General features: G+C 38.7%; 2 protein-coding genes across 3 annotated transcripts; one reads left to right on the top strand and one right to left on the bottom strand.

Annotated features, from left to right (window-relative positions):
* Nucleotides 1-1,478: 1,478 nt before the first annotated feature.
* On the bottom strand, nt 1,479-19,933 carry LOC118788992 (acylphosphatase-2-like). Of its 2 annotated transcripts, none has more exons than XM_036545254.1 (4): nt 19,778-19,933; nt 18,880-18,896; nt 17,973-18,082; nt 1,479-2,395 (listed from the first exon to the last, which is right to left on the bottom strand). In XM_036545254.1, the coding sequence occupies exons 1-4, from the start codon at nt 19,908-19,910 to the stop codon at nt 2,281-2,283; spliced, it is 375 nt and encodes a 124-aa protein (XP_036401147.1). In that variant the 5' UTR covers nt 19,911-19,933; the 3' UTR covers nt 1,479-2,280. The 2 variants fall into 2 exon arrangements, with proteins under 2 accessions (XP_036401147.1, XP_036401155.1); XM_036545262.1 differs by having other exon boundaries at nt 19,826-19,933.
* A 19,559-nt stretch (nt 19,934-39,492) lies between these two features.
* On the top strand, nt 39,493-40,551 carry LOC118769999 (forkhead box protein G1-like). The gene has a single exon (XM_036517455.1). It carries the CDS (start codon nt 39,493-39,495, stop codon nt 40,549-40,551), a length of 1,059 nt encoding a protein of 352 aa, XP_036373348.1.
* The last annotated feature ends 13,333 nt before the right edge of the window (nt 40,552-53,884 follow it).

Here is a 53,884-nt window from a genome sequence, read left to right as displayed (position 1 = left end):
TCACTGTTAATATTCCTTATCTGCTATGAAGGCATATGAAGATGCTTTTGATGTAACCATTTTGTTTAGAACAGTACAGCATATTGCACATGTTTGTGGGACAGTGCTGTGGTTCTTATGCCTGGTATATCTTTGCTGTACAAATAGGTCACAGCCTGATAAAAAAAAAAAAAAAACTACAAGCACTGTAAGTTATGCTGGACAAATACTTCTATCAACCAAATTAAGTTTTGATAAAACAAGAAATATTTTCAAAATATTTTCCTGTAGGGGTGTGATTGTTTTGCAGTACTGTGGAAGTACTGTGGACAGGGTTCATATTGGTGGAAATAAGATATCGTCTATCACACTGTCAAAAACAGCATCTGACAAGACTAAAAAAATTCACTGAGCTTCTGTGTGCCCATGTTCATGCATTGGGTTTACAAGTGGTTGCAAGTGCAAGATACATGCTGTAAGAAATTACAGTATTCAGAATATGTTCAGAATGTGTATTCCACCAGAGATGATGTAATTTTAGTAGCCGCGTCATTCCAAATGGCTTGCTTATCATAGAGACACTGACAGGATGGTTGACACCTCTGCCGACACCCTAATAATGGGGTCAAGTGAGACGGTACACAATTATAGAATTGGACCGGGAGTGGTCAATCAAGAACCTTCTCAAACAAATAGTATCCTTACCTACTCAAATGAACAGTATCCTGACTTACTCAAACGGCATTCTGATTTCATTATCATACAGGTGACAGGTCTGGTTCATTTATGTCATGAGCAACCTAAACTGTATATAGTGGAATGGGTTTGAATGTTCAGGGTTCACTCCGACACTGTTGAACCTGAAGTCAGTCCTTTTTGCGTGCTTCAGTACTGTTTTTACCAAATTAAAGATGGAATTTTACATTAATGCACATTCTTCCTCTCCATCCTCCTTTTCTTCTTAAAATGCCCACTATGGAAGCATGTATGAGGTAATCTAATATCTGATCTGAATAGTTGGAATAATAACATCCCTATCTTCCATATCCAAGCGAGTTGCCTCCTCACTTCCTCACTACCACTGTAATACTTTATGTTTATCCACGCCAGTGAAATTAAATATCTTTTCCGTTTCATCACAAATAATTCTTGTTTGGCCTAACCAAAAACCAAGATAGAGACTGGCCTTGGAATTTGCCTTTTTTAAGCTGATTTGCTGCTTTATTAACGATCAACAAGGAAAATATTTATTTTCATTGTATGTGGACTTTAAACTCTGTATAGGTATGTAGATCCTCTACCAAAGAAATACATTTCAAATTATCTAAATTGTGCATGCTCATGTTCTGTGGAACACATAAAAAGTGCGCCTCCATCACTCCCACAAGTTTTAAAGAAATACAACCAAGAAATTTTTATTTTAAGTTTTAATTTTAACTTTTAGTAATTAAAAGATATAATCGTAGTTCATCCATTACATCATTCACAACTCAGGGCATACATTTACAATATACGTTTATATTTAGTTATACTTAGAAGCAAAACTATACACTTGCAGTTAATGTAGTGATATTATTTTCAAATTTCAAAAAGAAAACACATTGCTGTTACTGATATAACTCTTCAGTTAGTTACATTCCAAAATAAGAGTCCTCCAAAATGGCAAATGTGCCAGCAGCAATAGTGTGAGCACTAGTATTCACGAATGTACTGAGTGCACAGAAGAACAAAAGCAAGAGCCAGAAGATTTCTTCCATGGAAGAGTGTCTATCTCATTAGGATAAAGTAAAGCCCACTGACCACAATGACCACATGGTAATACAATCAAACATGGACTGAATTCTGATTTATTTTTTTTCTTATTTGAAAGCATTACCATGGATTTTCTAGCCTACAGTGCTGCCACTACAATAATAAACCAACAAGGTTTATCTGGAATTCCATAATAAAGCATGAAAGAAGTAATATATGCAAAAAGAACATTTGAATTATCTGTTTAGTGACATGTATTTCAATGTATAGTTCATAAATAAATAAATCACAAGAAGTGTGGCGCAAAATATTTAGATATTCATTGTTTTGCTTGTTGAATGTTCGACTGTTTCATTCAGGAATCTATGTACCTGCGCAAGTCCAACCGGAGCCTAATTCAGAAGTTTGGTTAGAATTCTTTGTAAAATAAATTCATGCCCAAGGCCTACCTCTGACATTTCAAACATCAGCCACTAGAGCTAAAATATAGCAAACAGCTCCTTCGCTTCTTCAGTGATTCAGAATGGAGAAGTCATGCTGCAGTGGCTCTCAGTAACGTGTGCCAAAACCCCTGATTTCCAGCTTGGGGATGTCTCTCTCGTTGGAGAAAACAGCGCGGTCGATACGTGAACTGGGGCTCCCCACTTTACTTAGCCACGCTTTCCTGTTGAGAGATAGAGGTTGATGTTACTATCACTATCATACCGAACACAAACCCTGACAGTTAATGTCAAACACTGACCACCTAATTGTTACTCCAAACATAGTCCATCACACAGTGACCCCCAAACATGGACGACTGGCTACTTTACATTTAACAGACACTGTATTGCTGTTCACTAAAACAATGACAATGTTACCCCAAATGTAGACCCATGTCGCTGCTATCCAAAGGATATCTTGTTATCACATTCATGAAGACACTGTCTCTTGCACTTTATTTCCCTGTATGACAATGGAACTTCAACATTGAGGTGGCCATGAACAGCATGCATGGCAAACCTGGAGTCTCCGATATCACGTTCTCCCTCCAACTGCTAAAAACAGTGATAGAGAGATGGAGACACAACAGGTTTATAGCTCGACACCCAGAAGTAGAAACACCTGCTGCAAACATTCCGGTGATACGTAGGTCCTTTTCGTCACCCCAGGGACCACTCCATTAAGATGCTGCAGGAGCATGCTGATAGGAAGGCATACATTTGCTCCAGTCATGGCACAGCTCAACAGGTGGGGGCTCCAGGTAAATGAAAAGAATCATTTCTTTGAAAACACCCCTCAACTTAAAAAATAGCCTAAATCACAGAAGTCTTCCAGACTGTTCAATGGCTCGTGTTGTTGCACTGCTCCCCTCTACAATCGATGATGCTGTGGAATATCATTTGTCAAATGCATCTATTGGGCAATAGATGCATTTGTCAAATGCATCTATTGGGCAATACCTTCTGTGACCAGGACAGATGCATGCTGAGAAACAGGAGAGGGAAGCTCTGTGCTCCCTGACCTGCAGTCTGTCTAGACACCAGGGTGAGAGGAGGGCATGAGGATTGTTGTGTGAACCTTTTACTGACTTCTTTTTTCTACTAACAAAGAGAAAGGATAAGAGCTGAAGCTGAAATGTTTTTTATTTGGCTAGATTACAGGTGTGAATGGAAAACTGGCACAACAATGTTATTCTACGAATCTTGAACAGAAATGAAGGATGGAAATATTCTCCTGCTGGGCAGGGAGATGAAGCAAGCTGTGCTAAGGTTCCTCAGCCTGTGAGGAGCAGGACCTTGTGTCAGCGCATCATGCTGGATATGTGGCCACACGTGTCACACCTACTTTCTGCTAAACCCTAATAGGAGGCACAGCACTGCTCCCAATCCCTAGGTATGGTCCATAGCCAATCGTGACAAAAACAAAGTTGGTTAAATAGAATGTCTTGCACAGAACATTTCCGTTACAGCTTCCTATGTACCTTTGCAATAATAGTGGGCAATGTAGCAGCATTGCTCTTGCAGCAGTATTTGCCATCACAATTTCAATAAATACATAAGCAGACATTTTGTTTATTATTTATTAGGCCATAAATAAGGTGTTTGTTTTTGCCTCGGTTAGTTTCCAGGGTGCATTTCACTGATAAGCAGTGAAATGGGTTGGCAATGCAGCATAGTAGCAAGGACCAGGGCTTGGAACTGAAAGGTTTCTGGTTCAGTTCCCCACTGTGGCACTGCTGCTGTACACCTGGACAAGGTACTTAACCTCGAAGTGCCTCAGTAAATATCTAGTTGTAAAAAGGGATAACAAAAAATTGTACCCTATGCAAGTGTCTCCTGATAAGAACGTCTGATAAATGACAATAACGTAAAGTAGTCAGCAGTTTTGTTATTTACTGTTATTTTGGCTGCTCATCTGCTCATTACCTCAGCAAAGTATTTGGATGTATCGGCACTGAAATGGTAGCAGAAGTGGTAGCCTTGTTTGTCAGCCTCGTTGTACACAGACTAGGTTGTACAAAGAAAAGGGAGTTTATCTGTGGGAGTCCATCTAGGGAGGCCACTGGGCCTCCCTGGGTATGTGTTGGAATTGTGTTGGGTATATTGTGTTGCACTTGCATCTTGGGCCAGGTGGTCTTGGCCTTGTGTTTGACACTGGCTCTCGTTCGTGTCTGGATGATGGTTCACTTGCTTCTTCATCATTTTGTGTAATTTTGCTGGATTCCTTTTGTGCTTGACTTCCACGATCTGGATAAGAATGTCTACTGTATATCAACAAGGTAAATGTACTTATCTGTTTGTTGCTCGGGCTAATAGCATCTGCTAAGTGACAAAGTGTAAATGCAAATGTAAATATCAATACATAAGTGGCATAATAGGTAATGATCGATTCAGCGGTGGCTTTGTACAACTGAATTCAGATAGTTGTAAGAGAGGAATTTCCATGTGTTTGCTAAACTGTGGTGAAAATGTTGTATTCTCATAATTAGTCTGCACCATTATTTATTTATTAGAGTTCACTTTTCCAAAGAAAAACTTGAAAGAGGGACTGTAGAATACCCACATTTCATGAAAATTCAGGAGGTCCAAATAAGCACTGGCATAAATGGCACTGGAAATATGATGATGGGGAGGTAGCACTTAATGAGAGAATGTATCTCTGTCTAGTTCATGCGAAATTGAACCTGCCAAAAAACATAGAAGTACCTCAAAAGACAACAGAAATGATACAATAGTATGCATCGTTTTTCACATTCAGTCTTATATTGCTCTCCCAGGCTTGTTCATTCAGAGCATGTCCTTCTCTCACAGGGATGAGTCCAGTTTCCTGACACATAATCCAGAATTCCCTGGGAAACCTGTTAATCTGGGCCACCCGGATTAGCGTCCATCACTGCCCAATCTCTAGTGATGTGAGGATGGGTGGGTTGGGGGATGTTACACGAACATGAACACAGCACAGCTGGCATTATCCCCTTCCCCCTGCCATGGATGGAGCTGCCATAATAACATCACTGAGCAGGAACAGGGAAATCTTCGTCCCAAAGTGATGCAGCATCATGGAATATCTGTCCTTGTGTTAGGGCACCACAGTATCACAATGACCCAAACAATGATTGTGACACTAACACTATGTATATCATATCTAACACTATATATCAACCTGTATTTTACAACATTACAAATTTCCATGACCATTTTCAAATATTAAGTCAATGGCCAGATTGCTTTGATAGGCCACTGTTCATCTTTCCTTATGCTTTCAGGTGAAGTCTCCTAGTCTGACAGATTTCTCAGTTCACCATATTCCCTTGTGTGCCTTACATATGCCTTATTCTTGGATGATTTTTTTTTTTTTTTTTTTGCAAACCAAAATTGACGTTTACATCTATGACAGCATGCTGATAAATCAAGTACAACCAGTGGTAGTCATAGTATTAGCTTGGCAATGAAGTCATGCAACATGACCCCAAACTCCCTCCCCAAACTTTCTCCCCAGCGTCCTACATTCCTAGGTGGAGTCACTGAATAAACCCTGAGATTCTGAACTCACTGGATGAGTGTATGCTAGGACGTGCTGTTTGCAGCTGATAGAGCTTTGTATTCTGTGTGCCTTCTGCATAGTGACTGGGCATTTCCATATGTCATTATGTGATTTTTTGTAGACTATATTCATATATTTTTTACAATATTCTGCAATATACTCATATAATATTATATATACTCACATACAATATACTCATATCATATTATATACTGAGAATATATTTTAGACAATATATTTTTAGATTAATAAATATATTTAATAAATAAATATATTTAATATGTAAATAATTGCTGTTTTTGTATTTTGAAATATATTTGAAGTTAATAGATATTAATTGTAATTGTAATATATACTTGGCCTCAACAACATATTTCTCAGTATATAACAGTATATTTTATTTCTATATGGGATATGCATAAAATCACCTATATGAGGTGTTTCATTTTTTGTAATATATGTGCTACACGTCTCATATTTCTTACAGTTCGTATCTTGTATTTCAACACTTAATATGTTATTACAAGGGTGACGCAACAGAATACATATTTTAATAACAAAGGCAAGAACTGAAGCTAACAATGTCCTGCAATGCAGAGAGGCAGCCAACATCCCTGCATATTCAAAAGGATATCGAGGGAGAAACCAATCAATTCAACAGCCAACCCAGCCTCCACAAACTAGAAGTCTCTCTGAGGTTTATACATAAAGGACAGAAAGGAAAAGGAGAACCGCTGATAAATTCAGACATGAGCCACATAGCCCTGAGATGTAGTGCAAGCAAGCTAGCCAGTTACATAATACAAGTTACACTCTCATCAGTATCCCCACATTTATTTAAATATACCAAACTCCTTTTCTGCAATGCAAGAGAAGAGATTATCCTTGGAATACCAATGCCATTTTGGTGTACATAGAAGATGTGCACTTTCTCTCCCAGTTACTTTTCCTGCCCTTTGCGTGAATAGCCAGGTCACTGCGGGCCAAAATGCGTCTGTTTATTGTAGGCCAGGCAGTAGTCATTGTCTCTCAAAGGAAAGGAGGCTCCCTCTTCCTAACTTTGAGGAAATAAGATAACATTTTAACTCCCAGAGAGAACGGAATTCACTCTGTGTTCGAACAACAGGAGAAAGCAGAGTGCTAAAATGCCATCATACTTATTAATATGCTGTATACAGTGAAAAGGAAATGCCTTGTAGCTGTACAAACAAAGGACTCACAAGAGAGAAGAAAACTGAATTGACAATATTGACCTTCATTTATCATTGTCAATATCTTCAGTCCTGGACTCTGGTTATAAATCTGCATGACTTCTAACTGCTATCATAGGCTTACCTTACTCTTTACCAGTATAAGAGAAAAAGGCGTGACAATGAATATCATATCGTATCTGGACAACTAGCCACATCCAAAACATGTAAGAGCTCGCAGCCAGAAGGCCTCTGATCCCAAGCTGGGCACTGCTTGCTAAAGTGTAGAGGTACCTCAATTTGTTGGCAAAGGCTGCTCAGTTTATGTCAATGCATTTTCTATGACATCAGGAAATGACTGACTCTGCGTATCATAGTTAGCTAAAAGTTGGCTACGACTGTCAGTCACCTGACTAGCCTCCTATTTAAAACATTTTCCCCTTTACACAAACCTGTTTTGTGGGTTTTGTTGGCAATCATGTAGCAGGCTTATCTCACTCCTTGTGCAGGAGTGCTTAGGCAAGACAAATGCAATCCTCCAATGTACTTCCGTGCATTTTTCACGCTACAGGTCACACAGCTCACTGAAGCAGAGTGGGCGGTCATTAGAGCATAGGCTCTAGTCCACTGGCATCATCTGAGCAGCTTACAGGTGCCTTATGAATCACAGGGTGCCTGAAAGTGGTGAGATGAGCAAACCCCATTGCCATACCCACTCTCATCCTTGGGAGAGCAAAGCTAGTTTTATCTGTTCCTGTGGGTTCCCGTTCATCCTTGGATAAAGACACAACTGGAACTGAAACTGAAAGAGGTTAGTTTGTGCTCAGAGGGAGCACCTTGACCACTGAGCCTTGAACTCAGAAGCCTCTGGCCTCCTTTTTTAACAAGATAAATAATGTAATTTTCTCTATAGTTTTGGGAATCATTGCCACCCACTGGCCTAACCTTACACTACATTTATAATTACATTTATACCACATAACAGCACTTACATAAAAGATAAATCAAATTAGCTAGATGTTCCAAGGAAAAAATTCATTTTTAACATAAATGAATACCTCAGATGGATCGCTTAAAACTTGAACTGGGCTAAAAATTGGACAGTTGTTACAAATTCATGATCCCTTCCACAATGTTGCCTTCAAAGCAAATAAGTAATATAATGTTTGTGAACCTTCCACATCCCATCTCCTCTGCACACGAAACAGCAGACAGTTAGAGTGTGAGAGAAGCTGATACAGACCAGAGTTTCGCACTCTTTCAATGGTAATTTTGTGTCTGGCTGACATTGTCCATGATTGTAGCATAGGTTTGTCCAACACTAATTCCATAGTGTCCAACATTAAGGGGATACGTACGTTACAGAGATGTTGCGCATGCAGAAATACAATTCCTGCAGTTTTTCATATCAGAAACTCTGATAACACAATGTATATTAGAGCAAATACAGGCACGGCTTTTACTAACATACAGGACTTCTCTGACATAAACGTCTTCCTGTGTCCAGCACCCTGTATGGGTTCTACATCTTCTTTTCAGCACATGACTTTCATAGGCTGACCACAGGGGGGTGGAGCATGGCCAACCAGTGGACCTGCCTGGGCTGTGTCCTGCGGCTCCACACATTACTGTACATTACATTACTTACTTTACATTACTTTGGGGTGAAGAGGGTGCTGTACAGTTAACCAGGCCAATTACACCCACGTTACTGGAGACAGCCCCCACAGGGTGCAGATACATGTGGGCAGTGTGAGCCTGTGGTGCAGGGACTGTCGTTTGTACTCAAGTCATCCTCTCGAACCTGCAGCCCAAAGTTTGGCTAGCTAGGCCTGGCAGCTTATTGATCCCAAAGTATTCCTTGTTGGACTCTGAGAGAAGAAAACAGACAAGGTCTGTCTGCGGAGGAGGGTAAGCTAGGACAGAGAGACAGAGAGAGAGAGAGAGAGAGAGAGAGAGAGAGAGAGAGAGAGAGAGAGAGAGAGACAGAGAGAGAGAGAGAGAGAGAGAGAGAGAGAGAGAGAGAGAGAGAGACAGAGACAGAGAGAGAGAGACAGAGAGAGAGAGAGAATAAGCCAGAGAGAAAGCAAAGCCTCTGTCTGTTTAAATATTTAATGACCAAATGCATTTTCTATTTGTGCTTTTCGAGTCAGCCGGCCAGAACAAAAAAGCTACTCCATGCTGCAATAACCGAGAGACCATAGCAGTGTACCAGCAACTGCACACATGCCACCCCCTCACACACACAGGGACACACCTGTAAAGACACATACATACACGCAAACACACACCCATGTGCACAAACACACACACCCATGTGCACAAACACACACACCCCTGCACACACACATGCAAAAGCAAGCACATACCCATATGTGCACATATCCACATGCGCATACACACACACACACACACACACGCACACACATGATCTTGCCTCCAAAATTTACCATACTGTGTGTTCGAAACACATAGTTCAAAACCTGAATAGCTTACTTGTAATGAGCTTCTGATTTAGAATGGTGTGTAAATCAACAATGACTAAACAGAGAAGAACACTAGAACCACATTTAAATAAAAGGAGACACTGTCAGTTTGGAGTGACTGGTTTCCCCCTTGCCACCTTAGTAGCCCTGTTGCACACAGTATAGAGATTCCAGCTAGTCACTGTCAGATTGACAGTTGACTGCATGATGGAAACAACTCCTGTGTTGAGAGCAGTTACTAACTGTAGTCACAGCATTCTCAGAACATTGTTCTGATGTTTTTGCAAGCTGATATAGTTGCTCTGTGTTAGAGAAATGTTCAGATAACATTATGTGTGACTTGGCAACACAACATGCAACATACTTCACGTTGCTACAACACTGCAGAGGTGAGGTGAAAATGTTACATGTAGGCTGAGAGCTCAGTGAGTGTGCCACTGCACTCTTTGCACCACTACATTGCTCCTGCATTAGAAATGTTTGCCACTATGCAGACGGCACTAATTACTTGACTGAGCCAAAATACATTTTTTATGATTACAAACTCGCATAATGTGACATTTATGCTGTGGGCTAGCAGCTTGATCTTACATTACAGAAGGCAAAGATATGTTGTGAATTATGAACATTGTGGGTGAAAATTAGATTGAAATATCTGATGCTGAACGGAATCACTGTAGCTCTGATTATATAACGTTCTTTGCACTAAGTATAAAATTGCCCGTGTTACCCCTCAAGGCTAATACTTGTAAACATCATATCACATGTATTTTGGTATCCAGCGTATGCACATTAACAATCCTCCAGTTAACCATAGGTGAGGTCACTTTAATTTCCTGTCACTTTGACTGAATGGAGGAAGAGTTAAGTGGAACTCTGAGTGGTGTATTTCTCTGTGTCAGCTCCAGGCTGGCAAAAAAAAGAAAAACAATGGGCTCCAGCCTCTCTACTTGGCTGAAGTTTATCCAATTAATGGCCGGAAAGCAAACACTCAAAACCATTTATGGGAGAGCAGCTGTATTCTCATTCATTATAAAATGGGGATGCATGAACAGCAAGCATAGAATACAAAATTCTACAGAGATCGACACATACCAAGGGTTCATGCAACATTTGAGGGTTGCTGGATGTCACATCAGGTGACATGCTGATGTGACACCCAGGTCTTTTTTTCTCTCTCTTGTCTGCCGAGTCTGATAGTAGATGTGTTCTTTTTCTGTGAGCGAACTAGAATCAAGTGGGTCACAGGGCTCTTGGGAGAGCTGGGATACTAAAATAGTTAGGATGGGCAGTGATTGGCCCCTCAGTGAAGCACTGTGCAGCACAGCCTGCCAGCTCCATCCCTCAGCACCATGCTAATGCAGCTGCTGAATACACAAGCCTGCCCCTGATAACATGCTTTAAATGCACCTCGATCGAAGGCGATACATCTGGATGTGTTGAAATATGTTAAAACACAAACTTCAAACTATAAGCAATGTGTTTCAATGATATGCAAAGCATAAGTATGTAACATTTGCTTAGGTTTTGGATTTCATACACTTGTTTTCTTAAGGGTAGTTCAGCAGACATGCATATACATCAGCTAGAAGACACTCGGCATACGTACACACAAAGACTTTCGGCTTCATCTGTGTTCCTTTTACTATTAGATTGTGGTCATTCCAGATAATGGTCGGATAATGACAGCAGTTGTTCCCTATGGTGAATCTATTATGTCACTGGCTGAGGCTTATCTGACCTGGTAAAATTATTAAAATGCAATTGTTCGTAGGCGACACACATAGAGTGCAATGATAGCAGAACACACAGCATAAACACCCTCTCCAGCATTTTTTGAGCTGCATATGATGTACAGGATAAGTAGGCAGTGTTCCTGCAATGCACGCAGGAATCTGCAGAATTCTGTATCAGCAAATGATAAAAAGCCGTCTGACAGCTGCAGGCAGTGAGCAGGGGTGAGAAGCCTCACTCACCAGTTAAACGCAGACAAATTGTGGGTCACTTCCAGGCTGTGCTGAAGCAACATGAATGCCACAATGGGATATGAGACTTCAGATCCTCAAATGAATCTTTCTTCCAGACCACTGTGTTAACCAGGAGATGTTTGCATTACAGGGCTTTAAATAGCAGCATCAGTATGTGAAGGCACAGGCACAGACTCAAAACGCAGACCAGGAGCATTCAGGTTCCAAGAGGTTTATTCAGAATCACAGGGCAAGTTCGTGGTGGCAGAACAGGCAGGGTCAAAAACCAGGAAGGCAATCCAAGGCATAGCAAAACAGGAGCAGGGATCAAAACTGGAACAGACTGGGGTCAAACCAGGGAGGCAGGCAGATCAGGCAACCAAGGCAGGACAGCAGGCAGGGACAAGGTAGGAAGTCAGCACGGGATCAACAACACCAGTAAACAGGCAGGTCCACAACAGAGGAAAAACACTGAGACAAACTGGCAACAAGACAGAGACAAGCAGGGTATATAAAGGGCTGGGCTGATGATGAGATGGGATGCAGGTGGGCAGGCAAGCGGGTGGAGGCGATCAGGACATCAGGTGGGCGGGGACAGGGTGGAGAGTGGGGCAGGGCCGGAACACATGGGAACTGTAAACAAAAGCACATGGACGACACTGACAGACAGGGAGAACACAAAAACAACGGCTAGGGGGCCGAAGTACTGACACATTACCCGGGAGAGTGGCAGTTGTAAAGGACTCTCTGGGCAACTTGGTCATGTGATGCAATTTTGGGCTGGATGTTCTCTGACCTGAGTACTGCACTGAAAAAGCTGCAATGTTAGCACTGCTGTTGAACTACACATCAATGATAATTACGAGAACGAATGTGTTTATGGTTTGCGCGACTGAGCCAAATCATCCCAGAAGCCCGCAGAGGCAAACAAAACAAAAAGCTTGCTGTGTAGAGCGTTACTTGTGTTGTTAACATCTGGTTATGTCATAATTCCACAGCTGATTGAAGCGGGTTGGACTGTTTACGCCTTCTCTTCACTTGAGCCCTGGGTGGGATCAAATCAAGACTCTTGACTCACCCAGTAATCACAAATCATGAAATCAAATGCGTGGCTGAGCTAGCTGCAGCCAAATCTGGGTGTGTAATTGATGATGGGCGGGTGTGTAGAACTTTTCATTTAAGCTTCTCCCTGTGTGTATGTTGGTAATGTGAAGTCATTGATGTGGGATGTGTACAGTGGTGTAACACACACCTGCTCACATGCAAAGTTGGTTCTTATAGCTGCGCTGGACAGAGGGGAATGGGGATCTTGTTCAGGCTGTGTGTGGTGAATCAGTTCCAAGTCCTTCTTTTGCAGAACTTTATGGAGTCACTAACGCCTCACTTGTTCTTCTCTCTGTCCATTTATGTCTTTCTCCCTCCTCTTCTGCTTCTCGCCACAGAAGCACCCAATGAAGGTGTGACTAAAACACAGCTAACTGTTGTCAATTTAAGGTATTTGACATCGTCAGTTCGCTAAAACAAAATACCACTATGTTACTTGCAAAAGTACACCACCAAGTATCTAGCATATAATCACAGAGAAATTTTCTTCTCTCCACTCTGAGTTACAAACATGAGTAACAAAGAATGACAGATTTCATCTCTCAAAAAGGACAGGAACCTGAGTATCAAACTGACGGCCTACACCCAGAGAGATTGCTGCCATAAAAGATAATGCTGACAACAATACAGAAGGTCTATCATCCCTCCTGAGAAGAGCCATAAAATACACACAAAATCGAAATTAATGTATTTTCAACAAATGTCCAAATATTCAGAATATATCTGAAAATACATTCTGAGCACATTTGTTTTATGTCATTCTAAAAGCATGCCACACAGTACACTTCCAGACTAGTGTTTCCCAACCCTAGTGTAGAACAGTGTATCACCCTACTGTTTCCTGGTGGCATGGCATATATGCTGCTTTTCCTTCCAGATGGGTTCTAAAAGTTCAGTTTGATTAATCTGATGATTGAACACTATTATAGATTTGATATCACTCAAGAAGTATTGGCCATCAATGCTTTGTTACAGATGGGTTGCTAGAAGTGCATTTGCTGAAACAGAGGGAAACAAGTAAAGGTGTTTATTTAAGTTATTTGCATTCATTTAAATTCATTGAAAATGAATCCCAGACAGGTCTGTCATAAGTTAAAATTTGATGAATGAAGCCAATAACAGTTAGTCCAACCAAAAGATAAGATAACCTGAGACAGCTGCCAGCAACATGTCAAGGAATAAATTTTACTGAAAAAAAAAGTCTAATAAACAATAACGAATCATCAAATTCACTCTGAGAGAAACAAAATAAGCATACAATTAAAATAATTGTATTTATATACAAATATGTGAAAGTGAATGAGAGATAGAGCCCTAGAGAATGAGAGAGAGCAAAATAAAGAGACAGAAAAATAAATCTGTGCTTCCAATCCGTTTTGAAACCATCTCTTTCCTGTCTGTGGACATCATATCTTAGAGAAAAGCTCCACTTTGAGATGTCAAAGAAAAAGCTATGTCACACAACAGCAACCGGAGTACCTCAGACATGCTGCTGCCCTTATGTGAAATTACAATTTAATACTCTTGTGATGTGCAGTTAGTTAAATGTCAGAGTAAGGGGGGGGGGTCTGTATGGCGGAGGGGGGGGTGGGTCTATTGCTATAGTAGCAATGAACAAATCATCCTCTGAGACAGAAAAAACAGCTGCAAAGTAAGTAACTTTTGCATTAATTTCACTAATTATAAAAGGCCAGCAGCCCACAGTTTGTATTCAATTCCAGCAAAGGGTGGATTGTTGTCATCTTGCTAGTTCTGGAATGGTTGCAAAATGATTCTGAAACTGCCTGAGTGGCTGTTACAATATACATCATGGGCAGCTGACTCGGACTTGACAGGCACACACCTGGAGCCCTCCTTCTCCCATGACACGGTCCCTGAAGAAGGAACCCGAATGCTCTGATGAGGTCACTGCCTGTGAAAGGGGATCCTCCCTAGCGGGCTCATGGCGGCCTCCCCAGCACGTCTGGTTCCCATTCAAACCTACTGAGAGTGTGATGTTATCCATAGGATTCACCCCCACCCCAGATGACATCACCTCCCTCCACACCCTGGCCCTGAGACTCTGAGAATCCCTTGTTGCCAAACGGGGCTCTGTCTGGGTGGAGTTAGAAGGAATTGCTCCCATACTGCACTTCCAGACAATGCAAGCACGGTGCCGAGAGCAGAGAGGCAAGGTGTTTTTTGAAAGACTCGATGTGACATGATTGTTTTTGTCAGCCACCGAGGCCAGAACAGGCACTCTGCCCAAAGTGGGCACAAATGTGTCACAGTGGAGCTTCACAAGCTCCCGACAGGCCAGTACCTGTCACAACACAGCCACCGAGATGGGAGACGGCTATACATTCAATCCCCTGGACCATGCGGCTGAAGCAGAAGGTGCGAATCTGACAAACCGGGGCTCATGTGTTGTCTTGTCACAGACCACCATGAGGCTTCAGCCCCGGAGAGAGGCCAGATCTCCCATCTCAGACCAATGTCAATTCATTCAGCAAGCAGATCTCCCATCCCAGACCAATGTCAATTCATTCAGCAAGCAGCAGTAAAACAGAGCGAATAGGACTGCAAGCTGTTTTAAGCAAACCACTGTGATTTTTCTCTGGGAGGGATGTTGCAGGGAATTGGAGGAATTGTGCCAAAAAACACAGCCTTGTAATTTCAGAATGCACAGAATGAGCTGAGGTTTCTCATTGTGTTTCACTGAATCTGAGTACAGTGACGAGAGAGACAACAGTCAGCAAAGGTAGGTAAAGCAAACCTAAAAAGAAGAAGCAATTTGATGGTGGCAACCAGAGACAGCCAGCAATTAGTTTTGCTGCTGAGTGAAGAACAGCCAAATCCATATGTTAAGATGCAGTAAAAAGAAACAAAAGGCAAGAGAAATAAGAAAATTAGAGGAAGACATAGTGTATTGTTTTAATCAGTATCTATGCATGTAAAGTATTGCTGAATTATATGTAGGAAAAGGGCTTCTAGAGCCTTCCACAGAGAGTAAAAAATGGTCACAAAGTGACACCTGCTGGTCAAAATGGAGTATGACCCAGAGAGCACCCAATGAGAACACCCTAAGATGTCTGTCTTCTCCTCCAACTGTATGCAATATTCATCAGTAATAACATTTGTGATAATTCTTCAGGCATATAAAGCAAATGTTACAAACTAGTAACTGTGAGTAGGCACATTCTCGCTGGCCTGTCAAAGAGAAAGGCTTCAGTCTGCATGGCAGGTTTCACCAAAAAACACCACATTGTAAAACAATACATGACACAAAGCAAGACCCACAGAAAGCCAGCCAATTTATTAGCAAATCTCCTTTAATTGTGCTCAAGTTCACAGATCAAAATGATGTTTATATTAAGAAATAACATATTAGGAGATCATCATAAGGTTATAGATTTGTTAATTTTTCTATAAATTGTGGACTTACTTAAAAAGGCCATATTAATTTGCAGCCAGGTCTTATGTAATTGTGTCCGTCTGCATCTATGTTTATATTGGTGTGGTAAATACATGTGTATGCATTGTATTACATTATCCAGTTTGTTGCACTTCAGTCATTTATGGCAATTTTAGTGATGCTGAATTAGTGTAATTTGTAAATCGTTCGTGAAATCTGTGCCAAACTACTGTGCGGGGCAGTAACACAGCTGTGTCAGCTGATAACCCAGCACATAATTAAACCTAAACAAAAGCCATTACTTGTGGTTTCATGCAAAAACACCCCCACATTGTTCTGCAGACCGTGTTCAGAGATGGAGGTGTGGACATGATACAGCAATCCTGCTAAGTTTGATGTAGGATATATTTGACAAGTAGGAAGTCTTCTAGATTGTCAGATGAAAAGTGTTCTACAGAAAGTTCATTAAGATTATAATAAAGGTAACAGATTACATTTACAGAGCAATTCTTAAGCATCTCATAGAGCTTGGGAGGTGGGAGGTGGGAGGATACGGGTGGAAGGCCAGGAGGTGGAATGACAGTCATTTCTGTCCTGGAATGCTCACTACATGCTGAGATGAGGTGGAGAGGGAATTACTCACCCAGTTAAACTGGGTGGACAGAATGAAAGAGACTGATCTGGAATTTGGCCAGGATACCAAGACCCCTCTCTTTGTGTTCTGTGTGATCTATAATGGTTGCAGTGAGCCTGGGTTATTGTTTCATTCAGCCAGCCCAGTGTCTGCATAAAATTTGGTCCTGAGCAAACAGCACCCTCCTCTGGCTCTTTAAGCTCAGCCTTCTCAAACTGATTTATACAATAGGAAATCTGAAGACAAAGCTGCTCACTAACACCTCTGACAAATTTGTACAATTGATCAGAGTTATTTCATAGACCAATACTTGATTAATTACAATTTCTATTTTTTTCCACTGTAATTGAATAGTATTTTAAAACAGTACTGCTTCCTTAGCACACTACATAAGCACTGACCTTCAGTCCTTTCAGGCAATTCAAACTCCACCTGACAGTAGGGGTCTGTTCTTTATGAAGTATGAAATCAAACTCAAATGCTGTAATATTGCAAAGTCTGCCACTATAGTTGTAGCATCTCGACTCTGTGACTCTTTTATTTGTGTCCCCTAACATATCTATCTCTGACCTGCCACCACTTTCTTTGGCAGGTACCAGAATAGTCGATAAGATTCTTGCAATCTCCTGCCAGGCCTCTTCTATCATCTCTCTGTCTGCATGCAATTATATTTTGCATTTCGGTGTCATGAATGTGACAGTACATGTGACACCTTCAATGACATATTCCCTGAACTTGGGCATGTTGTTTGTGTCTTTTCTTTTCCTCACAAACAATAAGAAACTGGTATTGTTTTATTGTTCAAAGGCTGAATCAATAAAAATAATGAATCATCATATTGTTTAGTGCCTGCCACCCTGTGCAGCGGAGCACATGATACTACACGTAGTTACCTAGTTTGTTTGCAACTGCAAAATCTGGACAATGCACTTTTCTATACTTATTGAACTTATTGCCTTTCACTGCGTGAAAAAACCACCGCATGTTTACATTTCTGCAAAACTGAAATTTCCTGGATTTTACATTCCTTTTCCTCTCATTTGCTGTTCTATTAATTTAAAATTTCTTTCCAGCTTTGGCCATCATTATCCTGTGTATCCATAGGCTAAAATCTCATTTCCTTCCAAGTTAAATTTCTGGGCTCTTACTCCATTATTCTGGTGAGTCTGCAACACTACAATATTTTAATGTCACACCAATGGTTAAGTAAATTGTTCATATATTTGCAAAGACAAGATGTTATAACAAGTGTTATTTAGCACCCTAATGTATTTATAAGGATGACATCCTTATTCGAGGTGACTTACAGTGCATTTGCAGGTAAATTTGTAATAAGTAGCAAGGTCAGTGCGTATACATGACAGTATATTGTCAAAATTGCATATATAAAAATACTGTTATAAATAAATAACTATATTATGGACATGTAGAATGACTCACATTTCTCTGACTTTGTCCGCAGGCCCCTGCACCTGCCCCACCACAGTGCCCTGTCGGGTATTCTTCACCCAGCCATTCACACCCAGCTTCTTGCCCTGGTCCTCTGTGTACTGGTGGCCAAACAGTGCAATGAATGGCAAACGGATACATAACCCCCTACTTCCTTATCAGAACTAGACCTCACAGCAGCTAGGGCTACTGGCTAACCAGGAACACAAGGTGAAAAAGTCATTGGGCCAATAGCCAACCCTAGATCCTGTGAGTTCTAATTCCAATAGTGGAAAAGGGGCTACAATGTACAAGAGATAATTTCAAGTCTTTCTTTCACAGAACTGTTTTAGATTAGATTAGATTCATCTTTATTGTCATTGTGCAGGTACAAAGCCAATGAAATGCAGTTAGCATGTAACCAGAAGTGCAAAAGAACAGTATTATTTACAGCAAGTGTGGTTAAGAGTAATTACTCCAGTATAAGTGATGCTATATTTTACAGTATGTACAGTGTTTACAGATTATTAAATATGTATAATATATTAATGTGTTATACATAGGGGGGTGAAGTGGACAGAGTTGGAAAGGGCAGTGTATATATACGGGTTGTATGTACAGTATAGACAAGATATGTACAGATGATTGTATGTAAAGCAGTGCAAATATAAAAGTAAAAGTATTGAGACTGCAGTTATAAGTTTTGATTGTATATCCACTGGATTTCTGTTTTAACCTAATTTATTTCTGAAATTTCATACAAATGTTTTGTTTTTGTAACTGTCACTCAGATTCTGTTTAATGGCTCAAAAGCATTAGTATTTACAATTTGAGCTGTTTTATAAAAAATGGTCATGAAAGTCATTTTTATTGGCTGAATATAATTCATTTTCATTTTGAGAAGAGGTCTTTTTCTTACCATTCTGAAGCAGACACCTGCAAAAGAAACAAACATATTATGCCTTAATGTGAGAAAGACAGGCATCATAAATTGCATTAAACAGCATCTTTACTGAAGAACAAAATGCCAAGTTTCAACTTAAATTTTAAAGAGAAAACTAGCCACCCTTGCGGCACACATGGGAATTGAGATGAATTTTCAAATGTCATAAGTGGGTCAGTGGGATTTCAGGCTTTGCATTTTCTGAAAATGCAGTCGTATACTTATTTGTAAGTCAAATACTTAATCGGTCCTGTTTCAAAAATGTGCAAACTAAATACCTACTCGATCATTGACTGGCTGAAAATCAAAAAATCTCTTATCTCCTCACTACAACCCAGGACTACTCAGGCTGTAACCAGGTTTTGCTGTACAGTAAGCTTCAGTATTGTACTAATTAACACTGAAAACAAACAAAAGAAAACAAAGTCTGTTTCAGTGGAAGCTTTCGCAGTTAACGTCGACTATATACGAAAAACAGCACAAAAAGAAAGTTTAAAAAATTACCACGTCAATATGCAGTAAGCAAATGAAGTAGTTAAAGTACTGCACCAAATGTTTGGTTTGGAATTCTAAAAGTGGTCTTTACATTAATAAAGCGACATTATTCGTAATTTGGCTTTGTTGGCATGTTCCCTAAAGCAAACTCGTTCGGGAGAGAAACCCAAAGGATATTAAAGGACGCCAGTTGATCACCTTAAGCTCAAACTAGAACACAAAACAAACACCGCACACACGCAACATTTCACCCAAACAGCAAAAGTACCCTGCATTCTATATTTGGAGATACAGCTAAACTTGGCACAGGCTCGCTACACAAGACGCAACATTAGACATTGCATAGCCTAAACCAGCAGACACAGCCAAATGTACATACCCTGGACATTCCCAAAAATCTCAAAATCAACGGAGGACAGTTTCGTACCTCCATCAACTGCGTTATTTGACATTGCGAGAAAAATAAAGGCGTTTAAAACAAGAAACCCAGACCACCTCTCGCAACTCGGCATGCAGGCAGTACGCCCCCTCGGGCTAGGACTTCTCACTTATATAAATACACTTACCAAACTGGCAGGGCATACGTGCTCAGAGGGGGTCAGGAGAAAGGTTTCCAAATTCCAAAAAGAGACGCATGTCACGCATCCCATTGCTATATCATGCATTAACGTAAGTTAAACGGACTTTGAAACATGGCAGAAACTATTGAAACCTGGTAATGCAGCACTTCTAATATTGTTGTGTCTTTATATGGCTTTTAGCTTGTGTTGTATTCTGCCTCACTTGTAAGTTGTTTTGGAAAAAAAGCATCTGCCAAATGGATAAATGTAAATGTGAATGTTGATTTCAGATTAAGACATGAAAAACAAGAAAAGTTGAAATACTTTTTCGATCCACTGTGTGTGTGCGAATGTATATATATATATATATATATATATACATATAAAATTGGGCTTGCATATACTGATGAGTACTGTGTCCATTTCCTGTTTTACAATGCTGTGTCTTCAGTGTTTGCTATTCATTTAAACCAAACATTGGAATGTGCCACATGATTGGTTGCTGATTTTGTCTTTCTAGTCATCAAAAATAGATACACAACAATGTATAAAGGCTTGGCATTTAGGCACCAAAGCCACACTGCTATGGCAAATGTAAGAAAAGCTAAAGGGTAAAAACAACAGAACAGTACTGCCAATTAATTTACTGTATGTAGACAGTAGCAGACATGAAAGTAAACATTTTCTGTGCTCATCATCTGCATGAACAACAGCACAATAACACCATCCTCTATATAAACAATAAAAATTGTAATTCATGAAAAAAATAGTAGCAAGCCTCTTAAGACACGCTGATGAGTATTAAAGAAAAAGGTATTTGTGTTGAAATGTTAGGTGGATGTGTGTTTTGTCCTTGTATTTTCCCTAATCCCTTTAGGGAAGCAAATAGCACACAGACAAGGACCTTATTTAACATACAATAAAGGTCATCTGTGCAGAGGATAATACTGTAAGGACTCAGGCAGGGACTCAGTCGCAGACCAAGAGAGCTTCAGGTTGCAGGCGGGTTTATTAATGACGGCAGGAAAGTAGCGAAACCAAAAGCAGGCAGGGTCGAAAACCGGAAGGCAGTCCGTGGACAAAAACAGGGTCAATAACAGAAGCAGGCAGGATCAGGAACCGGGCAGGCAAACGATCAGGCAAAGGGACAAAACGGCAGGCAGAGTCAGGCACGGAGAATACAGAAATCCAAAAAACTGCGGGAACGAAACAGGTACGAAAACACTGAGATGAACTGGCAAACAAGACAGGAACAAGCAGGGTAGAAATAGGGCTGGGCTGATGAGGAGATGGGATGCAGGTGGGCAGGCAGGCAGGTGAAGGTAATGGGGCAATCAGGAGGGCGGGGACCAGGCGGGGAGCGGGCGGGGCTGGAACACAAGGAAAAACAAAAAGCACATGGACAGGGAAAAACAAAAACACCACAGCTAGGGGGGCGGAGCCCTGACAAATACCAACAGAACAATGCACCTTAACAGTTGAGTTAACTCCTCCAATGGCATCAGTGTTCTATGGCTTTCAGCATATCATCACTTCATCATGGGCAACAGTATTGTAAATATTCTGGATTAGCAGATAGCCAGCACCAAGCACAGGATGAGCACCCCAGAGAGACTGAAAATCATTGTACATGCATACAGTCAATGCAACTTATTGCATGTATTCCACTATGAAGTTAATGTAGCAGCCACACCTTTAATATCTGCTACAAACTTTTTCAAAGGCCTTGATGATGCAATAAGAGAATGGATACAAGAAAATTTAATCACAACTGAACTGACATTCAGCTCGTCAAAGTGTTTTGCTTATAGTTGTACATGCATTTAGTGCTGTGTTGAGCCTGGTTTTGAGCACTCTAGAGCCTCTACGTCTGCTATGGATCCTGTCCTGGATTATTTCTATAGAACCCTATGAATCATTTTACCATTAACAGTGAAAAAAAAACAGTGGAAAAAAAAAAACATTGCGAATTGAAATGAAAAGTCTGAAAACTAGGCTTGTTCTATCTATCAATGTTTGATTTGAAGAAGTTGCATTTAAAATAGCTGAAAGTAGTTTATACCTGTCACAACCCATTTTGTAACATTTTGGATCAATGTGTTACAAATAAATCAAATGCTTTTAACCCACTCAGGTAAAGAGATGAATACACAGTGAATATACAATCATTGCTGATATGTATGCCTTAATTGATTTACTGTAGATGATAAGTTGCACCCTACTATCGGGGGTCTATTCCAACCTCCTAAACTTGGACCAAAATCAAAACAACTTTCACTGCAGTGTTAGTGTTAGTCTCTTTTAAGCACGAGTTTGCTGGTTGCAGGCAAGAAAGTTTTCGTATTTGGCAAAAACTAGTTTCATCGCTACCTTACCAAACAATATGTTTTTAACAAGCATTTCTGTAGTCCTTTTTGTCTGAAGGTACAGTAACTGTACAAAAGTTCAAGTTAATGTCAGCAGTGTAATGGGCGGCAGTGTAGCATAGTGGTTAAGGAGCAGGACTCGTAACCGAAAGGTTGCAGGTTCAATCCCCGCTGGGACACTGCTGCTGTACCCTTGGGCAAGGTACTTAACCCCCAATTGCCTCAGTAAATATCCAACTGTATAAATGGATAGCATTGTAAAGAACTGTAACCTATGTAAGTTGCTTTGGATAAAAGCGTCTGCTAAATGAATAAATGTAAATGTCCCAACAAAAAATGCAGTACTATGGCTTGGTTCAGAGGTGCCTGCTTTGAAAGCATTAACCCTGTGCAATATTTTTGAGGGTAATTTAAGCCCAGTCAGGCATCATCCCTATCTTGGATTGCCTGTTTACTATTGTGTGATTTTGTATATTTGATCAGAATTCAGAACAACGTTCCGAAACATGATCCAGGAAGATGTAATTGTTGGCTGGTTTCAGAGCAGTGCAAGTCAATATAAGGAAATGAAAAAGATTGTAAATGAATAACAAGTTCACTGGCCCCTTGACCATCATTGCAGGTTAAAAAGGAAAATGGTTATGTCTTGACCCAAAGATCTGTGAATGTACAGACAATCTTGGAAAATACCATGTGATCAGTAGTTGATGTGCTTTAAGCTCCTCATACCAAACCAGAACACACACTAATCTGCTCAGTAAAAAAAAAAAAAAAAAAAACTCCATACAGAGCTTATTCAGCCAGCAGAGTCTCATGCCGACAGCACAGCCAGGGAACTTAACCCCAAGCAGATGTGTCTTTACATATACATTAAGCTGGTAATTAACATGGCTGATACTTATCAGCCAGGACAACGGTGACGTCACTCTCAGGGTTTACAATGTTCTGAAGAGCATCTTTTCACCACCTCTGAAACTGTGTCCACACATCCTGTTTTTATTTAAAGCCTTGATGTGATTTGGATGTAAGGCTTTATCAAATCCTCTGTTAAACTGCCCCAGATTTTTTTTTTTTGGGGGGGGGATAGCAAATGCTGGCCACAGTTCTGCAGCTGCTTATCGGTGGGAAGAAAGGGCCTGACATTGTTTTTAAGTTGGAAATCAACCAAAACATGGAGGTAAAGTGACTTTCATGTAATTCTCATTCCCAGCAAGTTAACAGACTCCTAGTGCTGTTCTCTGAAAGAATTTTAGTTTGCATACAGATATTGTGCAACGTCTCTAGTTCAATCTTGAAATTTTTTATCAATGAATATTTGAAAACATACCTAAGGGAAGGTGTTTGAATTGGACATGCCTATTGCCATTAGAAATTTGATTTCTAAATTCATGGTAAGTCCAACCAAACACTTTCTGCAGGTTTAATAGTGATGCGCAGGTGAATATAATCTAGCAATAATAACTTTCAGTTCCTACTTTGCAGTGCTTCATCTGGAGTTTCCCTCTGGAAGAATATCACAAAGAGGATTGCAATTATTCTACATTTACACATCAGAGCAATCTTAAAATTATTATTGGTTTTTATTGATCTTAAATGCCCCCTTAAACAATTCAATATGATTAGAGTACAAAACGTAGGGAGAGGATTATCAGATGCAGTAGATGGCTCTCCAGGTTGATTTATAGATAAATGGTGTATCAAACTACATGCCTTCCCTTGGTTTCATTTTCAGAAAAAAGAGACATTTAAAACTTGTCACAGGGGGTACTGTGATTCAAGAAGGCAAATATTTTCAGATTCTTTACCTTCATGAGCAGTTTTGGTGTAGAAGCCAGACCTCTGGCATGGTGCCTGTTGCTTCCCCAATCTTCCTCCAGAGGGCCCTTCTTCCCGTCTGTGTTAAATGTTTTCACCTGCGTGTAGTTAGTCTAGTCATGTGTTTTGTGTTCTATAAAAACCCTGCCTGTTCCTTTGCTCAGTGCTCAGTCTTGAACTACTCTGCCTTGTGTGCTTCTCTGTGCCCTCAGTTTGGTAAACATTATTTGTAATATAAAGATTATTTGTAATATAGAGATTATATTGTAATTATAACCTTTGACCTTCCTGATCTCTCCAACTGAATTCCTCCCCATATATATATATATATATATATATATATATATATATATTATTCGGACGCCTGACCATTGCATTGTAATGACATTGTATTCAAATAAATATACTTTTAGAGTTGGTCCCCCTTTTGCAGCTATAACAGATTCCACTCTTCTTGGAAGGCTTTCCACAAGATTTTGGGGTGTTTCTGTGGGAATTTGTGCCCATTCATTCTGTAGAGCATTTATGAGGTCAGGCACTGATTTTGGACGAGAAGGCCTGGCTCGCAACCTCCGTTCCAGTTCATCCCAAAGGTGCTTGATAGGGTTGAGGTCAGGGCTCTGTGCGGGCCAGTCAAGTTCTTCCACACCGAACTCATCAAACCATGTCTTTATAGTCCTTGCTTTGTGTACTGGGGCACAGTCATGTTGGAATAGAAAAGGGCCTTCCCCAAACTGTTGCCACAAATTTGGAAGCATAGCATTGTCCAAAATGTCTGAAGCATTAAGATTGCCCTTCACTGGAGATAAGGGGCCTAGCTCAAACCCTGAAAAAACAGGTGTGGCCAAATACTTTTGTCCATATAGTGTGTATATATATACATATATATATGTGTATATATGTATATATATATACACACACATACATGCATGTACAGTGCCTTGAAAAAGCATTCAGCCCCAACTCTTTTTTCATACAAATGATTTCCACAACCTGAGATTTTGTCTAATTAGACTGAATTTTGTGTGTGTGTGAATCACTCAACTCTGCAACAACGCAGCCCAAAAAAGAAATAACATCATAAACCATTAAAGAATAAAAAAATCATGAATCAAAATGTCAACAATAAATAAATATTCATCCCCCTTCTTTAGTACATGGTTGAATCACCTTTCACAGCTATTACAGCCATCAGTCTTTTTGGATAAGATGATGGAGCAATATTAGCCCATTCCTCCTTGCAAAATTGCTCAAGCCGTACCAGGTTAGTTGGGGAGCGGCAATTTTGAGGTCTTTTCACAGATGTTTGATGGGGTTAAGGACTCTGACTGGGCCACTCAAGGACTTTAAGCCAATCCAGTGTTGCTCTGGCAGCGTGCTTGGGTTGTTGTCCTGCTGAAACATAAACTTACTAACTAGTTTACACTTTCCGTCAGAGGGGAGTAGGCTTTTATCCAGAATCTCCATGTATTGTACAGCATTCATTTTCCCATCAATCTTGACCAGATTTCCAGTCCCTGCTGCTGAAAAGCTCCCCAAAAACATGATGGTACCACCAGTGTATTTCATTGTGGGTATGGTGTTTCCTGGCAGATGTGCAGTGTTAGCTTTACACCACAAATACTACTTAATGTTTGAGCCAAAAAGTTCCCCTTTAGTCTCATCACACCACAAGATCCTCTGTCATATCTTTGTAGTATCTTCCAAGTGACGTTTTACGAAGTCTTCTATGGGCAAGCATGCGCTTTTTTCAGCAAAGGCTTCTTCCTTCCTTCTCCTTCCTTCCTTCTTCCCAGGCAGTGTGGCTGTAGTTATATATTTCTTCCACTTCTATATGATGGACTCAGACCCAACTCTCAGACCATTACTGTCATGCAGTGAAAAGAAAGGCAGACTCCATCACTAAGGATTCTTCACACCCCCTTCACCATTCCTTTCAGTTACTCCCATCGGACAGACGCTTCAGAGCACCTCTGGCCAAAAAGAGAACTTACAAAAACTCTTTCATTCCCAATGCAATATCCATTTTAAACAAGGCCAAATAAACTGTCACTATCTCTTGATCTAGCTTTGCACACATGCTCTTATTTACTTATTTATGGAAGTGTTTGTGTTTTAATCTGATTTTATGTGAGTTTTTCATTGGTGTACGTTTTTATGTTGTTTGTGAGCCTCCAGCCCAAGACAATTTTCCATCCTTATGTGATAGACGATAAAGTTTTTTGAATCTTGAATCCTGAATCTTGGATCATGGACTGCACTGAACTCTGAGGTATATTGAGGGCCTTTGAAACGTTCTTATATCCATTCCCCAGATATATATATACACACACACACACACACACACACACACACATATATATACACACACACATGTACATATGTGTGTGTGTGCGTGTGTATGTGTGTGTGTTAGTAAAGCGAATAAGACCATTGCTGAGAGGAATTCTGAGGTACTCCTACTTTTATTTGAAAATCCCAACATTTACTACGACACAAAATATGAAGTGAGAGGACGGTTTTCTTTGAGGTGTGAAAGTAAAGATTGAGGATACACTGTACTAAACTCTTCCTTTGGGTTTGAATTTATGGATTGTCAACTACGTGGTTTGTTTATGGGTGTGGGTGTTTCGCGTGTTTGTCCTTCTCTCCTCTGAGTCAGTGTGACTTTACGTCTGAAGGCAAAATGAAGTCAAGTAGCTTCAGGTTAGCACCGGTGAGCTCAGAATCGCATTGTGACAGAAATGTAAGCACCCCTCTGTGAACAGCTGTTCAGACGCAAAGTCTGGTTTCAGGGATGCCGGGACGTCGGGAGGGACACAACAGAGATAAACGCTGCAGACACTCGGCTCTTCACAGTCTCTGATGAACATCAGAGCTGACAGCTGTGGACACAGACATGATTCGGTACAATGGAAATATTTACTCTAATGTTCCATAACAACTAGCTTTGCCCCCAGAATTTCAGATCGTTTACTGAACTCAGTCTATTTTTACGCCTATGGCAGCGAACCAACTGGAAGGCAAAAAGTATTTCGTGAACTTGTATGGAGAGTGGTGATATAATCTGATTTGGCCGCGGTTCGCACATGGCTGAGTTTTCTGTCTGAAACGGAGCATTTCTATTTGCTGGGTTTTTAGGTCACAGTGTTCTTGCAGTTTCTGTGAAAGATGTCAACTGCTATTGTACGCTGCGCTGCGGATTCCTGGTCTCATTGGAGGCAGGTCGCCTGCTTATAACGGCAGATGCAATCCTTGCTCGGGTTCGCACTGTTGGTTGTGTAAGATTTCAGCTGTTTTAGTAGCATTAATATTGCTTATTTAACCATCCCCCATGCAAAATAGCGCAAGGCAGTACATACTCCTTTAAATATTTATTACACTGCTAACCCTGGCCACATTCAATCCTGCCAGCTCTTATTGCTGCCTTCTGTTCTGAGTATTCGCCCTGGCATTCCATTACACGTAACTTTGCATAAAGGTTTATATATAAAGAATCCATTGGTTTTCAAAAGGACCTTTTTGTGTCATAAACAGGGTCTGGATCCTAAGATGCAAGAAATCTTTTCTCATTCCTCCCCATCCTATAAATCTATAAAGGCATTAAGAACAATGAATCCCTTCCTTAGCTGCCTCCCAAGATATGCATACAGAATTAGTACAATGTACACAATAGACCCACCAACCCACTTCAGCCAACGAATGTGCAGTTCTTGTTAAAACCCAGTTCTTGTGATAACCCACAAAGGTTGTGAGGTAAACATTCAGGGACTGTTTATCTCATTGGTATATTAAAAAAAGGCTTGTATCAGCCATAGTACATTTACATGCAATTATTTTTATTTTGGTTGCATTTTGTCATAGACCATCTGGACCATAAGTGGTTGTGTTGCTTTGTGAAACCATAAGCACCCAACACCGGTGACCATGCTGACCTTTGAAAAGGACACTGAGGCTTTAGATGTTTGTGTATACAGACGCCTGGGAGCAGAATGATTTTAGACATTTGGTGTGGGACAGTTCACTAGAGGCAGCATTGCTAAGTCTATCCATTAAGGAAATATTGTAATACAAACAACTTTGCCATCTTTACTAGTATATTTAAAAACGACTTGCTTTCTATCCATGTTCATGTAATAAAAAAATTAATCCCATAATATTAATTTCCCTGTTGCAGTCTGTTTCATTCAAGGAGGCAAAAACAGTTTAATTTGCCATAGAATAAAACATGTATATCATTACTATGCTGATTAGCCAACCTACAGTAGTGATAGGTTAAATAAAAAAGCCTCTCTATTAGTTATGTTAAAACGCTTAATAGCAGCAGTGGGGTTTGTCTGAATGATTTATTTTTGTTGCTAGAGGCAGTTCATGGCTATCATCTGGTGCAAAACTAAAACCCGCAGGCCAATCAAATTATTTTTAAAAAATCTGATTGAGACAGGCTGTCACATTCATTTTAGGGTCAAGCATCACAAACGACAACCTGCCAAACCACTAGCCTTTATTTACATAGAGTATGTATGTAAAGGAATGAGGTGAAGCACAGCTGACTAGATATTGTCAGTAAATTCAGCAGTAAATAAAGGATAAATAAGTGGTCATCAATAACTCATTTAAAGTAACAATTCTAAAGGATTATGTCTGTTCGAAATAGAATGTCTATGACATTTAGAATTGTTACTTACTACTGTTACTGTTGTAATTGCTGAATTTTCTGACAATATCTAGTCAGCTGTGCTTCAACTCATTCCTTGACATAGAGCACCAGACTTGCAAAAGGTTTGCTCGGCATTGTGAGGCTAGCTTTAGTGACTGAACCTGATTCCGTTAAGCCTGCAGACAGTCCAATTATCATAGCTGCTTTCTCAGAACAGAGGATCAGTCCTTGCATCCACTCCATTCTCATTGTCAGCTTCAGACAACTCCCCTATCATGCTAGCTTGCTCTGTAGTTTCAAAGGCTAGTGCAAAACTAAGCTTACCAACTATATAAACTTAGTAAGCCAACTAAGTAACGTTTAGAGCTCTGTCCTTGTCAGCTATGTAGACAGTTATGCCCTTTTAGAAACCCATTTCCTCAGTTTCCCCCAATAGCTAGCTAGCCATCTAATGTCTTGTAGCCATAACCTAGCCACAGAAAGGGCAGACATTGTCTAGCAAACACTTCATAAAGTGCAAAATGCAAAAATTAACATGGCTACCTAGCAGGGCATGCCATTATAAAGTTTTCCAAATACCTAACAAGCTACATTACCCACCAAACTACATTACCTAAGGGAGCAAATGAAGAAATCACGTTTCATAATAAACTGCTGTTAGCTAGTACATGGTATAGGAAGAATTCCACTAATGTTAAAAATGAGGGTAAAACAGTGTCTTAAAGTGCTTTAAGTCAAAAGGCACTGTGTTTTCCCAAGAAATCCATAAGTGACCCAAGTTTGCTGTAATATTTTACTTGACGAAGTATGGTGTTTCGATGCATAATGAATTGAAATAAATCGTGATGGTGAGAAATATGTTGTTCAGCTCAAGAATATATTGGAAATGTAATTAGATATATTAAAACAAATCAGAAATATATTACAATATACCAAAACTGAAATAATACACACTTTAAATATATTTATTGAGCTAAAAATATGTTATCTAAAGTATATTTTCAGTATATACAATAATTTTGTATGGGAATCCCGTAGATGATGATATTGTTTAATTTCATTGGAAAGTGTAAGAATAATCCAGACATAACTTTTGCATATTTCATGTTTGCGAAACTCAAGCTACTAAAAATGTAACAAAAAGAGTAAAGTATGACAACAATCCCAATGTCCTCCCTTTTGGAGCAGCGAAAGTTCAGCAAACCTGCATTTCAATGTGTTGATTAAAAAGGCATGGTGAAAACCAACCTTTGGACTTCAAGTTTTCAGTTCTTAATAGCAGCAGGTCTAGGGCTGCACAAACACAAACTGTATAATGCATCTATGATGCATTTTAACTGAATGTGACTCATTTGAGACCTAATTAAACAGTTTAAATTTGAACATTATATGCATTGAATATATGTGTTTGAATAGTAAATGTCTCTTTTACCCATCCAAGTAAAAGCATTGTCTCTTCAAAACTTCAAAGCCACTTCAAATCTTTGTCATTCACAACATGTGTGATCCTGATCATGGGCAGAATAGTTAGAACACAGAACCTGGGGGTCATGGAATTGAATCCTAACAGGGATATTGCTGTTGTACTCTTGAACATGACACATTATCTTAGTTGCTTCAGTGAAAATCCAGCTGTACGGTGTTTCGTGAGCACTGTAAACAGCTTGGCCTGCGAAGCAAATAAAAAATGCAGTGTGATACACTGGTCAAAAACAGGTTTGTGAAATTCTGTATGCGCCTCACACATTTCAGCATACTTTGCTGGTTGGTTGGTTTTTAACCCCCTCCCTTGGTGCTGGAAGATATGGGCGCTGAATAATGCAGGCTTTATCTGCACTAGATTTCACTCTGTCAGTGCAAAAAGGAGCAGCAGGGAAAGGATCAAGTGTAGCCCTCTGACATCATTCACAAGAGGAGCGCAGAATGGAAGGGAATTTTTTTGTGTTCATCAGTTTACAGAATGCCAGCTAGTACACTGATCTTCTACTGGCTGTGTGTCAAAAATATGATTTCTGTTACAGACTCATGTAATCCTAGGTTTTGATGTTTTTTTTTGCGCTTGCATGTTTTCTAGTAAATTCATTACATTCATATCATAAATCACGAGAAATGCACTGCAACAATGTCTGATATCAAGCCAATACAGTGACAAGTTCTCTGCATACAGTAGCTCATTTGACTGCCATGAGAAAGCCACTGACATCATTCCCTAATTATGCAGCATAGCATGAAAATATTCTTCGTATGGCAAATGAACAGGTCATTCCACAAACACTCAGCGGATCAGTAATTAGATCCTCTGAGCCTTCTGTATTTTGTTGGACGAGAACACACTGATTAACCATGCTGACTGAGGTCACAGCATGATCTGCGGTAAGTACCCCTCAACAGGAGTCTGGGTGGGCGTTCATCTGCTGTGAGTGACTGCCCCAGGGAAGCCTTCTTACCTCCGCTCTATAAATAGCATAAACTTCGTATGACCCTAGATCTGCTGTCATTTCAGTCTGACTTTATTTGGCACTGGTGTATGGTTTTGCCTGTAAGAGCTTGAGCAAACTGTATTGTGGGTCCCTCTCAAAGCATGTGAAGGGAGGGCAGGCCCTGTCTCACAGATGTTGGGTTCAACAGTCACACATCGCTGCACCATTATATTTTGACACAATGCTGTTTTTCATCATCATCCGTCAACTCCACCCCAACATTCTTTCACTCTTGGGATAACCTGAATCCCACCCGTTAAGAAGACATGGGGTTTCTGTTCTTCCAGAAGACATTATTCTGTAAAAAATATGTAACAATGGACAGTTTCAAAATACAACAGATCATCTTTAGCAAGATGTACAGACAGGCATAGAGTTATGCTAGAATTGCATTTTGCAGATTTGCAAAAATTAAATTTATTCCCTTAATTTCAGTCTGTAGACTCTTCTGGTAAAAAAAGTAAAAGTTAAAGTAAAAAGTAAAAAAAAAGTAAAAGTAATTTGTGTTAACACCAGAAATCCAAGATACAACATATTAAGATGTTACCTTCATTTCATTAATGAAATATTGAACATGGAAAATGATTTATTTGGGTATATATATACAAAATACAAAATTATGGAAACACCAAACAATAATATTAATGATTAATAACAATGAATATTTACTAACTATTTTATGTAATGACGAGATGGTGTGCGCTTTGCTTCAGTCCTTCCTAGAATGTTGAATTGCTTCTAGTAGGATATTGGACTATTCTTCAAAAAGGAATTCATTTGGTCCTTTGAAAGATGTAGGAGGCAGAAATCTACTCTCCACTCTATGTTCAAGAACTTCCCATAAAATTTCAGTGATGTTTAGATATGGTGATTGTGGGGGCCTTGGAAGGTGTTCATGAATGTCATTCTGGTATTCATGAAACCACACTTGAATCCATTTAGTAAGGTGTATGGGGACATTATCATCTTGGAATATAGGAACATCTTGAGGAAACAATGTTTTACACTATGGGTGATTAGGTTATTTTATATTAAATATATAAATTCTTAACAAATTATATTAATTATATATTATTGAGGGTATTTTCCCACTGCTCACATAAACATAAACTAGATAGCACAAGTAATTATAATAACAGTGCAGGTGATGGTCAATGATGACATAATTCTGCAACACAGAAAGCAAGCCCAGCATCATGCTATTAACATTTGGCTTTCCATGCTTCACACTTATATTTTAGGTGAGGTCCCCTATTGGTCACATATGGATATTGGTGGTTTAGAAGGGTCATCCTATCACGTGAAAGCAAGAGGAAGTTAAACTGAAAGAGGGTGACCCTTTTAAGACAGAGAAATAAGTATCCTATGCAGTAGATTTGTGTTTTGAGAAGGATAGTGTTATGGACACTTACACAGAATATTCAGACACTTGCAGCCTTTTATATTGATGAAACGATCTTGCTACATTTGTTATTGCAAAGTCTCTTAAAAACTAGGGATTTATACTCCACTGATTCTCTTTGTTGTATTAAAACGTTGCATAAGTGGAAGTGTCTGGACACAATTAAAAACTGGTAAAATGAACAAATACACATAAATATGAAGCACCTCAAGGTGTTTTAAATTGTTACAATGGCATTAACCCTCTTCAAGCTCAAAGTCTGAACATGTTTGGATTAATTCTGTTCCATTCATTGAAGGGTAAGTGGGTAGTTTTGGTCTTTAAAGCTCATCTCTGGCCCAGCTGTATTTTAGAATACACATTGCAAAGATGACCATGACCATGATCACATGGTTTCTGTGGATGTACCAAGAGCTGAAGGACACTTGCCTAGTATTACTTTAGTGAGACCAGCAGAAACAAACAGAGACATTTGTAGCATAATCTGCAATTAAACCCTGCTCCAAATGGGAGTATTTCATATTTTGGTGTCAATTCCAGATGCACTCTCCTCCCTGCAATTGCTCTAATCTCTAAAGCTCTTTTGAGAGCAAGGAAAATATTCCTTCATAAGATCTTCCCTTAAACCTCATCGTAGTCTAAAATTGTGGTTATCATTCTATAGAAATCATAAACACAGTTTGTGATGGTCAGGCCTTTCACCCCTCTACATTCTCTAGCCCCATAGCTACAAGGAATAACAACAAGGAAGAGCTGAAAACATACTGGACCACTAGGTTTCCATGGTTCTTCAGTCTGATTCGTAACAACCAGGTGAAAACATATTCCTGTCTTTCCCTCCCGCATCCATGAAAGTCAGGAAGGCTCAACTCTTGGTTCTCTTGAAATATAAAAAATTGTGATCATTAAGAAGGGAAAACACAAAGTAGGGTTCTCTCGACAGATCTGCAACGAAATCCTTTTTTGCTAACAGTATCATGTTTTGATCGTACTGGACATTAAATGCATTCATTGCAATAGACAGGCAAAATGAAATGCAGAGAGTCGACACATCCCATTTATTTAGCTCAATTTGGTAGACTGCAATATATAATAGATTTGACAGAGAAATGAACGTTATTGAACATTACTGTAGATCTTATATTATTTTGAAAGCTCTTTGGTACCCCGGACATACCCTGTAATCCTGTCCTGTGGTGGGGTATGTACCTTACATATTTTAGTTTTAATAACCCTTTTAAGGTGTGATTTTTTTCTGTTTATAAAGGTTAGTTTCAATACCATACCATGGTATTTTAAATGAATTAACTAGAAGCATGGTGCACAAGCTTGAAAAAAGTGTAATTAAGCAAATTCTGCTGTATTTAACTGTAATGTAAATCAAACACTGCTGGCTGCCCTCCTCTCAAAAGAGCCATTGTTCCGCATCAGCCTCCTTGAATGAAAACCCAATTAGTGAACCCAAATGATTATACTCTAAGTCCCCATATGATGTTCATTCAAATGGAGATTTACAAAACAATTATGGGTGAAACGTTTGCATTGCAAACAATAAGACGTACTGATATGTGATGATGTACAGTACATGAAGTACAGTAGAGCTGCTGTCATTCTGTACTATGCAATGTATCTAATCTCCACTAGAGGCTGACATTGTTACCAAACAAAGTGCAAACAAACATTGGATTGGCTAAGATCCTGACAGAGGGTAGATAGTTTACATAAAATAGTAACATCCAAACACAAGATGGATAGCCCAGATAAAGCATATGTGAAAAGAATAGGACATACTGTTATACATCTGATGAAAACAACATACGAATGCCACTAGGCACACTGAAAATTCAAAAACACAAAGCAAAAACAATTTTAACAAGTACTAACCTTTATTGGAGCAAGCAAGGCCACCTCATGTTATTTCCAATTGATTCAAAAGTCACATTTATTCAGTTTTACCACACAGTTGTTATAAGACGGTTATGAAAACATACATTTGTAGCAATTCGCCATCAAACCTTTGCTTGAATCCAACAAACAGGATCTTATTTCAATCATGTTGAATGATTTACTAGATAGGATATATTTAATCTTTTAAACCAGGGTTCATCTCACAACAGAACTTAATAGCATTTTATGACACCCCCTTCAACTTCACATCAAACTTGACAACAATGTCAAGAGGATTTGGAATTATGGGATATGCCATCTGTTGGAAACTTACAATTAGCATAATTTTTTTTCATGAAACCATTGGTTGATAGGTCAGCAGTAGACAATATCTGAAATCCCACCGGGCCTCTCAACATAACATGTAAACACACAATTGTTCTACCCTTACAAATCTAAAAACTGTAAGTCAATATTCAGCCTTTTGTCTCACCATATGCTTCTGTCTCATCAAGCTTAATTTGCCCTTTCCCTTTTCAATCACAGCAAAGTATCCCCTAAAACTGCTTTCACACCTGTACTGAAAATGTCTGGTTCTGGTGTATTCTCTTCGGGGGAGGTGTGTGAGATGTCAGCTCGTATCAGTGATGGTGCCAGCTGGCTTTGAGGACCCAGTGGTGGCTGCATGAGTAGGAGTGGTGACAGGCTGGGAAATGACCCACAAAACTCTGTCAGGCTGGTTCCCAAAAGGACCAGCCCAGGGCAGAGAGGGCCGCATTGGCAATGCAGACCCAGTGTTTCCACTGCAGGAGAACACCAATCCCGAATGGCTCACTGAGAAAACAATGCTCAGAACCGGAAGGGTAAGTTAAGCTCTGCTCAACCCAAGCCAATGTACCAGGCTGGATAATGGGTAAATTGTGGCATATGGCAGAATCATATTTGTGGTGCCCAACCAGGATGCTGTTGAAATCAGTGCAATTTGCCCAATATTACAAGGTGGTCTGAGGCAGAATGCAAAGGGAGACATTAAGAACTTGCTTATTGCAACAAATCAAATGGAACATGGTCAAGGGACCAATTTCATCCAGCTTAGCTACAAGACTGTAACCCTTGACATGTACCATAATGAGCAAAAGAATATCTGGTGTTCTCCAGGAGAAAGGGCAGTTGTGTGTTGGCAGTGTGCTGCCCTACAGGTGTAAGGTAAACCAAAACAGAAAGAATAGAAAAGTATCAGAATAGAAAGCATGAAACAGGTATTTTCAATCCATAGTCACAGTTACATATTTTTCTCTATATTCAGATCTTGTTTTAACATCCAAAAAGAACAGAGTGTCAAAGTAGACTGTGTATCAACAAAGGGAAAGCAACTGCAACTAAACCACATATTTTAAGCAGTAGACTATAATTACATGCATAGCTTGAAATTGCGTTTGGGTGATAGTTCAAGTTGCAATCAAATATGCCACTGTTTGATTCTTTGTGTTGGATTGAACTGACCCTTAACGTTTCCGATTTCATGCGATATTTTGCCAGTGATGTGAAAGCATTTGTCTTTATTGGGTGTTGTTTGCCCTATTGTTAAAATAATAACTCAAGGTAAACTCACTATGCAAAATGGTACACTACTTTGTTAACGTCCAGAGAACATCTGAGAACACCTCAAATACAGGGTCGACCAGGTAATTGACAAATGAACGATATGAATCGATCCATATAATATAGCAGTTTATCAAGCAAAAACACACAAAAAAATCAAATTATCATACTGAGTGAGTAAAGAACACATTTTATGGCCAGTATAGAGACAACGCAAATTAATATGCAACATCCGAGCCACGAGTAAGGTTTCAGAATGAAATAAATGTGTTGTTAAATGTCTGATTGAATTACTGGTAATGACACCTTCATATGAGTTTGAAAACAAGGAGAAAATATATAAAGAAACGTTTGTGTATAGCATCAACAGCGTATATTTTTGAAGTTATTTAAATCCCAAAGTGACACAATTGAAAAAGCCGAAAATGGGTATCAGCAAATTTGCGAATGATTTGCGTTTTTAAATTAATTCCCTATTTGACAAACGCTCTTTAATCGATCAATTTCTAAACTAGGCCGGAACGTTATGTTACGACTGACACATACTCATTATTCGTTTTATAATGGCAAAATATTTACCCTTGTATAAGAAACCTTGAAAAATGCACGAGTGTCCGTTTCTGTTTTATTGAGGGAGACGATGTTTTGTACGTATTACACGGATTACAAAACGCAGAAATAATTCATTCATGAATGATCATTGATTCATTCATATTCAGAATTCCCAATGCAACTCAGATCTAATAACTTTATTTCTTATAGCCTACGGATGCCACTGCAGATTAAACTAAAGCTTCCACAAAAATGATATCCTTTAAAGTAATAATAAATAGCCTACACATTTGCTGTTGGAATATTTAAAAACTTGGAACAGGAATCTGATGAGTAGGCAATTTGCAATATCAAAGAAAAATATGAAATATGAGAAATGTTTTAAATATCTCTGAATTGACGGTGACAATCAAACTGATCGTCTGACTAATACAGTAAAAATGACTCAAATATAGGCTACGCGAGTGGACGCCGTGCTTTCAACTGTAAGAACTATAAGAAGGATGCCATGCATAAAACAACTTAGTATCAGCCAACAACTGCACTTGCACCACTGAGTAATATTTGGTAGATATCGCGTCCATTTTGTGGAGAGCTTGGAATATGTTCAGAACCTCGTGCTCACAGCTGCTCTTAAGACGTAGCATTTGGCTATGCACTGCAGCTGAATAGCCTAACCGACAGTCGAAGTAATTCTCGGCGAGGAAATACCATCGGCCTGTTTAATCGACGACACTAAATACGTCTACTAAGTCTTATTTTCAAAATAGACCAGATGTCTCCTTCATCAATGACCAGTCCATTTATAATCATTCTATAGAGTAATCATTTGGTACTAGCCTTGGCTGCATCAGCTACTACCCTACATAAACGGATAGGGAGCAGAAAAAACTCCAAAGACTAAAAAGGTCGAAAGGCTGTGGTCGAAAGGTCGAACTTTCGATCATTTCCTCTTGGAAGGATGATAAACTGAAATCTAAATCTCGTATGGTTCAGAAGCTGATCAAAGCGATTCTAGGCACGCGACTGATATGTTATCAATTGCATGAAAACTAGCCTATAGGAATGCTTGATTCTGAACAAAGCGATATGCCTCATCATGTTTGATTCTCATGACCGTTTATTCAGTTTTTAATTGAGATTACGGTACATGGAATATACATTTTAGGTATATTTACGGCACGTTAAGAGCATTATTACAACATAGTATCCAGTTGATAGCCTACAAGTGAACCCCGATCTTCGAACTGTTGTGTGTAAGACAATATTTAACAGTAATGGTGTTGAAATGGTAATTGTTCCTTACGTGCAATGTTGTTACGTTATTTAATGGATTCGTGTAAACGTACATTTTATAGTGATAATTATCATGAAAGTCCGTGTCGTTTCATGAACTTAACCCATAAAGTCCTGCTTGTTGAGATTTGCCACTTACTGTATATTTTGTATGTACTTTGCTTTGAATGGTGGAAAAAATACGATCGGTAGGAGGGCATACAAATCAACTAATTAAATACGAAGAAGAAAGACGCGAAGAAAGATGATGATCGCTGATGATTTCTTACCCACCACTACTAATCTGTCAGTGGGTGAACCTCCTCGCACATGGTGAACAAATCTGACAATACATTTATTTTATTTAAGGTATTCACACTCTCGGTGCAGGCATGAGAGAGGAAGAAGTGAGGTGCAACGGTAAGGCAGGATGACGAATCAGATAAATGTTTCATTAGTTGTTTATGCCGAGATAGCCTACAGGGAAGAATATGTCGGCAACTAAATGAGGCACGTGCGTCTAAAGTGTACTTTTTTCATAACATAGGCTAAAGGCGAGATATTGGTCGGGCATATAGCTGTCATCGGTAAGAATTAATTTATAATAACTTACTATCCACCTTTAAATGATAACTACCGTAAAATGAAAATTTAAATAAAATGAAAATGCATTCATTTATTATAATGTTCGTACTGCAACTCAACTCTGTGTGCTCAGCGCACACTCAGTGTGCGTTCTATTGCTAGCAGCGCGCTGTGCAATAGGATTCCTATGCGTTGCAAATGCAGCAATGTACACTGGAGGCGCCAAAGTCGCTAACAAGCTTCAGTCTTACTTCTAATAGGTTTTAATCGTTCTTCACAGGACAAATCCAGGCTTAGGCTATACCTAAGCGTTTCACAGTTGAAGAGCCGTATTTGACCAGATATGTGAATAGTTATAGCTAAATTAAGTGCACTGAAATAAAGTAGCATATCGCCATCCAGGTTGATTAACGCTATTAAACTGAATAAGTAAATGATCGTAACTGTATTTCCATGCAAGTGTCTGCTGCTGTTTATGGTTTTCAGTAAACAATTTGATACGCGAAAGTCTAAGACAGCAATGCATACACTGTATAAAAAACAAAGAATACTTTAGAGCTTCCATTTCGGAAACGGAACAGCTCTCGACAAAGCTTGCTGTCAGGTGTATTTTTAACAACTGGAGGGCACAAATGATCTAGACCATGCAGATTTTAAAGCGCAAACATAAAACGGCAACCACGCTAGGAGGATCTGTTGACATTGTAAAATTTCAGCCGGCAGTGAGCTCCGCCCCCACCCCCGATGATGCAGTGTTAAGACGGAACCTCCTTAATTACTAATTTCTCCATCCCAGTCCAACCTCTCGTCTGTCCTAGAAGTTCCTTCATGCATGCAATGTCCTGATCCGATCGTGTCTGACCTTATATTTTTCCAATACAAAACCCAAGGCTTATTGTAATCGCCAGGCATGGGAGATCAGAAAGAGCCGACAATGGTGCACAAATCCACTTCGTTCAGCATCAAGAGTCTGCTGTTTCCATCTAAGTATGACAACCTGGGGTCGGGAGTCCCAGAGAAAAGGACTCTTCCATCAGGGTCTGATTCAGAAAAATCCCTCGATCCAACGGAAATGGAAACTGGACCGTTCAACCAGGATACCCAGAAAGAGGGGGACGAAGGTACCGGTCGACCGACAGAACAGAGCAAAAACGGAAAATATGACAAGCCACCGTTTAGTTACAATGCTCTGATCATGATGGCCATTCGGCAAAGTCCTGAAAAGCGACTTACTCTGAACGGCATCTATGAGTTTATCATGAAAAATTTCCCATATTATAGGGAACATAAGCAGGGCTGGCAGAACTCGATCAGGCATAACCTGAGCCTCAATAAGTGCTTTGTAAAAGTTCCGAGGCATTACGATGATCCAGGTAAAGGGAACTATTGGATGCTTGACCCTTCGAGTGACGACGTTTTCATCGGTGGAACTACAGGCAAACTTAGGAGGCGGTCGGCTACCTCCAGGGGTAAACTGGCCATGAAGAGGGGGCTCCGCTTTGCTCCGCTGAGTTTGGGATTGGGTGACAGGGCGAGCAACCCATTGTACTGGCAGATCTCGCCCTTTTTATCTTTGCATCACCCTCATTACAACGGATCTACACCCGGATTTCTGAACCAAGGGCACGCGTACGGTTCCCTACTTTCCGGAGTTGAACAACTGGGTAACGGAGATCTGTCCCGCCCGGTTCTGGGAGGATCTGCCGGCGGGATCAGTTTGTCAAGTGGATACGGTGTGAGCACGTCTCCCGTTGGTATACTATCGGGACACAATGGTTATTTCGTATCCGGGACCCAGCACTCTCAGCCTCTACAAAGTGGAGCTGGGTACGGGGTGTCCTGCAGCTCTCCATCGACTCTAATTTCGGAAACACTGAGAACTTCACTACCTTCTTTCACTCCGGGCGTTTCAACTGGATTCTCGGGAGTTTTGTCCCATCAAAAAAGAGTTAATTCTTTCTTAACCTGATCTCGTTGCTGCAAATGAAGAAGAATGCCCACGCGCTACCGAGCAGCTCTTACGTAGACGGTGTTTTCCCGATGACACTAATCAAGTTATAATTTATGTGTAACAGTAAGTCAAATTCCATGATTATTCCGCTAACTGCTATGACCATATATATGTGTATATCTATCCGTTTTGAAGTGCGATGGTGTTTTCCTTCCTCACGTTTTTTTGAAAGGGACATACCAACTTCGTTAGCCATATGTTTAAACTGTAAATACGTTATGCCAAAGGCAACAATTTTTAAAAATCTATTTATATCATGTAAAGAAATGGAATGTGTGTTTTCGTGAACCAGTTAATTTATGTTTTCTATTTATTAAAATGTATTTAAATCGAATTGTCATTGTACACGTCTTATGAGAAATATAGCCTACAGCGAAAAGATTTACATAAACTTGATTTCTTACATGTGTGGTACTGAAATTATTGTTTCATACGATAAAGCGCCTTAATAACTTCAAATCAGGGTTGTGTACAGAAAGTATAGTTTTGTTCGGTTCAGTTATCGCTAAGTTTCACAATGCACTGTTGTTATTTTTAGGTCTATATTTCTTTAATAGTATGAAACAATTCGTACAAATGGGCAGGTGTCTGGGTTGGCATTTATTTGTATATTTATGCATATATTTATTTATTTATTCTTTTATTTATGTATTTATTTAAATGGTGACTGTTTCCAGTGTCGGAGCGGTCGTATGGTTTGAAAGCACACAAAGAGACAGCACAAAGCGTGGGCGTGGGCCTCAGTAGCAGATATATGCAATAATAAACTCGAGACTAAGAGTTACATTTGCTAGGCTTTTTGCTCTGAAGGTCTTTCAGGTCTTATTTTCTCTGTCGCACCTGAATACACGTTCTTCATAAACAACCCTTTGCAGTTGCTGTGGATCATCATATTAATCTATTGCTATAAGACTAGCGCAAGGGATTACTGTAGGCATGTATCCACAACAAATGAATTACACTTTGTCTTTAATTTCATTAATATTATTTTCGGCCTGTCAAACGACATCGTTTGGGTTGACCCATTACCAAAGGCTGCCTCGACTGTGTAGACTTCCTACGTTCTGTATCATTATTAAAATCACTCCATTGGTATAATACACAAAATCATGACCTAAACATCTGTAACTCTGACATGCATAATGGGCCAACCGATAAACATTATTCGGTCATTTAATTAATGCCTAGGTTCATAGGACGTTGTTTTGGTGTATGAATTTTATTTGTAAGTGTAATTCAAACGTTTTGCACTTTTAGTTTCAGAGTAATTAATGTGTACTTTTGTACCTGTCTGTTGTTTTTGTTTCTGTAAGCAAACACTTAAACATGGTTAAGGGTGAGAAAATAAAACATGGAGATATTTGGCTTATCAAGGAAATGTGTTCTTACAAATGTTTCACCTCATTTTTAATATGAAAATGTACCTCCATAAAAGACTGCTTAAACAAAGCCCAACTCATGGGAAGATCCCAAGGGCCATTGTGTGCAGGAAATGCAGACACAGTGTCAGAATTTACAGAAATCAACACATTTGGCTTCCAACTGCCATTAGATCATGATTCTTAAAAACTACTGGGACAGTCAAGGATGTTCTGTAACATTTGACATTCTTAGTGGATACTGGATTAGACATTTAAAACCAACCACATTCAAATACTATAAAACAGATAAAACCTGCTTTCAGAGAGAGCATGTTGAACAGAATTTAGGAAATTTACATTCAGGGCAGGAATTCTGAGAGGTCCTTTGTTTTGCATCATGTGGACTTCTCAGACTAGCTGAAAAACTAAAGGGCTTGTGTTTCTTTGCAATTTTATTTATATAGTCATGTATCTACTAATTTCCCATTATTATTATCATTATTGGATCTATTATTATTGTCTGTTACTTATTATATCAGCAGCACCCTTGACCTCATTGGTTGATGAAAACTGAATATTATGCAGTTAATGTCTTGGCCTGCTTTTTCAACTGCATGCCATGAGGTATATGTTTATGTGAGCCAACATCATCTTTTGCATTTACTGATCTATTTAAATAATCAAGTGGGCATGCCCCCATTTGTTTTAGATAAATGAGGTAAAGATATTTTAGTTATTTGATAAAATATTCAGCTCATAAAATCATTAGTTTAAAACAAACCTAATAGGTGATGAGACCTCATGTAACATACTGTAATCCTAATAATTGCACAATTGGGCTTTATAATGCTACAAACAACCATTATTCACCTGTGTTGATTTCAAGTTACTGTTCACCACTGGGTTTACATTTACATTTATTCATTTAGCAGACACTTTTATCCAAAGCAACCTACATAGGTTATAGTTCTTTACAATGTTATCCATTTATACAGCTAGATATTTACTGAGGCAGTTGTGGGTTAAGTACCTTGCCCAAGGGTACAGCAGCAGTGTCCCAGCGGGGATCGAACCGGCAACCTTTCGATTACGAGTCCTGCTCCTTAACCAGTATGATACACAGCCGGGTTGTTTCTGGTACTACAGCCTTGTTTACCAGGTTAGAACTAAGCAGACCAGTCCTGTAAAAGAGGTTACTGGCAGACCTTATAGACTAATTACTTCACTTTACACATACTCTTGCTCTTCCACACACACGGACACTTGAAAGGCACCCAGGGTTTTCTATAAGAGAACAAACCCTAGGGAAAGTGTTTGGTTGGACATACAAACAATTCATAAATAAGCTTTGAAACTTCTGTTGACTTGGTGTATGCTTGATGGGTCCATGTAGACATTTACTCTAGAGTTCATTTTCAAGCATTATTGAATTCTTCCAAAAATGTAAGTTAACATAATTTTCCAGTTAGGTCAGGCAAAATGCTGAAATATCCTCTCCAAGAACAGTCTGCATGTCCAACAGTCACAGGACATTCATATTGTTGCAAAATCTTGTCATATCTGGCTTTCATTTCCAATTCTTTTAATTTAATATTATGCTCAGCTATTTTGGTTGTCACATAAACAAAATTGTGTCAAAATGATATAGACCCTGCCTCACAATGGCAACCCCCTTGTTTTCCTCTTCCATTTTACAATACCTGGGACCTATATGTAGAATCTCAAGCCATGAGCTGAACTGGAGTGTCCTCTTGTGTGAAGCCTGGTAAGTCCATCCTTTGATCTAAGTCCTGCATGTTACATTCTAAACAGATGGGAAAATATCCTGCTTTAAGATTTGAAGACATTTGTGGAAATTTCACATTACATTTGACTGTGCAATGCATAGAATTGAGCAGAACAGTTTCCATAAGCTGGCAGACTGATTGTATTTCAAGTACAGGATACATATGTATGACTTTTCACTCACACTTGTCACAGCGCACTGGATAAAACACGACATGTTAGCAGATGAAAGTAAAATAATGAAGTCCTTGGAGAAGATTCCCTGATTATCATTATCTTTCAGGTATTGTATAGCCATGTTGACTACACAGAAGGAAACAACCTAACATCTGAAGATAAACCAGACAGTGAAGATAAAACAGTGTCCTCCCTGTCAACCAATAAGCTGTGCACAAACACTAACTATATACTAACTTTGTAGATAATTGGTCAGAGTAGAAATATACATTTAAAGAAACAAAAATGCAAACAAAACACATTTCCTAGTATTACCTTTATATGGCGATTTCAAGTAAATGATGCAAGATCACTTTTTCAAATGAAAGCCATAAGCTATACTTACAGACATATATTGAGCCTTCTTTTTATAAGGAATTTTATGCATAGGAGGGTGTGCATTTTTATACAAAAAATCACCCGTCAGTCAAAAGGGTTTCATAAATAAGCAATTAGTGTACATCCAGCTAAGATGCTGTAGATTGGTACATATCATCAGAGCAACTTTGTGGTGCAGTTGATGATCTTAAGTAATAACACACTCTCGTGATTATCATGGGCCTATTTCATTTTAATGTGTGTATTCAGTAAGATATATATACCCTTTGAGCCAAGGGATTGCAGAAGGAAATATTCAAAACCACGCGAATCACGTGCACGTTTCCAGCATGGTCCACAATGAAGACAAATAAACCCATTTAACTCTTAATGCCCCAGAGCAAAAGTTGAAATCAAGCTCCGGTGATTTTTAAATGGATTTACGTAAAATTTACACTCGATTTAACGTAAATTAAAATAAGTAGGCCTATGACACATTTGGGCAACATTTTTGATTAAGATGTCCCCATCTGCTATTTTTTAAATCTACGTTTGCCATGAACAGTTAACATGGATAAGCTCAGGGACGTTTCTAGCTACTGAAAAGATCCGGGGCTAAGTCAAGTATGCCTGGGGCTTGTCTTTTTGTTGAAGGGAGATCGGCATCGGTATAGGTAGGGGAGGTTATATCTACCCTTATAATAAATAAATATTATCACACCTTCGGACGCTGCAAGTCAAGTTCCGCTCTGTTACACAGTCTGTCTGTTGTTTTGGTATAAACACGTCCTTTTTCAGGGCGAACATATTCGGTGCTAGGCTTAAAATATTGGGGGCTATAGCCCTGAATGAGCGGACCAAACGACGCCACTGGATAATCTTATACTGCCACAACTTGGGGGTCTCATTTTACACACGGAAATGACTGACCGTGACATCAAGCAATAAGACTTGTTTATTGGTCCTTGACAGGAAACTATCAGAAACGTTAGCATGTAAGCGTCTAAGCTTGGCTCAAGTACACGGCAAATCCCCGCGTTCAAAATAAACTAACGACACAAATCTTAAAGAATTCCAAAATTGGCGGATTGAAATTAAAAAGCGAGCACGAAATCAGGGAAGAAACGTACTAAAGGTATTTTCTTTATCTCATTATCCTGGACTCGAGGTATTTCGAATTTCAGTGATTTGTTTTTAAAAACGGCTTTAGTTATTGGTTAAAATATTTTTTATTCGCAGGATGAGTATGATAGGAGTGGATATTGTTTTGCACACAAAATAGGATCTTGCTCAGCCCGTAAACCAATACATATTTTATAGTGTAGCTTTAATATGAACCTGACAGCTAGTAATGATCGAATGCTTATTTACATTTAACCGGCATTACATTCCGCCGGCATCCATGTTGAAACAAATGATCTTATCCAATATATACTTAAAACATACCCAAATTAATCACAGAAACAATGTTCACAATGGAATAACCTCAGCAACAGAGGGGAAAGTTCTTCGCAAATTGGTGGGTATGCTGTGTTTTAGAACCTGGAAGGATGCGTCAGGTTAAGGTCCATGACGTTTCAGCAAATGTTTTATCATTGCTTATACGTCTAATGTTTAATTACATTTGCTGACGGTTTTGCAATCATGTCATTCCACACTAAACCCATTATTCATAGTTTTTCCGGTCCATTGCGAGAGTTTCAAAAACTTCATGTAAGACAATAACTTATCTCCACCGAATGTCTCCGTCAATTCGCAATACCCATAGTGGTAGACAACGTTAAGAGTGTTTAATCAAAGACAGCTGAAAGCCTAGTGTTACCATCTCACTTAAGGGGATTGTAGCCTACTACTAATGAGAGAACAATGGCGTGACGTGTCAAGAAAATTGGACTGTGTGGTAAGGTAGGAGTCAAGTTTAAGTTATGTAGAATTCAGCCAAATTTAGTTAACAGCCTGTAAAATAGTGACGTAATAGCCTGTCAAAAGGACGTAAAACAAAAATATCGGGTGGAAATAACATTTTAGGTTTACACATGCATTAAATTGGTTATTCTTTACAAATTACGCTTATTTTTTTATTGTGATTGGTCTATGTTTTAGCACAAATCTAAACGAGAGAGAGCACGCCAGTAGGCTATACTGTATGTTGTACTGTATGAATATGAAATTTAATGTTATATCCCATGAGTAGAGGGTATTCAGCGTTTATGTAGTTAAATGATAGCCTACGCTCTTTAACAGTAGTTTTGAAAGCAAGCCAAAACAACTGTGATTAACAAAGGGGGATTTAGAACTTGACCTATTCAATGTTAATACCGAATCTCACTGCCGCAAACATGTTCAGTATATTAAATAATCGTGAATATCGTTAATATAACGTGAGTAATTGAATATGTTTATTAGAGAACATAAACGTCTACTGTGATATCGATATTAAAACCGACAGTGTATTACCGAAACCTGTCACTATATAAATTTCATTTCACTTCATTTCATTGTCATTGACAACTGTGTAACCTTCAGTTCTCAATGTCGGACTACTTGTGTTGGGGAGAATGCAGTCACCAAAGTTGTCAAGCAGTCTATGGAGCACTGCTGTTTTAATATTTTGTATTTATATTTGGACTTTTGAAAACCAATTTGAGCTGAAGGTGATTTGCAAAGTTGTCTCACCCCTCTGCTTTTACAGACACGTACCATATTAACGTTGTTTTTTGAAGTAAACCTGGCCTAATTGCAAAGTTCACCTATCAGACAGGAAACTAATGCTAATGCTATTTTTTTTCATAGTTTCGCCCTCACTAAATTATCAAATATAAATGTGGACGTAGGCCTATATTCAAGAAATGGCTTATGGTAGAAGGCTATTAGCTAAACTGAACGCACATTTCAACAATGCGTGTGTATAACTCCCTCTGGGGTACATGGTCCAAGATATAGCTACAAGTAGCCTACTACAACTTTAAGGTTACTCGCTCGGTGGAATGCGCTCTTAGGATGTGAAGACTGGGTGGAATGTGTTGTAATACTATTATTTCCATTAGATAATATTAATAATGTACGGTAATAAAAGCATTGTTTTCCTAGCTATTGTCATTTCATTTGGCTTTTAATAGCGTGCCTACTCGGTATTGCAGTTTGTTATTTTCAAGTTTTAAGTCTTACTAGTCGTTGTAAAAACTTAAAGCACTTTGCGTTGTCCAAACACCACATGGTGCATCTAGATTTAATAACGCTCCAGCGATGTCAGTAGTTTAGAGGTAACGCCTTTCATATCATTTGTAAGAAGGAATAGCCAATAGACTAATTAACAATCGTACTACTTACTGAAGCTAAGGGAAATTCATCAAAAATGTCTGTTGAAATAAATATTTTACTGAGCAAAGTAGCCTTTGTGATGTAGAGTATATGGCCCACGTTAAAAACAACACAAAAAAATAAAAATGGCACGTCCTTGCCCCACCACACTAACGTCATTTTTAAAATTAGTTACTAAACTCCCGGATCTTATTTTCTTGTATAAAAACCCTGGGTTCATTTTTAGCAAGGACTGGTTTTAGAAATGTTTTTCACTTTCTAAAATGATTCTTTGTTTAATCAAAGTTTCAAATATAAATGGCTTGAATTAAATTGGAAAACCTTGCTCTGTTACATAGTTGGATTGAATCCAAGCTCCATGTTAAATGTTCCTTCTACTGAAGTGATCACCCAGAGTTTAGAATATTTTACTTTGATCGACTGACATTTCTATCACAACAAAGGGTTGCCTTGTTGTGCTATGGTGCTCACAGCTCCAAAACACGGGAAAACAGACAATCAGATTTTTATAGATTCCTTCATTCATCTAGTAAACATGCCTCATTTGCTTTAGGTTTCTCTTCATTCTTTTACTGTTGCCAGATGGCTATATTTATCAGTGGGTACAGCAGAAATGTTCAGTTTAATGATCCCAATTTAATTGGTGTTAAAGGAGTTTGCCATGTTGTCTCATGAAGGAATATTAAAGTGGTTGTGTGTTTTCTAGCTCAGTTTCAGACTACATTGGCTTGACTTTGTAAGTATGTGTATGTGTTTCATAGTTTATTGGATAGGTTGCATATACTATTGGGCAAAAGTGAAAACAGAGGTATATGATGCACTCGTCTCTCTCTCCCTCTGTATTTCTCTCTCTCTCTCTCACACACACACACACACATTTTATCAACAGACGTAAAGGCAGGCTCACCATCAACCCATATCCAGTGAATGTATAATTTTACTCACAGCTCTGCAGTGAACATACACCTTCATTCACAGCTGTCATTGTGATCTCTACACTAGCATGACAAGATCTACTATATGTGCAGTGATTAACAAGAGAAACCTTTTGATTATACAGAATGACACATGGCCACTCCATGCTATTCTGATGTAGTTTAGGAGTTACATGAAAAAAAAATGCCAGTGAACTTGACCAAAAGGCAAACACTCCTTTCTACTCACTCACACAAATTATTTAACTCAAATTATTAGTTTAAGGGGTTGCTAGTTATGAAGTGTGGGGGGGTACTTTGGAATTAGACTTAGATAATTTGGATAGGCATTGCACATACTTTATTGATCTGTTTTTGTTGTCATTTAAATATGTTAAGATCAAGGTTTTTAGAATAACTTCTGTATGTATATTAGAAGAGTGATTTGTAGATGAATGCACGGGATGAAAGTCCACTTATTGTATTTATTTCTGGATATTTATGTGATATAATGTCTGTGAACAGTAATAATTACCTTTTGTTTTTGTTTTGGCATATGTCAGAGTGGTATGTATAGTCGAGTTTGTCATGTATTGTAAGTAATAATAGGACATCCACCCTCTTACCAGGTACAAATTATCCTTCCTCCTGGGTCATTAAAATACTTTTTCCAATGTACAGCATCTCCTTATCAAATAGGCTTTTATCACACATGTAAATAGTTTTTTTATTGTGTTGAGTGTAATACAACTTAACAGTATTTTACACCAATGTATTATGTCATAGCCACTACAAATACATTGACATATTACCAATATTATACCAGAAAAGTGTTAAATTATAAAGGGCCTTTTCCTGACTTTTAATTTAACTGCAGAGCACCTGAAAGGAATACAAGAAGGGAATTTGCAAATGCTAGTCTTTTTGCTTCTACATCGTGGCCTTGAATTTTTCTTCATTTTATTCATGAAGGTTATTACTGCAGTGCCTTCCTGAGGACTATGTAGCACTGTTGATGTTGTTGTTATAAACTTAACCTAATAATTAAACTAAAAATTGAATGTTTATCAAAAACTCTACAATCTACAGTGCTGATTCAGCATGAAATCAAGGGGAGGGAAAGAATGGAAAGGTTTGGGAGACTGTATAAGGTCTTTGAAACAGGGAAATGTGCATGTCATAGAAGAATGAGGAAAGCAACTTTTACATTTGCCAGAAAATGTCCACTCATGTGCGTCATGTGCATGTTTGCGTCATCACAGACACAAACACGAGCGGGGCCTTTAACTTTTGCTATGTATATGCAAGTAAATGCCATACCTGTAATAGCTCAAATGTACATAGCATTACCAGAGCCATTCTTTAGGTTTGAAAAACTTATAAAGCTGAGGAATAATCATCTCAGAACACTAAAAGTGTTCTGAGATGATTATTAAAACTAAAACTAAAAACTAAAAATTTTTATGTTTTACATCATTGACTTCTGTTTAAAATTATGATTATTCAGTTATGTGGTCTGTGAAAGAGTAAGATTAACCTCTTTACCAGAGGTCCTGTGGCTGTGTGGTAGAGTCTGCATTTCTGTCCCTCCCAGGGTGCAAAGCACACATACCCAGCCACTTATTTCATCAGTTAAGAAATGTTTAAGCACTAGGAATAAATGAGCATGTATGAATGACACATCTGTTTCATAGAATGACAAATCCAAACATTTGTAATGATTAACTGACATGAACAACTGTAAATTCATATCTATGTAGTACAGTACATTAGCACCTCATTTTGTTTTGCAGTAGCAAGCTGGACTGAAAACAGCTATAGCTGCACGTCTGCCCAGCAAGCAGTTGACCTCCCATTGGATGCACCAAGTATTGTGTGGAGCATGCTTACTGTGCTCAATCAAACACTGTCCCTGGATTTATTTTAGAATATTGATGGACTATTTCCTGAAAATGTTCAAGCTCTGATTAGATATGCTGGTTAAATGGTAACTGTAGAATTATGTAGTATTACGAAACCCTCCATAACTGACCTGTGTATGTGAAACACAAAAACAAATAAAGTGAACATTAGGCGGGAAAGCAAAATTTACTTTTTGCCTATGTGCTCCTAACCTTGAATGAAGAAATTGTTTTCCAGTGTAGGTTACGTAAAATAAAGCAACAAAAGACATGGCAGCTAAAAGATGAAAGTACCCAATTAATCTGTTGCTTGAGGTCAAGTAACTCCTTGCAATTGCTCATTTAAAAGCTAAAGAACACATGCATGTCTGCTCCCCAACACAGTTTAGTGGGTTTGTTTCAGTCTGTTTACATTAGCAGGATTAAGAGAGGAGGAGAAGTCACTCCAGGACAAGTGAATTACTTCACTTAAGTGATTGAGAGTGCATGTGATATGTACAAGGAGGATAGGGTCCTGTGGATGAGAGCTGTGCTGCACAGGTGTGCATTGCATTTAAAGATCAGTCAGGCCACTAATGAAAATAACATTAACAGCTACTGAACAAAAGAGAACCTAGAGATTGTGGTGCAGAAAAGAGAGACAGCAATTAGCACGAGACAGGGATAAGTTACATTTACTGTCATCAATGGGGTGGTCCATTTTTCTGTACATTGCTATTTAAAATTTGTTTAAAATGGAAAAATGGTTGATTATTTGATTAGTAAAAAACTTGGAGCTGTGCCTATGTTTTCAGACCATCTTTGAGCCAAGAGAGGATAACAACAAAGACAGAAGGTTGCCTTGACTGTGTGTGTGTGTTTTCATGGTCTAGACTCAGAAAACTCCCTGTGGTCACTTTAAACCCAAGAGAAGAGGCCATTTTAGAAATCATGATTTTTTTGGGTCAAATAAATAAATAAGCTAAAAGAAAAAAAAAGACTTCAAAGACTTGTTTGTGTGCATTATTACATGAGGTGCGATGGTGAGGTGTGCAGAATTTTACATTTTACGCCACTGAAGTTTAAAAACATGCCAGGCTCCCATATTAAAAAAAATGACATCTAACAAGTTACTTCTTGCTGTCCTGGATGTGGACACATCTCCAAAGGAGTAAATGAAAACAGATTTCACTTGGTTGTGTATTATTTGTTTCTCCATAAACTATAAGTCATACTTATGGTTAATCATAGAGTATGCTTGATGAGACAGACACACAGATTTGTATGTACTAAATAGCAGCTTGGGTGTGTGGTTGAAAAGAATAAAACATGGCAACAATGTTTTATTCTTTTGTCTGAATGGTTAGCTAGTAATTGCCTGTATGACAGCAAAATAGCATAATGAGTTGCTGTGAAGAAATAGTTATGAAACATCTTGTAACTTCTCACTTCAATTTACAGTGTAATTCCGATGTCGCAATCGGACCACAAGGCAGACCAAGACGGGTTGCCCACTTTAAACTGTGAGTGCCCCAAGTCCACAAGTATAGCTTCATGTTCTGTGGGAGCATAGCTTCTATTCAGAGTTGCACCAACAAATGATTTTGTGTTGAATTTCAAGCATACACATCATCATACTGAAATTCAAACTGCAACATTCTAGGAATGTACAGACTCAGAGATGGGGAAGCAGCGGTTGAGAAAACGCCCCTAAAGGATGTGCTGAACAGTCCAAGATTAATTTCATTCAGAGGACAGGAAACGATGTGAAGGATTGAATTTACACTGAAAATGTCCAGAATTCATTGTAGCACGTAATGTATTATTCAAAATCAAATATAAGATTTTTTGAAAGCATGAACAAGTGGAATTTTTTAATGTGTAATTTTTACTTTTTAATTTTTACTTCTTTTTCATCACCAGGCAAGATAAGGCACAGTTCTAACATATTGTCTTAAATGGCAACAATGAAAAATAAAATAGAAGCCATTGTGTACAATAAAATCAGCCTCTTAAACATGCATTTTGTTTCTTATTTATTAGTCTATATGTGGGAGCACATTGTATTGTACAGGATATGCACGTACTGTAATGCAACATTGTTTTCAAAGCTTAGTTCAAAAAATGGTGGCAGACCACTGAAATATCTAGACAACAAGTAAAACAGTGATCACATGCAAGTTCATTTGGACTCGCTAAAAGATAACAGGTAAATGATAAAGACCAAATCAATTTTTAATGGTCAGACCCCCCCCCAGTTTCAATGCATTTCGAGTGTTGTCAAATGTCCAATGTACACTTGCATTTTTGTCTAATTTGTTGTAAGAACAGCAACAAATTAATTAAAGACTAAGCACTTAGTCTTTTACCTTTTCTGGATATCATAAATGACATGGCCTAAATGATTATGTAAATTATCTAGGTTTTATCCTATCTGGGCTAGCTATTGTCTATACTTGTTAGTAGAACACAAGTAATGTTTACATAACAGATAGCTGTCTGTTTGTAGTATGCTAAGTGCTTTGTAGTACGCTGAGTAGTTGTTTTCATGTGTAATGTCTCTTCTTTGGCTTTGTTTATGGAGTACAGTTTCCCATGGACTGTACAATATGCACATACGTCAATTTCAATGCTGCCCCTGATTTCATAGAGAGAATCACATCAATGCTTTTTTGTTCTTGTTGCCATTGTTTTTATTTATTTATTTATTTATTTTTTGAGAATATTTTCTTAAAATTGCATTTACCACAGAAGCAGAATTATTGGACATCATTTGTATTATTGACATAACATATTTATATTTCCCACATTGGCAGGCCTTAGTCAAAATTCTACTGAATAAAAAATAAGCAATTAAAGATTGCACCTCTAAACAAATAAAGGCCACAGTGCGGAAAAGACCAAATTTGTTACATAGAACCAAACTATATTGGAAAGGAAACAAACTACATAATTTCTTTACTCATGGAGTAAATGAAACTTAAAACAATTACATTTAAGCATTTCCTTTCAAGATATGCATATAAAACTGAACCAAGTGGCACCTTTTATAAGATACTTTTTCAGTCTCTTATCATCTGTCTACATCTGTCTGCGTTTTGAAGTGTGTAAAATGCAGATGGAACACTATTAAATATGACAACAGCTTTAGGTTGGTACCTACAGTATATCCTTGTAGTAATTTTAAACTTATTTTTGTATATACTTATTTTTATATAATTATAGTGTGTATATATATATATATATATATATATATATATATATATATATATATATATATACATATATAATTCAAATATAAAATAATATAATTTTATATAATATATAATATGATAATTTCATAAAATAATATATTAATAAAATTGTATAGAGATATTTCTAATACTTTTGAGAAATGCTTAACATGGTTACAGTGCTGCAGCTACCATGTGTTATGGTGAGCAAGAACTTCATCCTTGTTGGGAGCCAAAAAGAAGAGAAAAGGTTAACGTCAGCT

Source organism: Megalops cyprinoides, chromosome 1 (genome assembly GCF_013368585.1).
Source record: "Megalops cyprinoides isolate fMegCyp1 chromosome 1, fMegCyp1.pri, whole genome shotgun sequence".
NCBI lineage: Eukaryota > Metazoa > Chordata > Actinopteri > Elopiformes > Megalopidae > Megalops > Megalops cyprinoides.
The sequence above is the reverse complement of the archived record's forward strand: the minus strand, read 5'-3'. Positions and strand labels throughout refer to the sequence as shown.

What these genes read in the sequence shown, in the direction of transcription:
- LOC118788992 (XM_036545254.1), bottom strand. Translation starts at nt 19,910, where the DNA reads ATGCCGAGTTGCGAGAGGTGGTCTGGGTTTCTTGTTTTAAACGCCTTT. An exon ending in GCGGACAAAGTCAGAGAAAT is followed by an intron (nt 2,396 to 17,972) that starts GTGAGTCATTCT and finishes ATCTCTCAACAG; the next exon opens with GAAAGCGTGGCTAAGTAAAG.
- LOC118769999 (XM_036517455.1), top strand. Translation starts at nt 39,493, where the DNA reads ATGGGAGATCAGAAAGAGCCGACAATGGTGCACAAATCCACTTCGTTC.